Source organism: Ambystoma mexicanum, chromosome 9, assembly GCF_040938575.1.
Source record: "Ambystoma mexicanum isolate Mex_15411 chromosome 9, UKY_AmexF1_1, whole genome shotgun sequence".
NCBI lineage: Eukaryota > Metazoa > Chordata > Amphibia > Caudata > Ambystomatidae > Ambystoma > Ambystoma mexicanum.
The window spans coordinates 998,543,471-998,615,559 of NC_090931.1; positions in this window are offsets into that span (position 1 = coordinate 998,543,471).

Consider the following 72,089-nt stretch of genomic DNA (forward strand, 5'->3'; position numbering starts at 1 on the left):
ACTTAGCTTGGCAGTAATGGAGCACTCTGAAGGTCACAGAGTAAAACATTGGTGTGCTAAGTGTCATTCGAGTTGTTTACGAAAGCAGACAATGCCACTTCCTGTGATGTCAAATGGTGAAAGGTCGTGTGCCACCACTTCCTGTGATGTCACTTGGGGGTGGGGTCAAATGGCATCACTTCCTGTGATGTCAGTGGGGAGGTCAAGGGTCGTGTGATATCACTTCCACTACCCCTGGCATTTTGGTGAAATTACGTCCCTGTATGGAGCCCTAAGGCCTCTGAGTAGGTAGCATAGATTATTAAATGAAGAGTCTGCAAGTCATCGGCTAACTCTAGCACTTCTCCAGCCTGTGTGCAGTCTAACAACAATGGACCTGACTGGCAGTGTCTTGAACCAGTCTGATTCCCTCATTCAGAGGCACAGGGCAGTCCCTTCAAGACCGGTAAGTGTAGTGTATGTTTGTATGTATGTATTTGTGTATTCATGAATGCGTATGCATGATTGTGTGTGCTGTGAGTGTGCGCATATGAATGTGTAGGCATTTGAATGTGTGTGCATGTGAATAAGTGCAATGTACTTGAGTGGCGGTGCAAATGTGTGAAGAATGTATGCTTATTATGTGTGTGGGGAAGAAGGCTTGTGAACTGCGGTATAGGCAACGTGAGAAGGGAACAAGAGACCAGCAGTGAAACTTTGGGGGTAGCATACTCATGGTTTCTTACTGTAGCAATGGTGCATATGGGCAAAGCCTTGAACATGAGTGTGTTTTATGGGGCAATATTGGCATATATTGGTGTAGCTTACATGCACATGTTTCTGACTGTGATGCATACATGCCAACATGCTCCATTCGGGAGATGCTGATCAACTCCTGGATTTTTCTTTGCTTTCTGGGGTTGTAGTCCTAAATATATAATGGGGAAATCCACTACTATAGGTCCTAGAATGTAAAGTAAAAACCAGGAATGCACAATTATCTTGGGAATGAAATAGGTCATGTTGGCATGTAGGTCTTATGAGGCAATATTGGCATATGCTGTGCAGCTAGCATGAGCATTTTTTCTGACAGTTCCATTGCTGGACACAGAGAGAATATTAGCATGTCTTCTGTCAAGAGCATCATGAAGATGTGTTGGTAAATGCTCCTATGTACAGTTGGTGACTTGGCATCTTTCATGTGTTTTCCCCACACAACCGATTATCAATTGCATGGCTTTTTACCTAAATGTTCTAAAAACCTACTCTCCTTGGCTATTCGAGGATTCCTCTCTACACTTAGTAGCACATGCACTCTCATTGGAAATAGTTACACCCCTCCACTGAAAAACTAAGAACTGCCACTGCATCTGTGGGCCTGTGTTATTCGTGGGAGGCCATAATTCATGGCTTTGAATACAAGTTGGGTGTGGATGCTCTGTGGTGTCGGTGATGAGCTAGGTTGTGGTCCTTGTTTCCTTGGAGACTGCCTTGTGAGTTCACGTTGTATGTCTGGCTGTCACGATGCTGCTTATTTGTGAGATGTGTTGGGTCTCACCAGCGGTTGTGGCATTGTTGGGTTGAGTTGGGACTTGTGTGGTGATTTCAAGTTGACACTCGCCCTTTTGTGTAGGGATCGGATGGGGCTCACAATCCAGTCGGTAATCCGTTGTAGGGGCCTTGAATCTTTCATATGTGACCTGCACGTGGTGAATTTCGTGGTCCCTTGGTTTTAAGAGCATTTGCATAATGCATGGACCTACTGGGGGCCGTATGCAGAAGTCAATGGCACACAGATTTGAGGCAGATGTACCTTCATGTTGTAGTGAGAAAATGTGGCCAGCCATCCAACTCTAGGCAGTTTGCAGGTGTAGGTGACCCAATACTTGAAAGACATTATTTCCTGGATGCAAGAGAGAGTAAATAAAGAATGGAAAAGCCCTGGCAGGATAATGTACCAGGCAAACAGTGAGTCTGGGACTCACACCTATGAGAGGACAGAAAAAGCCCTGGGAGGAAAGCAAATCAGGCAGTGTGCAAATCTGTGACCTGCACCCAAGTGCGATACCCTGACAAGAGAGTAAACTACGGGTAAGAAGAGAATAAATAGAACGAGAATAAATAGAACTCAGGGGTGAAAGCCCTGCCCTGAAATGGTGTAATAGTGATAGCCAGTACAAAAGGGAAGAACCATACCCCTTTTGAGGATAATTAACAAAGTGGCACATCCCTGGCAGGAGAGTATGAAAAGGGGGTAGGAAAAGGATTGAGAAAGCTCAGGGGTCAAACCCCCTCTGTGAAATTGAGAAACAGGGACCATCAACACAAAAGGGAAGAACCATACCCCTTTGGAAGATAAATGAGAGTCAGAAAATGAGAGAAGCAATAAAGCTGTGAGTACCCTGGCAGGAGAGTATACCAGGGGCAGGAAAAGGATTTAGAAAGCCCAGGGGTCAGAACCTCTCCTTGAAATTGCGAGACAATGACAGTCAAATGGAGTCAGGAAGAACCATACACCTTTAAGGCTAATGGAGATCCAGAGAGAGAGAAACTGAATATATTTAAAAGAACTGTGTACTTAAGGGAGACTCAAGGGAGGAGTCGTCTCCCTCCAAACTGTGAAGTAAAAGAGTGTATGAAAGGAGAAACACAGCTGAAGAGTTGTCACCCTGTGAAGCAGTGGAAAATTATGGACCTTTTTCCGGAGGTACCGGTTAGACAGTGGAAGAACAGAAGAAACTTAGGGGAAGGGAAGACCCCTTTTCCTGGTGGATCTTTACTCATTTTTTTTCTGCCCCTTAAAATGTTATGTTTGTAACTTTTAAAGAAAGCAACAAGTATATAGCTTACAGAAATCCCCAAGTTGCGCATTATATTGAGTTTAGCATGTAAGGGTCAGGTCAGGGTTTTGGACGCAGGACGGAGGACACTCTTTGGTTTAACGTCCTGACAAAGACGTTCCTTAGTTTTGTTGAGGCAGGGAAACCCCTCGTAGGATTAGGCATAGATAGGATTACTCCAACCACTCTTATTATTTTGACAATAAAAGTTCTATTTGGAACTGAAATCTGTTACTGTGTCCGAGTCTTCACTCTTGATCCCTTACAATACTTAATAATTATTTTTACTCCTCTCCTATCTTTCAAAGGGATCACCACTTCCCCCTGACAGTCATGTCCTCCCATGTGATCCTCCCTCATGAAACCACCCCCGCGGTTAGAATCAGGTGGTGGTGCCTTCCCCTAGCCACATGGGAGGAGATCTTAGGCTGGGGTTCAGGAATGATTCTGCAGGATTCATCATAGGTGGTAGATGCAGACTGCATAGTGGAAGCAGTCATGCCTGGCAGTGAGGCAGACGCACCCTCCCCTCTGGGGGTTACCCAATTCCCATGTGGATGGAGGTTACCCTTCTCCCCCTCTTCCTCATCCAGAGTCAAAGGAGGTCATGTGGAGGAGTGTCCTCGATGTCCTCGGCATGGGCAGTGGGGACATTGCTCTCAGCAGGGTGCCCCGGCGACAGTGAGCCTGGTGGTGTTCTGCTAACCCGTGCTGTATCCTCTTCACGAATGCCTCTAGTGGTTGAAGTGCTGGCATCCTAGGTGGTGGGCTGCCTGCACCTGTTCCTCATGATCCTCCTTTCCTTCTCCCTTGCATGTCAACTGTCGACCACATGTACTGGCACAGTCCACCTTCATGTAGCGAGGGAGGCCTATGGCTCCTGGGCACTGTAACTGCTGGTAGGGTCCCAGAATGAGCCAGAGGTTACGCCCTTGGGTGGCGGGCAATCAGCATCAAGCTGGGTGCGTTCATGGCTTCCACACGTGTACCAGGAGTTGTGCTTGCAGGGAGCTTGGACTGTACCATGCATGGACGGTGGCATTCACATGTGTGCAGATGCACATGGGCATGCAAGGCAGCATTGTCATGTGCTTGTGCTACCTGTGTATGCCGCTTCTACTTGGAATCAGTGGTTTTAATAGCACGCATTGAACCGACAGGACATTGCCATGTAGGGTATGACCTGTGCACATGCTTGGGACAGCTTGACCCTGTCAGTAAGGTATGTAATGTGGTGTACAGACATGGGCACTTGTGTGATAGGCTGTAACTTGCAAATGGTGGTGGCCCACTAGCATGGATCTGAATGTGCTATGTGTACCAATGAGGCGTTACATGGAGCGTTGCCAGTTCTCGATAAGTAGTGTGCAGCAGACATGGTCCACTGTTGTGAATGTCTGCCATGATTGGCATCGCATCCACTCAGGGGGCAGACTGTCAGTGGTGGCTCGGTGTGTTGGCTCTGACTGTGCATGCTGGATCGTGTTTGCAGGAGGGAAACTGTACTTTAGTATTATGATGAGAGACAACATGTTAACAGTTTTTCATGTGTGACAACTATGTGCAAGAAACCTCAGTATGTACAATGGGGAATTCTAAGAGGCCAGAAAAAGTGTTATGTTTTTATGAGTGTATTCATGTACGTGTCTTCTTTTTTAAAATAAATCTGTTTATTATTTTGCAATAAAAGTCACATAAGAAAACAGAACGAAACAAAACAAAGGTCACATAGCTTAGGTACAGTGTATCCATGATTATAAGACAGTACAAAGAATACGTGGGTGACTCGATTTAGCAGGGAAATGAGTGCATCAGGTTACAGCTCATTCAGCACGTAGTGGACTCAGCCCCCTGACCGGGACATTCCAATGTTAAATGCTCACATGGTTCCTGTCCATTTCCCCCAGACCTTCTGAAACTTCCTAGGGCATCCCCTGGCATTATAAATTCACCTCTCCAGGGACGCACATCTGTCCACTTCATTTACCCAATGCCGTGAGCCTCTTCCCCAGTATCAATGCCAGGAATGTCTTTTCATTATTGGTGAAGTCCACTTCCCCAGAGATTCCCAGTTGTACTAGCTTCAGGTCTTGCAGAACTGAGGACCCCAGTACACCAGAGATCTTACAGATCCATCTCCACCAGAAGTCCTGGATTATATCACAGCTCCACACCATGTGGAAGAAGGCACCCTCTAATCTCCCGCATCTCAGGCAGTCTCCGTTGTCTGCTACCCCCCACCTTGCGGGAGTAGTAAGCCTGGTGCAGTATTTTATATTGTATTAATCGGAGCCTGGCGTCTATTCCTATGTCTCGTGGGAACATTAGTGCTTCTACCCATTCCTCCGACTCCAACGGGCCCACCTCCCTCTCCCATTATTCTCTGAGTCGGGACAGCTCCTGCGCCCCGAAAGCAGTGAGTACCTGGTACAGTGTGGATGTAACCTTACTTGGGATTCTGGCATGGAGAATGTTGGTCTGTCAGGGGGAGCATTTTGGGACCTCTGCTAATGCGGGGAACTGTGCGCTAATGGCATGTGTTAATTGTAGGTGTCTGTAGTAGTCGCTAGTAGGAAGCGCAAATGTTTCCTGCATAGCCCCAAATGCCAGAAGGCGCCAGGTCTGTACCACATCTGCAACAGTGCAAATCCCATGCTTCTCCCAGTTCGCAAAGCAACCCATTTTTAGGACTTCAGGAGTATGCTTGTTATTCCATAGGGGTTGGTCCAGTGTAGGTCACTCACCGCATCCAATGTGGTGATGAGACTCTATCCAGGTTTGACGGATATGTTACGTCATGCTAGACATATCTGCAGTCTCCCCATATTCCTGGTCTCTTCCCCTATATGGGGGAGCCCAGGGTCACCATGAAGCCAGTCGTTCACCACTCCCAATTGTGTTGCCCACTAGTAGGTGGAGAGACAAGGTAGACCTATTCCCCCTTCCCAGACTGAGCGTTGCAGGGTTTGGAGGGCTATGCGGGATTGTCCCCCCCCCCATAAGAGGCCCCGCAGGATGCAATCCCCAACGTGAAGATCGTTTTGGGAATGGGGAGTGGGGCATTCTGAAGGACATATAAGAATCTCGGGAGTGTCAGCATTTTAAAGAGGGCCGCTTTGCCCGTCAATGTTAGTGGGAGGGATTTCCAGTGGACCACGTCAGTTGCAAATCTGTCTATCACTGGTTGTAGGTTGAGATGTAGGAAGTCATCCAAATTAGGGCTTAGACAGATGCCCAGATATTCAAAGCCCCGGACCAAGACCGAGTATGGGCAGTGCCTAGGGATCGCCTCATCTCCACCCTGAAGGGGAAAGATTACTATTTTCTGTTTGTTCACCCTAACTCAACCGAACTTCTGGTATTCCGTAAGTATGCGCAACACCACCGGGCAGAAGGTCTTCGGGTTGCTCATATAAATAAGTAGATTGTCTGCATAGAGTGAGACCCGGTCCTCCCCTCATCATGGCCACACGAATCCCGTCCATTCTCCTGTCATCCTTAGCTTAATCGCTAGTGGCTTTATGGCAAGTGTAAATAGTAGGGGGAGAAGGGGCCTCCTTGCCTGGTTCCCCACCCCAGTGTGAAAGCTCTGGAAGACACTCCATTTACCTGTATCACTGTCTCCAGAGAGTCGTACAGTAGCCTGACCCAAGACATGAAGTTTTTCCCAAATCCTATACGGCCCATAATGTCCCAAAGGGCCTCCCATCCCACCGAATCAAAAGCTTTCTCAAAGTCTACGGCCAAGAGTGCGAGTGGATCTGATATCGCCAGGGGCCTGGTCTATGGCAAATTGTACCCTGCGTAGGTTAATCCGGGTGGATCTAAATAGCATAAATCCTCATTGGTGGGTGTACGAGGGAGTGTATAACTCCTAGCAATCTTTTGGCTAAAACCCGTGCCAGGACCTTGGTCTCCCCATTAATTAGCGATATTGGCCTATAGGAGGCACAGTATTCTTGGGGTTACCCAGGTTTAGGGATCACCACAATGCATGCCTTCCTGAGGTCCCGGGGGAGCTGTCCTTTCTTTCAGCTGTGTAAGAACATGCATTGCATGTGACCTATCACCGGATTGCCCAGACCTTTCCAGGTTTCCACCAAGAAGCTGTTTGGTCCTAGGGTTTTGCCGGATTGAAGCTGGGACAGTGCAGCCACCAGCTCCTCCTCTGTGATCTCGGCTTTGAGTTTTTGTGTCTGTTGTTCTGAGAGTCTGGGGATCGTGATTGAGTGAAGGATGTGTGGGCCCCCTGCCTCCCTTGCCGTCACCTGGGGGGGGTAAAAGTCTTTGTAAAAGGTGGCAAATGCCTCTGCAATCTCAGAGTCCTCTGTTTGCAGCTCCCTCCCGGTTTCCTGTATAGCCCGTACATACCCCTTGCTCCTATCTCTCCTTTCCAACCACGCCAGAGTTTTCCCGGCTTTGTCACCCGTTTCATGTATCTAGCTGAGTACTGCACAGTGGGCTGTCCTCGCGTTATCCAACGCCACATTTCTTGGGACCTCCTACACAGTGATTAGGGCCTCACGTGAAGGCCGGGACCCTGATTAAAGGAACTGTTCTTCTGTCCTAGATGCCCATTTCTCTGCCTCAATAATTTCCCAGGTATGTTGTCGGCGGTGGGCCGACACCAGTGGGAGAGCTTCCCACCAAAGTACTGCCTTTTAGCCCTCCCATAGCGTGATTGGGTTGTCGACAGAGCCCTCGTTTAGGGAGAAATATTCCACTGTGTTTTTTGGGAAAGCCCCTCCATTCCCTAAGGCATGCCGAGGTAGTATGCGTTGAGGTGCCAGGTGGTATTAGGTTTGGTGCGCCCATTTTTTAACGCTATGAGCTAGGGGGAGTGGTCCGAGATGCCCCTGGCAAGAACGTTGCAGATACCAGTCTGTGTGCCATGCCATATGGGATGAAGAAGTAGTCTATCCGGGACAGGGACTTATGTGCGTTGGAAAAAATTAGAACCCAGATTCAGTCATGTGTAGTTTCCTCCATGCATCCACCAACCCCAGTGCCATCGCAAAGGAGCACAGTTTAGTCGTGAGATCTGGGTTTCTGTTGCCTTTATGAGATCTGTCCCTACCCAGCTCCACTACCTCATTAAAGTTCCCACCCAGCACCCACAAATCTGCCTGCTTGTTAAGCATTGCCGCTTGAAGGTCGTTCAGGAGCTCGAGTGTGAGTGGTGGGGGTGTGTATACCACCACAATGCCCCAGGTGTTGCCCCATATTTCCCCGGTTACCACCATGAATCATCCTCATCGATCCGCCTGGACCTCCCTCCATTGAAATGGGGCCCTCTTGTGTATTAGAATCATCGTCCCCCTTACCCCTCTAGAGAATCCCACGTGATAAGTGTGATAAGCCAGTGTGTAGTTGGATCTTTTAAAAAAACCTGCACTCTGTGCCAACCAGGTGTGTCTCCGTTAGGAGGGCAATGTCCGGCAAGTGTCTGTATCAGTCTACATTTAATGCTGGAGGCTAGTCCGTTGACATTCAATGCCAACAGGGATAATTGCCCGTCATGTACCATTGGTGTCTGGAGAGATGTCTTGGGAGCGTGGGGCTGGTCCCTCTTCTCCCTGTTTCCCCCTTCCCCGGGGGTTTCCCATGTGCCGCGTGGTTCAGTGTCCATCTCTCAGATCCCTGGGTTGTTGGGCCTAACCATTCACCCACTGCCTGCTGGCGTACTGCATGCCTGTATCCCCGCCTTCCCTCCCCACCAAGCTGTGCGGCCAACTGAACAGAACTATGAGAAAAAATACCCCAAACCCACCCCCTCTGTATCTTCTCCTCAACCAAGGGAGTGGGTTGGTTGAATCCCACTTGTGAACCCCAACCAATAGGCTCCGGTGTTGCACCATGTTCCCTGTCCCCACACTCCCCTAACATCAGGTGTGCGTCTCCCCCCACCCTGCACTTCCCCCAACTAGAAGTACCTTTTGCCCGAACTTGTACAAAATGAACCTTTGAAAAACTTGTTTGAGGTTGTCAATGAGAGCAGCACTTCGGTGTCCCCCGTCGGGGGCCGCTGGGTAAAAGTTCAAAAGAGTGGCAGTCCTGGGTCCCAGAAGAGTTGTCAGTTGACTTCCCCAGCAGTGCAGCAAAGCATCCATATTGCCCCTCTCCGCAGTCAGCCGGGTTTTCCACTACCAGGGAGTCTGCCAATTTCTTTATTGGTGCCTGGTTTCTGCACATCAGGCCGGGTCGAGATGTATCAGTGATGCCTCCGCGGGCTGAGTGATCTTGTGGTACTCCCGGGTGCGGGCCAGAGAGGACATGTATCTCTAGCCAGTCCCAGACTTCCCTGGGGCTGTGGAATACATATACCGTGGTGTTGTAATACAGCTTGAGCGTGGCTGGAAAAAAGAGAGCATATTTGATATTTGGGGACATTAGCTTCTTCTTTACTGAGTCGAAGGACTGCCATGATCTTTGCACCTCCCTTGTGTAATCTGGGAAGAGGCCGATTCGGTTGCCATTGTATATGTTCAGGCCTGTTACTCTTGCCATGTGCCGCAGTGCCAGGCACGGGCCGGCCTGTTTGGACTCTATGTGCCCGTTTGATTGAGACAAAGTTTGAGAGTTGTTTTGGTGCCATAAGGTCTGATAACCTGCGCTCCAAAATTAATTCCATGGAGTTCCCCTCCTCCTTCTCCATGAGTCCAAGCATGCAGAGATTGTTGCGATGGGACCTACCCTCACTGTCGTCCGCTCTGTTTTCTAGGGTGGTTAACTTCTGGGACACTAGCCATTCCTCCATCTTCCATAGCGCATCCTCACTCTCTGATCTGCGTTGTTCCGTCTCCCCCACCCGTGAGGTCAGGTTGCGCAAGTCTTGTCGTAAGAAGGAGACTTCGGAAGCCAAGCCATCAATTTTGGTTTCAACCGATGATCGGGAGTCGCCGATGGTAGCCATGATGTCGGTTAATGATAATGGGAGTTCCGCTCCCCCGTCCTCCCCTGCCTCCACCATCTTCTTCTGTGCTAGGGGGGTCACCGGGACAGTTGCTGGGACGGTTGTCATGTAGCACTCTATTTTGTTCTGCGCGGCCCCTTTCCAGGGCATATCTTTCACCATTGCCGTATGGGTCACCATCCCCTATAGTGCACTGTCCCACAGATTTCCTCTGTCCGCTGTGGATCGTTAGCCTCAAAGCCTGTGTCCGGGGGCAATCAGGGGAGGATGAGTGAGGGTCTGTGGATCCAGGAGGGGAGCGAGGGGCGAGATGTAGGGATCCTGTTCTGGACCTGTGGGTGCACTGGGCCTCTCAGAATGGGCAGTTATTCCTACCAGGCAGGGCGTTCAAGAAGAGGTCAAAGGGGGACTTTCCCTGGCCCCTGTCAGTGTCTCTGGTGGCTCGAGGCCACACGTTTTCTTTATCCTTCCGCCACCCCCTCTCTGTCAGGTCTGAGTCCAACGCCTCTGCGGTATGGTGGCAGGAAGAAAGATGTACGGCTCCTGCTCTGAGCCTGTGGCTGGGCTGGACCTCTCAGAGTGGGCAGCTATTCCTCCGTGCTGGGCGTTCAAGAATTGAGCTTTCCCTGGGCTCCGTCAGTGTCTCTGGTGGCTCAAAGTCACCCGACATTGTTAATTCCTCCTTCACCCCCTCTCTGTCAGGTCCGTGCCCAGTACCTCCGTGGTATGGGGAAGAGGGAGGGGCCCACATTCGTACACCCCACCTTACCGCAGTGTAGTCCTTCTTGTTCTGCCTCTCTGACTTGCGGTTTCGTCGGCTAGCACTCCTCCGCTCTGTACGTTCCCATTCACTGCTGTGTTTATATTGGCAGCCGGGTGGGCTTTGTATTGTCTCCACCTCCACCTTGTGCCCAGCAGATCACCCCGCCTTTTGTCTGGGCCAAGGTGCTGGTTGCTCCACTGGTCTGTAGCAAGATGGGGGCGGGAGGTGGGGGCCCCTTCGATGCTTGTCCCTCTCGTCTGCTCTGAAGCACTCCACACGCCTCAAGGCCAGGCAGGTTTCCCCAGGCAGCGCACTCCTAGAGTGTATGTTCTCAATGGCTGCAGGTGAAGTTAGGTGCTGCCCTCCACCGCATTGTACCGTGGTGTGGAGCAGGGTCTTTCCTCCGTTGGTGGTCGGATCAGCAGGTTCCCAGCCCTTTGCTGTGCGGCGATGTTGGTCCGCGTAACGTTGCAGGCCAAGCTGGCAGGCGACCACAACGTGCTACATAGAGTCTGCTTGTGTGCAGGCTTTGCTGCACCGATTTTCTTCAGGTTTGTTTTAAGGATTGTGCAGGGGCTCTCAACCTGGTGCTGGTTACGAAATCGGTGGGAGAGCCACACCGCCACGAGGATCATTTTGCAGGATATAAGCAGCCCCGGCGGAACAGCGGAAGCTAACGTCTGCATGCGCCGGCTGCTCAACAGCGCCCCCATGTATTTGTTTTCTTGATGGAATTGAATTGAGTGCACTTTTGTGTAAATGTTGGAATCAAATACCAAACACTTTTTGATGTACAGAGCTGTGTATGAGGAGCTATGGATGTATGAAAAAGGCAGGAGAGTCTTATGGTTTTTTGAGTACTCTCACCGGAGGTAGTTTTCCCAGAGGTTGTAGAGTACAAATACTGGGCCCCATCGCTGCTTGACACATGTTTGTGTGACTTCGGCACTATCTGTGTTACATGTGTGCATTTTCGATATGAAAGGACCTGCATCTCCATATATGTACACTCATCATGGGCCATACACAGGTGAATGTGTCGCATTTGGAATGTGAGTGTTCACTGTATGTAGTGTAACCTGCATGTGGCATCACCATCTGAGGTGAACAGTCGACTGTGTTTAGTCACTCCTGCAGGGTGCCATGGAGCTTGTTCAGCCATGTGCATGAGCCAATTGTGTGTATGTGGGTGTTCGATATAATGATGTGGCTGGACACGATGATGGGACTGGAATACTGCACAGCATTCCATGTCACAAGACTGATCTGGGGATGTGTTGAATGGACGCATGACGACTGCAAAAATAACAAGTAATTACATGGAGCATAGCTTTGGTGCAGGTCTATGTATGTAGTGATGTATAATGAGAAATGTATGTGTGTGGATGGTTTACATGTTCACAATGTGTCTCAGGCCAGGAAACGCCATCCACAGTTTGAACTTCCCTCCGCTCACAGGCATTGTATCCTTGGCATACCTGAGCGAAATGAGATCAGAACGTCTGCATCAATAGACAATACCAAATCTTGTCAAAAAATATATATTTATTTATATGTATTTTACACAAAACATTATTATTCTCAACATCCACATTTGTACACCACCATTCATTCCATCATTCATTCACACTCTCACTATACATGTCAATATTCCAAAATTAGGGTACTCTGTCCACCTAGAAACATATAGCATATAACTTTGAGTTATATCAATTTAGCAGGATGCTATTTGTTTTTGTGTATTAACACTTACTGAAATTACAAAGAAGTGTTGAAATGTATGTAAATATATATGTTTCTAGGTGGGCGTAGTACCCGAATTTTGGAATATTGACATGTATAGTGAAAGTGTGAATGAATGATGGAATGATGGTGGTGCACAAATGTGGATGTTGAGAATAATAATGTTTTGTGTAAGATACATGTAAATAAATATATATATTTTGACAAGATTTGGTATTGTCTATTGAAACAGACATTCTGATCTCATTTCGCTCAAATTCATTTTTTGTTGTTCCATTATATTTAGCCTAAATGACCTGTGGCAGTAAGGCATTCCCTATTTTTGAAAATATTGCAAATCATGAAAAACAAGTACTTGTGATGATGATTTATTTTATTCAGTGCAGTACACAGATTTCTTTTGTGCAAGTGTGTGTGGTGCTGTACAGGTGGCATTGGGAGATGTGCAGGGGAGTGTGTGATGATGCCATGCTCTGGGGTGTGCGGGTATCAAGATTTGATGGTATGTAAGGCAGTGAGGACTGGGGTTAGGGAGGGGTGTGTGTAGGAGGAGAGGAATGAAGTTAGTCTGAGCTGGGAGCTGCGGACCGCTTCATGGGCCTCCCATGTTGCCATTTGCCCTGTGGCTCAGCCTGGGATGCCTGGGATGCTCTGGAAGCCAAGCTGTCCTCCTCTCCAATGTCTTGGTTGCATCCAGTCTGAGTGGCACTCTGGCGAGTGGTTGGCCTGTGAGCAGGTTGTGGCACACGAGACTGGGTGCCAGTCGCCTGCATGACCCTGCCCACCATCTTGGCTCTCCTCAACGGCGTGCCGTGCCTCTCCACTGGCGCATCAAATCTGCCTGATACTCCCAGGTATGTCTCTGTCACGGTCTACGTGGCAGTGGCCAGACAGAATATTTCTGGGTGGATATCCTTGCCATTGTTGTTAATGTCATCAAGCCGGCTGGACATGCATGCAAGATCACACGTTACGTTGCTCCCCATCTCGGCCACTGTCTCAATCATCAGTTGCTTCTGCTCCAGGAAGACGCAGAGCCATGCAGTCTTCTCCACCCCTGATGGCCCGCATGCTGCGGTGGTGCTTGAGCAGTTTCAGGATGAGGTTCAGGCGGCAGCAGTGGCACGGGACGAGATACTCGGGTGCTCCACTGGTAAGGTACCATCTTGAGAGTGCTGAAGCGTGTACATGAGGTGCGTGGAATCTCCGCCGCTGGTTTCTTCATCATATTCCTCCAGCTGTGTGAGAGGCATGCTGTCGTCAGCCAGCACCTCCAGCCTTGCCTCCTCTGCAGGCGGGGCAATTCAGAGGCTCGTGCACCTGTGTCCAGATGGTGATTTGGCACAGTGGTGCTGCCAGTCCTCTTCCTCCTCCTGGACCTCCTAAGTGGGCATGCCCCAGACAGTCAGGTGTTGTTCTCCCTCACTGCTGTAGGATAATTCCACTGGGGCTCCTTCCTCTGTAGTCACAGCTGGGAAATGGAAAAAAAGGAATCATATCAATCTGTCACATGCTAATGATGCAGGCAAATTAGTAACAATCTTGTGGAGGCATGTTGCTATATATTGGCATGCATCTGGCCCTCACGGATCTTCCCATTCCAACCTCAACCCACTGCTGTTGTCCATGTATGGTTGACCCCTCTGGACGTATTGATGCTCCCATTGGCGAAGAGCGGTGTATGTGAAGGCAAAGTTGGTATGTGTCAGGTGTTTCTGTGTGTTGGTATGGTGGCAGTCCCATGCTTCATTGCATGGATATGCATACGGGGAAGGTGCATTGCGTGTGGTTGCCATGTTCATGTGGCTTGAAGGTCAGATGGTTATGGAGCATGTGGGGAGTGGGTCATGTGTGGCATGGAGTGATTGGTGGTGGGGCTCATGTTAGGGTGGTGTGGGATTTGACCATTGTGTGCAGTGAAGATGTGCCACATGTGGCGTGTTGGAATGCTGGCTTTGGGTGTTGCTGACACATCCATGTGACTGAGTTGTGTGTGGTTTGGTGGAGTCAGTGATGCATGTACCTGTGTTATCTCTGTGAGTGATGGCAAGCTCTGTGTGGAATGGTATTGTTCTGTGGACATCTGCTTCCAGGTCGATATGTGGCATTTGTGCTGTTGCATGTACTTCGCACCTTAGGATGATGTGGTGTACTTGAAATGGGTATGTTACATGGCCTGTGTGCATTCATGTTGTGTTCCCTTGGAGGCAGTTGCTATCATTATTCAAGTGTTGCATGGGTAGCAGAGATGTGGATGTGAGTGGTTACGTACCACGGAAGTCCATTCCTGCAGCTGTACTTCGTAAGCCAGTGCACACCTCCTCCAGGATCATGGTCACAGTCCTCTCTTCTGTGGACATCAATGGCAACCTGGGGCCTGGTTGTTCTCCTCCGAGAGCTTGGGCAAGCGTGAACTTGGTGTAATTCAGCTTCACCTGCCTCTTCTCGTCCAACTACTTCAAGTCCTTCAGGGTGCGTTGCTCGTGCCATTGATGTCCTGCGTGAGTCTGCCCACTGTCCGTGCCACTGGCTCTTCATGGTGCAATGTCAAGGTGTCCGGATCATGGTGGTCCGGTTGCTGTGGGTAAACTCCACCATCAGGTCCAGTTCCCTCTTTTTGGAGAAGTTCATCTTGGGTGGGACCTCCTTTGTAGCTTGCTGGATACCGAAACCTCTGCAGGGAATGTGGCCACCGGTGTGGTGGTTTATATTGATTTTGAGAGGTGGAGGTGGGGGTGTTTGACAGTAATTGCGATGGGTGCGTCATTTTGTTTGGTAGTGGCAACCGCATATACTGCATTGGCTGAGTGAGTGCACAAGTGTTGGGACCACCATATGGTCAGGGCAATCACTTTTTCTGAGTGTACACCTTGTTTGATTATTGGGGTCCATGGTGTAATTATGTGGTTGCATGTGTAGTCAGGTCATTGGTTGCATATTGTGTATTTGTGTCATGGTATATGTTTCTATATGTGTGTGTCACAGTTGTTGCTGTGTCTGCCTTGGCTTGTATTGGCCATGATGACATGATCAGAGGGCTTCTGACATTGATGTGACATTTGGCTGATGATATGCTATTCCATGGCGTAATCTGTGAGTCTGAATATCCGTCATGCAAGGTTCACATGTCAGTGGCGTTATGTCTGCAGTGTTTCTGCCTCTCCAGGACACATGTTAAGGGCATTTCTGCTGGTGTGTCCTGTGATTTGTGGGCGTGTTGGTGGGTGACTATTTTTGGTGAGTGTGTCAGTGGGGGTGTCAATTTCTTTGGATGGGGGTGTCCATCAGTGTGTTCCATTTTTATGAGCATGTCAGGATGCTGTGTGTCTTAGCTAGTGTGAGGCCCCCAGAGTGTGAGTTTGAGGGTATTTACTAAGCAATTGCATATCATGGATCGAGTGTGATAACTTCAACCATGAAGTTGATGGTATAAGTGTTATGCATAATGCATGAAAGTTCATGGATTTGCGTGGTGATAACAGGGATGCACGGCGAAAGTACGTGAGTTTTCAACATACATGTTTTCGTGTATGAAGGGAAAGAGTTTGTCATGTTTGGCAGGATATATATATATTTTTTTATTTATTTGATTTAATTGTATAGTACAATTTTTACAAAATAAAGATACAGTCCCCCCATTAACTGTTCGAGTTCCCCACAAACAGAGCGGCACAGAGTCTTTCTTTGTCCTATGTTGCAATCCACGCGTAGTTCCATATCTGATTCAGCACCGGGATCAAGAACAGGGTCCACGTCCCCCACAGAAGTGGCAAGGTAATGACACCCAGCTGGCTATCCTGCCCATCCATATCTGCGGTCAGGTAAGCAGGTCGATCTCTCGAAAAAAGCCTACCACCGCGATCACCCAAGTGGTCTTTTCCCCACTTAGGAGCCGGCACCACCATTCCTCTTCCTCATAGACATATAGGTTTTTGAACAAATGTCTGAGATGTCTCTGGCGGGGGCCCGTAACACCTAAGCAGTTGAGCAAGAGGTGTCTTATGGTTTCAGCCATCTCTAACTTCTTGCAGAATCTGCATGCTTCGTCCGGGGCCAATTTTCTACGGAATAGGACTTCCCTTGTGTGAAGGATATTAAGACGGATTCTTAAGAAGTTCATCGTGAGTTTGGAATCCGGTCCTCTTAATAAGTAGGGTTTGAGCTCGTTCACTTTAGACAACTGTGGAGGAAGGTCTTTAAACAGTTTTGAGGCGGCAGCTTTTTCCAAAGTGTCGATCCAATCTTGATTTAGAAGTCGAGATTTCACCTTGGCGGGGTTGTTAATTAGTTCATCTTTAGAACTTCCAGCGCTCTCTAAGATTGAGTCGATCTTTGCCATCCAACTTGTGAGCATTTTGCATGATCCAGACCGGATTTCGTACTGGATTTCTTGCATGATCCGTGGAGGACTTGGGAGTAGGCACTTTCGGAATAACATTGCTTCGTTACGAGAGACAATAGAGGTCAAAGATTGTAAAGAAAGTTCCCTTCTTATTATCACCATTGGTAACGAATCAGGAAGGTTAAGGACCTTTCTCCAATAGAAACCTTCCACTTTTAACCAGAAAGATGTTGGCAGGTTCGGTAAGGCTTCTGCTCCATACGTGAGCGTCGGGATCACTTTAGCCTCGTAGAAGGTCACCACAGGGGCCATAGTGAATTTTCCGTATTTTTACAGTATTGACCGAGATTGACAGATAAGAAGTCTCGCCTTAGACATAATGTTCTCCTTCATCAATTTTTCCTTGCTGTTCTTGTTAATGATCACTCCCAAGTATTTAAAGCTGTCTACCAATTCAATTTTGATGTTATTTACCGCCCATGTGAATTTCTCCGACTTCCTTTCGTTTCCTCCGAAAGTCATGATTTTGGTCTTTTCCAGATTCATCAAGAGATTGTTCTCTTTGAGGTAGGAATCGAGGTTATTTATCTGTCTCTGGAGGCCGATTGGAGTTACATCAAAGAGAATTATGTCGTCCGCATATAGCAAGCGTGAAATTTTGCTGGATCCCAATGTCGGAGGGAACATCCGGACTCTAGCTTTGTACTCTTTGAAGTCGGCCGTATATGCGTTATACAGGGCGGGAGCTAGGGGGCATCCCTGCTTTACCCCTCTTACCGTCTTCATCCAGGCAGATAGAAGGCCTTGGTTGTTGAGCCGGACACATATTGTGGTTTCCGTATATAAGGCCTTTATGGGTTCCAGTATCCTTGGGGGACAGGCAGGGAGATGTAATTTTTCCCATATTCGTTGCCTGTCTACCCGGTCAAAGGCCTGGACCAGGTCGATGAATGCCATATAGATCTTGGGGCTGCCCTCGAATACTTTGGCTTTAAGTATGCTCACTGCCAGAACATTAACCAAGGTACCGACATTTTTCACGAAACCCGCCTGGAAGGGATCCGACAGGCCAGTCACCGAGATCCAGTTACTAAAGTTGTCCAGGATTAGAGCACCAAAGAGCTTTCCTATGGAGTCTAGTAAAGCGATGGGACGATAATGTGAAGGGTTGTCTTTAGCTCCCTTTTTGAAAATAGGGACCAAAATCGCTTTCTTCCAGGATGATGGAATGGTCGAGAATCTAACACAGTTTGAGAAAACTTCTTGGATAAATGGGGCCCAAAATTCCAATTTGTTCTTTATGTCGAAATTGGTTATGCCGTCGGGTCCTGCCGCTCTGGATCCATTGAGCTGAGTTATTTTTCCTTTAATTATGTTCAGGTCCGTTGGGATTTCCCACAGTTCTCCTGAGCTAGGTGTCCAGTTCTCTGTCACCTTATCCCGGACTCCGTAAAGGTTTTCAAAATGTGATATCCAGGATTTTTCACCGATTGAATTTTGTAGTGCCTGGTTCACTAATTGAGAGTTACCTTTAATCAATGACCAGAAGTCGCGTACCTTGTGACCACTAATAGCGCTCAGCATGTTTTCCGCGTCTAACTGGTACCTATTTGCTTTAGTTGACTTCAGCCAGACTTTGTAGGCTTTTACTGCAGTAACGGCTTCAACCTTCTTGCTCGGTGACATTGTTTTTGCTGCCTCCCGTTGCAGCTTTCTGACCCCCTTTCTTCGAGTAACTAGCTGTTCGTTGTAAGTATGAAGTGGGGCCTTAATTCCGTGTTTCAGCACATTTTTTTTCCAGTGGTAGACTGTCAGTAGGGGCAGATATTCAATCCAGATTGCTGGGCTTAAGTGCTTAATCAGCTTGCGTTCCTTGTATTGATTGGTTATATTGGAAATGGCTGCTTCCGACAGTCTCAGCCTTATCCCACTCTGGTTTACTAGCAGATTCTGAGCGCCATACTCCGCCTTTCTCCTCCGTGACTTCCACAAGAAAGTAAGTAGGTTGTGGTCGCTATGCTGCGTTCTTATAGTTGTGAGGGATAAGCACAGCGGCAGGAGGCTCCTAGACACCTGGATGTAATCAATTGTTGCCGCTTGATTTCCTCTTTCCCAGGTTGGGATATCTTCTGTCTTCTTACCGGCCCTTTGCCCAAGGATATGCATCTCTCTTGTGTTTAAGAAGTTGTGCCACATGCTGTTTCTACCTTGGGGCTCTTTAAAATCGAGAGTTAGATCCATGTTCAAATCTCCCGCAATGATCACGTCACTGGAGGTAGATGTTATTAAAAAGTCATCTATTAGACTCTCAATTTGTGCGAGGAAAAAGTCGTTGTTCACTCGCTTTGGGTTCCAATATACGTTAATCAGAAGGATTTCTGATTTATGATTGGAGTCCGGAGGGCCTTTCGGCCTTTCCCACTCCAAAAGCGTAGCCAAAAAAAATTCTGAGGCCAAGAGTGTCTTGGACAGTGATAGCCCTGAGCCCACTCTTAAGGCCGTAATGAAGCCAGATCTCGGCCTACCTCTCTCCCCTCTAAGGGCGGGTGAGTGTGCCATTTGAAAACCATCCAGCATTGGTGGCTCCATTAGCCACGTTTCCTGCAAACATAAGACGTTGAAGCTCCCAAAGTTGACATCTGAAGAGACCGTTAGATGGCCGAAACCTCTGGTGTTCCACGATCCCAATTTCAGTGATATCTCCAGGACTTCCGTGGGGATCGGTGCCTTCCCTGATAAATCACCGGAAAGGACGTCTGATGGCTACTGCCCACCAACTTGAGAGTGAGGTGGGTACTTGTTATTTCTCATTCCTTCCCCAACCGGGTACATTTTTCCCGATAGATTTCTGCCCTGCTGCGATATTTCATCTGCTTGTTCCACACATTGAAAAATTCTTTGCGTGGCATTTCGTGTCGAGAGTGGTACCAGTAGAGGACCTCTCTCCACGCTCCTTCTCCTTTCCGTGTCGCGTCGAGTGTTCAAATTGTTAGGGGCGCTCCGTGTCCGATTTTCATCATGTTTACTAAGCACTTGAGGCCTTGTGGATGTTTTGTGAGGCAAAAAGTTTTGGTCATGATCCTGGTGTCTGGGTCGATAGTTGGACCGCTCCTGCAGAGGCGAAGTTGGTGTTTTGCCCTCCATAGCATTTGACAGGTCAAAGCCCAAATTATGTAATTTATCTCTTGCATTCCAGATTTGGTCTTGAATATGGTTCTATCCTATATGTAAGAACGAACTATCAGTTCTTCCATTAGGATTCGGTTCCAAAATATTTATGTCTTTTGTAACATCAATATGGGATAACCGGCTCTCCTGGAACAGTTTGAGTAGGGCCTTTCGATTTAATATCCAGCTATCCTGTCTTTCTTGTGTTCTTTGGAGTTTGAATGTTCTTGTCATCGTTTTCCTTTGTCCAAGCAGTGGTGGGCTATTGAGGCGAGTGGATCTGCCCTCCCGCCGTCCTGTACCCAACAAGGTGTAGGCTCTAGATCTATAGTGGAGTTTGGGTTTATCCAATGAAGGGCTCCTGTACTTTCTGCTCTCTTGTTGAACCCAGGGATTTTTCACCCCAGGGGAGCTGCAACTTTGATGTGGATCTCGGGGATGGGCTTCAACTTGGTTTCTCCCATGGTGCCTCTTACCCAGTGCTGGACCAAGATTCCTACTTACTCTTCTCTGGGGCGAAGTAGTTTTTACCACAGCCCGCAGAGAAGTCGAGGGAGAGTCAAGAAGCAACGCCTTTGATTTCGGGTCGTCCTTTTCTCTGTTATCACGAGTTTCCGTTTTTTTTCTTTTTTGAGCCAACGCTTGGGGAATTTCTGATTCTGATTCCTCAACCGTGTAAATGCTCATATTCAGTAGATCGATTGAGCTGCTGGAGCCCTCTCGCGACCTTTCTAAGCTCCGAGAGGTCAACCGCGTCTTCTCCGCGGGTTTTAATTTGAAGACTTGACGATTTTGTGTTGGCGGAGTGGTTTTTCCTTGATTCCTCAAGTCCTTGTTCTCAGGTTTAGCCTTTTGTATGGGCTCTCGCTGGGGCTTATTTTTTGGAACTTTCTTCCCCTTGCAGACTGGCTCACTTTGACCTTTGTGTTGAAATATTTCAAAGGTAGATGGAATTTTCATTGTGGAGAAGTCTATTGGTTTCGCAAATGGTTGAATTGCTGCATTTTCTGGGAGGGTGAATGCCACTGATCCATTTTTCCTTCCTGATTTACTGGCAGATCCACTCAGAGACTGGCCCTCCTTTGTGTTATACTCCGGCATATCAGCAATTTTCGCCAGAGATGGGGGTCTCTCTATAGGCCGTGCACCCCCCTCTGTGTCCCCTTCCACCCCACAACCTTGGGTCGTCACAGGGGGTTCATTCGCCCCAGGCCGGTCTATAGTTTGTGTCCCTTGGGTGTTTCTTTGCCAATTTGCCAAACTTAGTTTGGGGATAACTGACCTTTCTGCGGACTCAGGTCGACTCCCTGCACTAAAGACTTCCTTGTCATCGCCTTTATGATGTTGGAGTGCAGTGATGAAGCCCTCTAGAAAGGTCAGTTTAGTATGCATATGTGTGATCAGAGTAGTTTGGTCTTTTAAGGTGTCGCTGATTGTTTCATATAATTTCCCAAACAGGGCCAGTGCGATGGTAACTGAGGACAGCGTGGTCATAAAATCCTCATTTTTTCAAGGACATTTCTAGCACTTGACTAGGAGGATTTTCGCCTTGACATCTAGGAGTCAGCAGAGAGCCCCGATCTTTGGGGTGTCTCGGGCTTTTATCGTTTGAAGGGTCATCCCCTTCAATTTGTAATTCCGGACTGATCGCTATAGGTTGAGGGATTCGCGGAGCGGGCGCTTTGGGCAACACAGGAGGGCCCCTGTCCGAAGCTGGGGGCAGATGTGTCTCCCCTATTGGGGTTCCCAGTGAACCCAAGCCCACTACTTTCTTCATCGTGCCTGATAAGTTATCAGTAGACAAGATCACACTTCCAGGGGTGCCGCTTCCCACGGGTATTGTCTTGGCATTCAGCTGAGTTATGACAATCTCTCTGTTCAACCAATCGCTGGGTGCAAGACCAGGACCGGGTTCTAAGCTACCCTTCCCAGTTACTGCTTCTGCACCCATACTAATTGGGTTAAGAGTCCGATTCCCTTGAGGTGGCAGATGTAATGAGTTATTAGCCACTTTCTCTGGCTGAAGAGTCATTTTAGGGGGAAGGTTCGAATGTAAGAAATGCATTGCTCTGTCTTCCACTATGGCCAGCAGTTCTGCATCTGATATATCTTGACGTCCTGCTTCCTCCATTCGTGTTTTTTTCCCAAAAAACTCTTTCAGAGTTGATATCGATTTCATACCATGAGAAGAAGGGTGTTTTTTCCCCCCCACCTGCCCTCTTTTATATGGGGGTTTAGCCCTTACCGCTCTGCGAGAAGACATCTTGTGGCTGCCTCCCGCCATTTTTGGCGAGTTGCCTATTATCTGGTCGGTGTTTGCTGATATATCAGCCACATCCGTTCCGAGTGGTGGGGCGAAGTTAGATAAAAGTGGGGAGGGTTCCTTTGTGCCGGTGTTCAGCACCGGAGTTACCAGCCGCGGAAGGGAAGCGCAGATTTGATCGCCCCCATCTTCTAAAGCAGACCCCGCCATCTCCCGCCCCTCATTTTCTACCTCTCCCACCTCACCCACAGATTCGCCCAAGGCTTGGGGAGCTGATAGTGGAACAGCTGATTCCGGGGGTGTTCTTAGCTCCTCCTCTTCCTCTGTGTTGTGTATCATGATCACTATCCGCTTCCCCCGGGGTGCGGGCGAAAGTATATCTTTGGTGCCCCCTGGACTTGGTACTTTCTCCACAAGGGAGTCCAATGTTCGGGGCGAATGCCAGGACCCCACCCCCATCGTCTCCCGTGAGGGCGTCGTAGGGTGCTCGAGGCAATCTCCTTCCGCTCCTTCAGCACACAGTGGGGCTACCTCCGGGTTTATTGTCCTTCCACACCCGACTTCTCGGCCCTGAGCTATAAGGGCGGGTGATGTAGCGGATGGTGTAAGGGGAGACACAGGACACATAGATGTTAAAATATCGTCTTGCGGGTTTTCTAAGACTCGTCCCACAATCGGCGCTGTATTAGCCAGCGAACCTTCCACACCCCGAGATTCAATCGGAGGAAACATAAAGTCACTTACTTCGTTCAGCTCGGCAGGCCGAATAGTGTTTACCTGTATTACTTTTCCCGCGTGTTTTATGCGGGAAATCCGCTGCAATCTCAGGGTTGCCAGTTGCTCCACACTTTCTGGCGAGGTTACACAATCCTTGTTGTTGCATGGTGGCGGACGAGGTTTGCCGTTTCTTAATAAGCGCTTGTCCTGGTCCTCCAGCCAAAGTTTCCGCTTTGCGTGCTCCTCTGTAGCTGCCATCCGCCGGGCCTGAGGAGCGATAGATCTGTATGCAAGCAGGATGCGTTCGTTGCAAACTCGTCAAGCAGTCACGCGGGCCCGCGGACTGCTGACTGCCCTTGTCAGTCCCTTCGCGGTCCGCTTCGCGGAAGACTGGAAGTATGTAGAGTGGAGGGCTCGGGACACGCCTCTGAGCACACGCCTCCAACGTAGAACCAGAAAAAATACTCGAACACCAGCACAGCGTGCTGGTACTGCTGACTGCCCTTGTCAGTCCCTTCGCGGTCCGCTTCGCGGAAGACTGGAAGTATGTAGAGTGGAGGGCTCAGGACACTCCTCTGAGCACACGCCTCCAACGGTAGAACCAGAAAAAATACTCGAACACCAGCACAGCGTGCTGGTACTGCTGACTGCCCTTGTCAGTCCCTTCGCGGTCCGCTTCGCGGAAGACTGGAAGTATGTAGAGTGGAGGGCTCGGGACATGCCTCTGAGCACACGCCTCCAACGGTAGAACCAGAAAAAATACTCGAACACCAGCACAGCGTGCTGGTACTGCTGACTGCCCTTGTCAGTCCCTTCGCGGTCCGCTTCACGGAAGACTGGAAGTATGTAGAGTGGAGGGCTCGGGACACGCCTCTGAGCACACGCCTCCAACGGTAGAACCAGAAAAAATACTCGAACACCAGCACAGCGTGCTGGTACTGCTGACTGCCCTTGTCAGTCCCTTCGCCAGGATATTTATTTTCTGTATTCATTTACGAAGGCATGTGTTCCGCCGACGAGAGTTATGTCAGCTATTTTGTGTCCTTTTTCTCAGTGAATCAGGTGTGACTTATGTCTATATTTGTAGAAAGTGTAAGTTTCCGCTAGTTTTCTGTGTCTGACTTGGTACATTTCCCAATCTTGATGAAATGACCTTTCACTTAACTTACAACAAAAAACGCATAATAAATGTTGGCCATATATTTCTATATATAAAAGGGAAATATATATGTGTCTGTTTGAAATGTTCAGCATACTTAGCAACATGCTACAAACCTGAAAATTGCCATGTGGGTAGGCTCCATGCTGTAGACAATGGAAAAGTATAAAATATAAATGTTTTGATTTTCTTTTTTTAAGTGGTCTGCAATGCTTACCCCTGCCATATGTGTGTATGTGTGTGTGTGTGTGTGTCTGTTTGAAATGTTCTGCATGTGGATAGGCTCCATGGTATAGACAATATAAAAAGTCTAAAATATAGATTTTTTTATTTTTTTATTTTTTTAAACCGTCTGCAATGCTTACCCCTGCCATATGTGGATTTCTGTGTGTGTCTGTTCGAAATGTTCAGCATACTTCTCAACATGCTACAAACCTGAAGTTTGGCATTTTGGTAGGTTCCATGGTGTAGACAATGTACAAAGTATAAAAGATAAGCGGTCTGCAATGCTTACCCCTGCCATATGTGGATTTCTGTGTGTGTCTGTTTGAAATGTTAAGCATACTTCTCAACATTCTACAAACCTGAGATTTGGTATGTGGTTAGGTTCCATGTGTAGACAAAGTAAAATGTATGAAATATACATTTTTTTTTTTTTTTTTTTAAGCTGTCTACAATGCTTACCCTTGCCATAGGGCTCTCGGCGCTGTAGTTCTTCCGTAGTTCTACGTAAACTTCAGCAGTCCATTTTTCCTAAACTTTCCACACTGTCAGCATTCTAGCTGGCATTAGCGGCACTCACTTCTGAAGTCATGCAGGTGACACAAAATGGTGCTTTTGAAGTAATGCAGGTTACAGGAAATGGTGCATGTCTCGTCTCTTCAATAGTGTCTGCAATGATGTTGTCTATCAGATGGATCTCTCATGATAATTACAGGAACTTCATTTCCTACAGGAGATGATGAATGTATGCCATTTCAACAATACAAAGCTTATTCGCTTCAGCCCTACAAGCACGGCCCTTGTGTTGAGGTCGCTGCTGCCTCGGCTGTAGATTGGGACACCAATAATGTTGCTGCGAAATCTCAACGCTCTGAAGTAGGGATTACCGTGCGAGGCACGGGTGCAACTGCTAGTATATATACTGCTGCCACTGTCTGATACATACCAGAGGGATTTAACCCTTCACACCTGCATCCAATCAGCCTCCCTGAAGATTGCTGAGGCATGAAAGCGAGCTAGGAGGAGAACATCTTAGGACTGTTTGAGCTTAATGCAGCAGGAACCAGAGTAGCGCATCTGCCACCCCTTTTGTTTTGTTTGCACATTGACTGGAGACTGGGGCTCCAGAGGGGCTGCACCTGGGCTACTCTTGCCTAACTTTGGAGTGCCATACTGATGGTTACTCCCTCCCCTCCCCACTGAGGGCTAACATTGAAAATAGGGGAGAGTTGGATCCTGGCTGGTTCTACACTAGTTACCAGAATGCCTTGCTGCCACTGCCTGGTACATACTAGAGGGATTTAACCCTGCACACCTGCATCCAATCAGCCTCCCTGAAGATTGCTGAGGCATGAAAGCGCGCTAGGAGGAGAACATCTTTGGACTGTTTGAGCTTACTACAGCTGGGACCCAGAGTAGCGCCCCTGCCACCCCTCTTGTTTTGTTTTTATATATATATACATAAATATATACCACACTAAAGGAGGAGCTGTAATAAAAATCACGGCAAGCCTGCACTCCGAGCAGTGGTGGTGTCAGGAGGTCCCACGAAGAGAAAAAAATTCGAAACTTGAAGTGCAGTAACTATCAAATTTATTTAGTCAAGTAAAAAAAGCGACATCACAAACAACAGAGGCAGGACACCACAGGAAATTGTCCTGTATCAACGCGTTTCGCGCTCTGCATAGCGCTTGTTCACACACAGGGGAGAGAGCAAACAATACAGTTATAACAATATATGTCCCTTCATTGTGTCAACTACTAAACAGCTCTGTATGTGGACGAATAAAACCAGTGGCAGACATATTTGAACATGTTAATATGGTCAAAATCAGTGGGTAACTAGTACCTACATGATGCACAGACAGTCCTATAAGCAGTCTGACATTTTGTGTATGTCAGCAGTCTGATGCACATGAAATGTAATGTAAGAAGAAAGCTTGTTTTCCCTAAGTGAGTGTAAGCAAAAAATACATGCTGGATGTAAATGTATATGAGACCTATAAAGTGCACAGTGCAAGTATAATACCTAATGAAGGTCAACAAATATATGAACAGAATGATTTTTTTTGGTTTGCCTTATTCAAATATATATTTTGACAGTAATAAATATGCATGCTATAAAGGTCTGTCTAGTAAAATACATGCCAGGAAACCCTATTAAAGTGCAATGGTATAACAGTAAAAATGTACCCAAATAATGCATATTCAAATTTGTAAAAATTCATCATATATGGCTCAGGATAGCATACCAATATAAATATTATAAAGTGCAAGTGCAAACAGCCTGTTAAAACAGCAAGATCAATGGCTGCAAACCAAGGTCGAATAAAGTGCAAATGCATCACAGCAGCTATTGATCAAAGTTAACACATCAGCCAGCCTAGACTGTTGAAACATATGACCAATAATTATAATAACGTGCAAGTGAAGATACGCAGCAACATGACTATGCACCAATCGAAATAGAAGCTATGAACTCAATTAAAGTGCAAGTGCCTGAAAGCATCATGGTTATAAAATGCTATTGCAACTGGCAAAATGGAATATCAGATAATCTAATGATAAAAATAATCTCAGGCCAAAAAATGATGAGTGAGTACAAAATTAATAAAATATGCAATAGATAAACAACAAATGCATGTCACAATGTCAACATACAGAAAAAAGTGCTAATGTTTAAATGACTACAATATTGGGACACAAACAATTATAATTAAACTCTGAAATCCCCTGTTACCCATAGACAAACAGCTAACCAATGTCGAAGAAACAAAGGTTGAAAAATCAGTAGATAAACTACCAAAAATCAAACATCTGATAATCAAGAAAAATACAGTGAGCATATAACTAGAATTCTGCATCAGTTAAGCATAAATAATATATGTCAACTACGTATAACCCAGAAAACACATAATTTACAGCAGGACTCCACCAGAAATTAATGTAATCGTGATTTGCAGATTTAGACTCCCAGAAAGGTATATAGTTCCTCATCAATATTGTGTCCATTGGGTATCTTTCCATCAAAATCAAGGATGCATTTGGTTTCCAACTTCCGTAGCTTTAACACACAATCACCTCCTCTTGAGTTTTTACTGACATGTGCTACTGCAAAGAAAGTCAGTAGACAAAAGTCATTTTCATGTTTTTCTTTAAAATGTTTTGTCATTGGGTGTGCCGGGTCTGAGTTTTTTATGGTCCTTAGATGTTGCAATACCCTTTACTTTAAATTACATGTTGTACTCCCCACATACCACGTTTGGCAGGGACAACAGAGGACATAAACCACAAAAGGGGTATCACAAATTATCAAAGATTTGATATCATTCTGTCATAGTCTGTGCTGTGATTGATTATGGCTATGAGTGTTGTGATAGTGGTGATGTCACTAACATTCTAGGTGGAGTGTTGGTGTGGTGATGTCACTGGGACTCTGGTGGAATGTTGATGTATGTTTGGTGGGCAGGGTTCTACTGGTGGCAGTTGGACCTAAGCTGCTGGGCTAGATGGATGTCCCAGTGTTTTCTCTACTTAATAACTGAAAGAATAAACCTACATGTAATCTACATACCTTCTGGTCCTAGTCTTATGGAGAAGGAGTCCTAGATTATATCAATGGCGACGAGGATAGTTCCGGTGTTGCCGGGAAGGGGCAGCTGGTGAGAAGCGCTGCCTTCCTGAGAGACATCCATCAAACTGGAACAAGCTGCAGGCCGGGTGGTGCAGTGGAGGTTCAGGTCGAGGTCCAATTGAAGCGGAGGTGTCTGGCGGGCTGGGCGGTGCTGTGGCCCAGGTTTCAAAGTCCAGGCTGGGGCTTTGAAGGGTGTAGGTGGCCCAGTATAGCCGTGCCAGGAGTGGAGGAACAACATCTGGTGACGCTGTTGTGTGTACCGGCGGGGGGGGCTGAGGTTGCCCAGTTCCTGGAAGGTCCAGAGTCCAGGTGCCGCTGGGGCTGATGTGGCCCATTGCCTGGAGCTGCGCACCCACTGTGCACTTTGGTGGGTCGGTCCAGAGTTTGATGGAAGTTTGGAGGGGGCTGCCGTGACTCCTTAACAGCCAAAGGACTGGAGAGCGGACTGGGAGGAGTTTCCCTTTGGGCTGGTATTCCGCCGTCCCGGTAAGGCAGTCGGGTCGTAGCTGGATTTTGTTTTTGTGCGTGACCGTTGGCAGGAACGGCAATTGGTTCTTCCTAGGAGTGTGCCCCTGCGTCCACCAGGGGGAGCAGCTGTGTGCGGCTATTGGCAGGAGGAGAGCCAGCGTGTTCTGTGTATTGGACTACAAGCTGGAAACCCTTCCAGCTTGGGAGAGCGTTGTGTGCCCCTGCGTCCACCAGGGGGAGCAGCTGTGCGCGGCCGTTGGCAGGAACAGAGCCAGTGTGTCGTGTGTATTGGACTGCAGGATGGAAATCTTTTCATCTTGGGAGAGCGCGGAGGATACATCTGCGACAAGAAGTTTACTTTTGGAGATGATGGCAAGTGCGGTGGCCGGTTCCGAGATTCTGGGCGTCTACAAAGTGTGTGTTGGGGGTCGGAGCATGCCATTAGCAGGTGATTTCTCAAGAAGGATGGCAAGGAGGAGAGCGCTGGATCCGGATCAGTGGGGGACAAGTGACGTGTTGAAGGATCTGATAAGTCACTGAGTAGAGGTATGTGATTGGGGAGGCCGGTTTTAATGCTTATGCTGTTTGTGTTTTTGTGGTGGCCTCTGGGTTTAGTACAGTGTGGTTTGGGTCCTGGGTTGATGTTAGCAGTGTAAGGCCTGTGATCTAATGTACTGCTGTTGTGTTTATGTCGTGGCCTGCTGTTTAGGACATTTTCCATGGGCTGTTATCTACGTACTCGTGGGTGGGGTTCGTTGGCAAAGTTTGTAATGTTTACAATGTTTTTCTTCCAGGTGGGTGGAAGTGGACATGGGGGTGTGGGGTTGGCACAGAATTTTTTGCGCCATGTCAAATTATTTTTTGCTTTTATTTTTCCTGCACTTCATGGGTATGTTGGATGGGTGCAGGGACTTTTTTTTGGCGCCAGGTCAATAACTTTTGCATTTATTTTCTTGCATTACATGGATATTTTGGGATTGGCGCAGGGACTTTAGCACCAAGGATTTGCATTTAGAGTTTTGCATTTCAGGGACATGTTGGGGTTGGCGCAGAGTTTTAAGCGCCATGGACTTGATCTGGTTACTACTTACTGTGGGTTTTACATGTTGTCCTGCTGTGTTTTGTTTGTCGTGTTTGTAGGGGCATTACACTTGGTTATATGTGGATGATGCCAGTACCTTTAGGGGCAGTGAGGTGCTGTATGGTCTTTTTTGGCAGCGGTGAGGTGCTTTCACTTCTTGCACATGCTGGGATTATGGTGCTCAGGATTTGCTTTTGTGTGTGCAATTCATGGACATTTTGGGGGTGGTGCAAGAACTTTGGTGCCACTACGGTGCAAGAATTTTGGCGCCATTACGTCTTTTGGGTTGTTGTTTGTAGGGGCATATCCCTTGGTTATGTGTGGATGATGCTGGTGTTTTAGGGGCAGTGAGGTGCTGCCTGGAAATTTTTGTGGTAGTGAGGTGCTGCCTGGAATGAATTTAAAGTGGTAGTGAGTGCCACTTAGGGTTTTAAAGGGGTAGTGAGGTACTGTCTGGGTATTTAAAGTGGTAGTGAGGGGCTGCCTGGTTATTTAAAAGGTAGTTAGGTGCTGTCAAGGACAGTGAGGTGCTGTCTGGTCTTTGTAGGGGTAGTGAGTTTGGTTGTTTGTAGGGGCAGAGGGATGCTATATGGTGTTCTAGGGACAGTGAGGTGCTGCCTGGTGTTTTTTTTTAGGGACAGTCAGGTGCTGTCTGGGTCATTTTGGGGGCAGTGAGGTGCTGTCCAACAGGTAGTTAGGTGCTGTCAGGGAATGTGAGGTGCAGTCTGGTGTTTTTAGGGGCAGTGGGGAGCTGCCTGGTGTTAGGAACTGTGGGGTGCTGTTTGGTGTTGTTAGGGACTGTGAGGTGCAGTCTGGTGTTTTTAAGGGCAGTGAGGTGCTGTCTGGTCTTTGTAGGGGTAGTGAGTTGTTTGGTTGTTTTTGGGGCAGTGTGGTGCTGTCTGGTTATTTTCTGGTGTATTTAGGGACGGTGAGGTGTTGTTTGGTTGTTTGGGTAGTTGGTAGGGGCAGCGAGGTGCTGTCTGGTGTTTTTAGGGATGGTTTTAGATTCTTGGAGGTGCTGTCGGGTTGTGTTCTGGTGTGTTTTGGGACAGTCAGGTGTTGTTTGGTGTAGGGACTGTGAGGTGCGGTTTGCGGTTTTTAGGGGCAGTGAGGTGCTGTCTGGTCTTTGTAGGGGTAGTGAGGTGTTGTTTGGTTGTTTTAGGGGCAGTGAGGTGCTGTCTGGTGTTTTTAGGGGCAGTGGGGAGCTGTCTGCTGTTAGGAAATGTGAGGTGCTGTTTGGTGTTGTTAGGGACTGTGAGGTGCAGTCTGGTGTTTTTAAGGGCAGTGAGGTGCTGTCTGGTCTTTGTAGGGGTAGTGAGGTGTTTGGTTGTTTTTGGGGCAGCGTGGTGCTGTCTGGTTATTTTCTGGTGTATTTAGGGACGGTGAGGTGTTGTTGGGTTGTTTGGTAGTTTGTAGGGGCACTGAGGTGCTGTCTGGTGTTTGTAGGGATGGTTTTAGATTCATGGAGGTGCCGTCAGGTTGTGTTCTGGTGTGTTTCGGGACAGTAGGGTGCTGTTTGGTGTAGGGACAGTCAGGTGCTGTCTGGTTGTGTTCTGGTGTGTTTTGGGTGTTTGAGGGACAGTCAGGTGCTGTGTGGTGTGTTTGGGACAGTGAGGTGCTGTCTGGTCATTTCAGGGACAGTGAGGTGCTGTCTGGTGTTGTTAGGGACAGTCAGGGCTGTCTGGTCATTTTAGGGACTGTCAGGTGTTTGGTTATTTTAGGGGCAGTGAGGTGTTGCCTGGTGTTGGGACAGTGAGGTGCCATCTGGTAGTTTGTAGGGGCAGTGAGGTGCTGTCTGGTGTTTGAAGGGATGGTTTTAGGTTTATGGAGGTGCTGTCGGGTTGAGTTCTGGTGTGTTTTGGGACATTCAGGTGCTGTTTGGTGTTGGGACAGTGAGGTGCAGTCTGGTTTTAGGGGCGGTCTGGTGCTGTCTGGTCTTTATAGGGGTAGTGAGGTGTTGTTTGGTTGTTTTTGGGGCAGTGTGTGCTGTCTGGTCTTGTTAGGGGCGGTCTGGTGTATTTAGGGACGGTGAGGTGCTTTTCCCTGGTTATGTGTGCATGCTGCCGGTGTTTTAGGGGCAGTAAGGTGCTGTCTAGTGGGCAGTTAGGTGCTATCTGGGTCATTTTTGGGGGCAGTGAGGTGCTGTCCAGCAGGCAGTGAGGTGCTGTATGGGTCATTTTTGGGGGCAGTGAGGTTCTGTTTGGTGTTTAAGGGTTGTGAGATGCTGCCTGGATTTTAAGGGGGTAGTGAGATGTTTCAGTGTGGTGTTAAGGGGTAGTGAGGTGCTGCCTGGAAACTTTCAGTGGTAGTGAGGTGCTTATGTTTTGGAGGTTTTAGGAAAGGCAGGAGTGGTTTATATTCATTGTAGGGAGTGATTTTGGGGTGGCATAGGGAGGTGCTGTTGCCAGTTGTTTTAGGTATAAGAGGTGTTTTGGGGGACAGTGAGGTGCTGTCTGGTTGTTTTAGGGACAGGGAGGAGCTGTTATTGTTGTTATTCAGCTGGTTGATAGCGGAGTGTTGGTTCTTCCATGTCGGGGTTCATTTAGCAGGTTTTGTAGCTGAGTGGGCTCAGGTTCTGGGGAGAGCTTGTGGTTGAGTTAGTTGTCGGTTTTCCAATTAAGATCTGGGTTAGATCTTGGGGTGTAGTGGTTTGGGCTCAGGGGGAATGAGAAAAAAAAAATTGGTTTCTGAGCTATAACTCTTCTGGTAATTTACACTATGGTGGGTTTCCATAATGGGTATAGTTTGGTGTTATGTTGGGTTGGTTGAAGAGAGGGACATATATGTCATAATCTGTGCTGTGAGTGATTATGGCTGTGAGTGAGGTGTTGGTTGAAGAGAGGGACATATGTCATAGTCTGTGCTGTGATTGATTATGGCTATGAGTGTTGTGATAGTGGTGATGTCACTAACATTCTAGGTGGAGTGTTGGTGTGGTGATGTCACTGGGACTCTGGTGGAATGTTGATGTATGTTTGGTGGGCAGGGTTCTACTGGTGGCAGTTGGACCTAAGCTGCTGGGCTAGATGGATGTCCCAGTGCTTTCTCTACTTAATAACTGAAAGAATAAACCTACATGTAATCTACATACCTTCTGGTCCTAGTCTTATGGAGAAGGAGTCCTAGATTATATCACATTCTCAATGGCATTGATGGGATGGACAAAGGATTTCTGTACTACAGCATGAACACAGACTTTAAACTTTGGACATTTGGGTATTATTTGGCATACGCAGCATCCAGGCCCCACTTCTTGTGAGCCCTTGGGGAAGCGGGGTCCAGGTAGGAGAGAGAAGTGTAACGAGGATATGATGCCCGGTGTGTGACGATCGAGGTCAACACGTGGGCTGTTTTGGAAAAGTACTTAAAGAAATATTCACTGTGCCGGGTTGGCGACTCGTGAGTCATGTTCCTGCAGGTGGTGCAGAGGTGGGGAGCAATGACCCTAGGGGCACAGCGCATGAAGGCCCCAATTGGCACCCTGTAAGGGTGGTCCAATAGTGTAGTGCCAGTGTCCGATTTTTCTCCCGAATCCCGCCTCGACCTATTGGGTCGTGTTATTTATCCTTTCATTTTTTTCAGCTGCTGCCGATCTGCGGGTCAAATAGGTATATCCCATCGGAGTTTGGCACTCTGCCTACTCCGGGAGGTAGTACAATTCCGCCAGGGTGGGGGGAGGGACACTGTTACGCTCACCTGGTCTCTGCGGAGGTGTTGGGGCATGGTTGCAGCCCTCCTGGGGGTGAGGTCGCTCGGGTCCGACTTCGCCCTCTGCGCTTATGTGGTGACTAGTGGTAATAGGTGATGCTGCTTGGAACTGCTCCTGTGTGGAGAATAGGGGCATGAGTATGCTAGCGTGTGTGCCTGATCCCCCTTCCAGACCCCTTCTCCCAAACCGTGGTACCTGTGGGATGCGCAGTCCCTGGAAAGCTCACCTGTTGATTAGTTTTGGCGAGTACTCCGTCCTGCTGCTTCTGGAAGGGGGCGCTTGTATGATCTGGACCGAGTTCCTTCACTGGTCCCTTGCACGTGGTAGTCCAGTCCTGCTGCGACTAAGCCACTATACTTCAGGTAAGTGTTCCTGTTTGCCTTTGTCTTTCCTCGTCTGTTTTTGTTGTATTGTAAAGTTTGTTGTCTTGTATTGCTGTCTATTCCGCTTTTGATGTTTGCTCTTTTGTGTTGTTCCCTTGCAGGTGATGTTGCTGGCCCAGCAGAAGCTGCGGAGCTCGAGGCGGCAGCCGGAGGGAACGAGGAACGAAGCTGCAGCGGTACAGTAGCTGGTAAATTGTTAACTAGGGGGCACGCAGGGTTCAAATGCGGCGCGGCCCTAGGACGGATGTTCTAACCTTGTCTTTCTTCTTCTTCACAGGGTCCGAGTTCGTGGATGCGGAGCGCGGTGCTGCGGCATCGGGATCAAGATCACTGGATGTCAGGAGATGAGTCTGCAGATGAAGCAATGAAGCACCGGTTTCCTGGAGGTGAGTATGCAGGAGAATGCCTGGTTTCAAAGGTAAGAAAACTGGTCCAACCGGCAGTGAGCGTCACGTTGCACGCAAGTGCACAGTAACGCAAAGCACCAGCCTTAAGGCTGGAGCAGCTTATATAGCTAAGCTTCTGAAGCCACGTCCACCAGGTTCAGCCTGCCTGCCACACCCGATGAGTCAGCACAAGAGGAAGTTCTATGGAATAAAGACTTTCAGCTCCTGGAAAGTTCTTGTAAAGTAAAAGCACTCCTGCACTGACCTAAAGTGTTCCTGCTCACATCTTTACATGAGCCTGGTGCTGAAGGACTGAGTCAAGCCAGGGCCCCTGTGTTTAAGGGTCCCAAAGGAACATAAGTGAGTCAAGTGACCCAATGCCCCCATCACTAGATGGTGAGGTTTTGGTGTTCTGGGGTCTGTGGCCATGACAGCACACCCCCTCAAGGTTTCCTCCCTGGCCCTGGTTTAGTGGGGCTATTGCGGTGGAACTGCCTGATTAATCATGGAGCGTGGACATGCTCACTGGGTTCCCAGGTCTGATCTTGGGGTCCATAACCTTTCCAGTCTATAAGGTAGTATACTTGGACCGGACCATCTTAGAGTCTAGGATCCTTTTAACTTTGTATTCTGGTTCTCCTTCAACTATTTCGGGATCCGGTGGAGTATCGATCGTGTACCTGGTCTGAATGGTTTTAGGAGGGAGACATGAAACACCGGGTGCATCCGCGAGTGGGCGGGTAATTCTAATTTCATGGCCGCAGGGTTGATCACAGCCTTGATAGCGTAGGGTCCCAGATATCTGGGATGGAATGCCCATGGTCCTTTCAGGGGGATGTTTTTGGATGCTAACCAAACCTTGTCTCCGACTTGGCAGTTGGGAGCTTCCCTTTGGTGTCGATCCACAAACTGCTTCTGTTTCTCTTTGGCTCTGGCATGATGCTCTGCTGCTTCCTTAAGAACCTGGGTGATGGTTTTGTGTGAGGTCGTTACAGCGGGCATTTCTAATGATTCGAGTGGGTCAAAAACGGATGTCCGTGGATGTCGACCGTACACTATGTAGAATGGGCTTTGTCCCGTGCTGGTGTGAATGGAGTTGTTATATGCGTATTCTGCTAACCAAAGTATGTCCTTCCAGGTATCCTCGGTTTGTTGCAGCATACACCTTATGTATTGCTCGAGGGTCTGGTTGGTCCGTTCGGTCTGGCCGTCGGTTTGGGGGTGATGGCTTGTAGATAACCGGAGGCAATTTTAAAACACCTTTTCCAGAATGCCGAGACAAACTGAGTTCCTCGGTCTGATATCAATATTGATGGGAACCTGTGTAGCCAGACAATCCGTTCCAAAAACATGGTAGCCAGAGTAGAAGCATTGGGAGACCTTTCAGGGGAATAAAGTGGGCCATTTTTTAAAACAGATCTACGACGACTAAGATGGTATGGTATCGGTTACATGAGGGAAGGTCTGTAATAAAATCCATTGATGGCGTATGCCAAGGTCCTGTGGGTACTTCTAAAGGACATAGCAGACCTGCAGGACTTTGTTTTTGGGACTTGTGTTGTGCACAGGTACTACAGGTCGCAATGAACTGGACAATGTCCTTTCGCCAAGTTGGCCACGAGTAATTTTTCTTTATTTTAGCTAGGGTTTTGGTTAGTCAGGCTATTCCTCTCCCCCCTTCTCTGCATCTCCTTCACCCTCTCATGGGGACTCCACCATCAGACGAGGCTGCGTTGGGCATGGGGGACTCATGCTGCTGAAATGGACACTAGCATGCGGTGCTTGGAGCAGGACGCCATTATGCACTCGAAAAAACCGCTAATTGCAGAACTGCGCTCTCCCACTTCGACAGGCATATTACAACATTGCCGGTGAGTGCGCACTACGGATTTATGGGACTTTGACTGTGTTATTGCGCACTGCCTCACCAGGGCCATATGCTTCTAACCACCTTCCAAGATGGCGGCACGAATCTCTGTTCCCTTTGTGCCTACCCACCACAGCCCCTGCTGCAGCGTGATTGGTCTCTGGCCTGCTGTTAAGGGCCAATCCGACGCCGGCAGGTGGACGCCGGCCCCCCTCCCCAAGGCCCACCTTTGTAAGGCCCTGTTTGTCACCCTGTGACTCCATTCCTCTCCCCCCTTCTCTGCATCTCCTTCACCCTCTCCTGGGGACTCCACCATCAGACGAGGCTGCGTTGGGCATGGGGGACTCATGCTGCTGAAATGGACACTAGCATGCGGTGCTTGGAGCAGGACGCCATTATGCACTCGAAAAAACCGCTAATTGCAGAACTGCGCTCTCCCACTTCGACAGGCATATTACAACATTGCCGGTGAGTGCGCACTACGGATTTATGGGACTTTGACTGTGTTATTGCGCACTGCCTCACCAGGGCCATATGCTTCTAACCACCTTCCAAGATGGCGGCACGAATCTCTGTTCCCTTTGTGCCTACCCACCACAGCCCCTGCTGCAGCGTGATTGGTCTCTGGCCTGCTGTTAAGGGCCAATCCGACGCCGGCAGGTGGACGCCGGCCCCCCTCCCCAAGGCCCACCTTTGTAAGGCCCTGTTTGTCACCCTGTTCGTTGCCCGGTTCGAAATGTGAGCCCCCTCCATGCCATAAGTATGCCTGCGACCCCCCTCCCCACCCTCCGCTCCCCCCAGTATGCCTGCGACCCCCCTCCCCACCCTCCGCTCCCCCCAGTATGCCTGCGACCCCCCTCCCCACCCTCCGCTCCCCCCAGTATGCCTGCGACCCCCCTCCCCACCCTCCGCTCCCCCCAGTATGCCTGCGACCCCCCTCCCCACCCTCCGCTCCCTCCAGTATGCCTGCGACCCCCCTCCCCACCCTCCGCTCCCCCAGTATGCCTGCGACCCCCCTCCCCACCCTCCGCTCCCCCCAGTATGCCTGCGACCCCCCTCCCCACCCTCCGCTCCCCCCAGTATGCCTGCGACCCCCCTCCCCACCCTCCGCTACCCCTAGTTTGCTTGATGCCCCCCTCCCCTCCTATTTGAGAGTCTCACGCGAGTGTCTGTGTGCCCCCTTGCCCCCCCTTTAGTGTCTGTTTGCCCTATGCCCCCCCTGAGTGTCTGTGTGCCCCTATGCCCCCCCCTTAGTGTCTGTTTTCCCCCCTCCTGCCCCCTCTGAGTGTGTGCCCCCCCCACCTGGCCCCCTGGCCCCCTGTGAGTGTCTGTGTGCCCCCCCTGCCCCTCCTTGAGTATCTCCGCGCCCTCACCCTGCTTGCTCCCCCCTCCTTTTGCTCTGTGTTCCACCCCCCCCTTCCTGCCTCCTTCCCTTCCCCCCTCCTCACTTCCATCCTCTCTACTATCTTCCTTTTCCCCTCCCCTCCTTTTCTCCCTCCTCTTCTGACTCCCCCTCCTAGCACTTACTGCTATCACCTGTTCCTTGACTCTTGATAGCAGCTTGTCTGTCCCCCCTCCTCCCCCCTTGTACTCTCCCTCCCCCCTCCCCTACTTATCAAATATTGTCACCGACATTTTTGCTATGTAGCGTGCCTTGTTCTCCTTCCATCTCCGTCCCATGCCCCCCCTCCCTCCCCTCCTCTTGTTACCACCTGCACTGCGTAAATTGTCGTCAGACTTAGTAATGTTACTGCTTGCTTTGTTTCTCCTTCCTATCCATTACCTCTTGCCTTACTTGTTCTATGCACTTGCACTATCAGAAATGTCGACAGGCCTATTATGATAGTTATTTTCACATTCTGTATTGTTTCAAGGGCTTCTCGGAATGTAACTGTATTTTCCTATGTCCCCTCCCCCCTTGAAGCGCTTTGAAACACATTGTGTATAGGCGCTATATAAATAAACTATCAATCAATCAATTTCCGGATGCCCTTCTACTAATGAATCATGATAGTTTGCGATGATTTGATTCTGTAATTTCTTATCCGGGATGTACAATCGTCCTTGGTAGTATGGTAGGTTGTCCACGATCGTATACAGGACTCCCTTCCCTAGCCATTCCTGTTGCTCTGGTGGACTCATCAAGTGTTGCAGGTCAGATTTTAAGTTGTCTAGAGTGGTGGTTGCAGCAATCAGGCCTTGGATTCATCCTCACGGGATGGTGGCCACGGGGTCTGGTGTAGTGAATTTCTCTTCTCCCTCACTCATGCGAGACAGGGTGTCCGCTTTTCCATTGCATACTCCGGGTCTATAGGTGATGAGTCGTATTCCGCAAAGAAGAGAGCCCAGCAGAGTTGACGTGATGATTGTGCTTTAGCGGTCTTCAGATATTGTAGATTGCAATGATCCGTGACGACGGTGACTGTATGTCTAGCTCTAAGAAGATAATGGCCCTCATTACGACCCAGGCGGTAAGCGGAAAACGATGCCGGTAAATGAATACCGGCATCGTTTTCCGCTAGGTCCGATTATGACCCGCGAAAGTGCAATTAGCGACACCGTAGTTTACGGTGCCGCTAACAGCACCAAGGTCTCACGCACGCGACCCACCATGCCGTAAATACCGGCATGGTGCAAAGCTACGCAGATCACAAACCAAGCGGACATGCCCCTAACGCCATCGCCAAGGCCGTAAAGTACCTTACCACCATGGCGCTAATTCCGCCATCGCGAACCAACCGTAAATGGCCATGTGCAGTGTTCCCAGCTGCCACAGGTGCACAGAATCAGCACAGGTGGAGGCAATACAGACTCTCCCAGTGTAAAAAGAGCACACCCCACCCCTACCAGCCCCAGTCACACTCCACAATGATACCAATAGGACTAGCAATGTTGGGGCTGGAGGACCTGATAGCAATGCAAGTGCTACAACTGCAACAACAACAACAACAACAACAACAGGCTGCACAGAGGAGACGCAGGAGGAGAAGGAGGGCAAGGCAGGGCCAGCAAGCCCCACCAGCACAGCCAGTGGCACCACGCAGGCAGCCCCCAATCCCACGCATCAGAGCCAGTCCATTCAACCTCACCGCAGAGCAGATCCACACCCTGTACCGACTGGACCGGGACACCATCACCAACTTTGTGCACATGATACACAACGACATTGTCAGCATGATAGAAACACCCACCGCCATCCCGCCCCTACTGAAGGTCGTGTCCGTGCTCCACTTCCTGGCCACAGGCACCTACCAGCACACAGTGGGCCACTTGCATGGCATATCCCAACCATTATTCTCACGTACACTGATCCAAGTGCTCGATGCCCTCCTCAAGCACACAGACGACCACATCTCATTGCCACGGTCTGCCCAGGAGATTGCCAACACCAAAGTGGGTTTCCATGCACTAGCTGGCATACCTGGTTGCATTGGTGCCATCGACTGCACCCATGTTGAATTGGTGGTCCCACATGCCATGGAGGTACCATACCGCAACCGTAAACTATTTCACTCAATCAACGTGCAAATGGTCTGCGGCTCCAACAGGATCTTCACACATTGTTGTGCCCGATTCCCCGGATCAACCCATGATTCAATGGTCCTTCGGAACTCCACAATACCACGCTACATGGAGCGACATGCAGGCCCAAGATCCTGCCTACTCGGTGAGTCTAATGTCATGAGCATGGAAATGCGAAGTGTGTAGGTGATCGACGTACCAATGCATATTTCACCTGGCAGAAAGGGGGGTGGGAATGATGCATATGTCACATGGCTGCGACTAGCAGTAGCCAGATCATACCCTGAGGCAGCACTCACGTCATCTGACAACTGTATACATGATGCCTGATCTAATCAGCCCTAACATGTGAATGAAAGTGTACCCCAACCATGACACAACCATCTGCAAGTGCATTGTACGAAATGTGACCACATTGACTCCAAAGGAACGCACCTACATGCACGTCACCAAACACCATCAACTGAAAGGCCTGTCCCCCATAACTGTGCACAAAGGAGGCACATGTCGGACAGGAACATCAATGCACCACTACACAGACAGCAAGACCCACAAACTCTCCCCATTGACACCAGTATTCTTCCCTGGGGTCATAATGAGCCAGACAGCAATGTTGCAATCATGTGAGCTTTGACCTCACAGGACACGTGCCAGGTCACATAAAGTAACGGCCTGAAGGGACACAGTGGATGGGCACTCACAAGGCAATTGTCCCCCTGCATTGTGTCTTGGCATGCAAAACAGTACATGAGAGCCATGAACATATACCGGTTGCATAGTGTGAATCCATTAGCACAACTAAATTTGGTGCAAAGTAACAGTTGAATGCAAGGCATGGTGGCGCGTCATGTTCAGAAAGCAATCTCACTCCTGACACATACATTGTTGCCCATTTACAGGTGATGCAGGCTATCCCCTGAAGAGGTGGCTCCTTACACCAGTCCGGAACCCACAGAACCAGCATGAGGAGGACATCAACCGTGCCCATGCACGTACCCGTGTGGTGATAGAGCAGGCCTTTGGCCTACTTAAGGCACGTTTCCGCTGCCTCAGCAGGTCTGGCGGGGCACTCCTGTACCGCCATGAGAAGGTTGCGAAGATCGTCATGGCATGTGTCATGCTACACAATATGTGCGTCAGACGTAACGTGCCTCTGCCCCCTGACGCAGAACTGCAACCACCTGATGATGAGGATGATGAGGGTGGGGATGGGGCAGCACCTCAAGGAGGCAGCGATGCACAGGAGGGGCGTGAAATGCGTCAGAATCTCATTGACCAATACTTCTAGCACACACAGCGTGTGCAAGTAACATGTGGACGGCACTTGGGGCACTGTGTGTGTCTGGTATATGCACACTGTACACTGTACAACAATAAAGCACACATACACAACGAGCAATGTCCACACATTTGGTTTGTGATAAACGAAAAAGTGTATTGTGCTTCTGAAAAGTTATGACACACCCAATCCCCCTCCCCCTCCCCCTGAACACCCCAACACACACAATCCCCCCTCAACCTCCCCCCTGAACACCCCAACACGCCCAATCCCCCTCCCCCCTGAACACCCCAACACACCCAATCCCCCCTCCCCCCTGAACACCCCAACACACCCTATCTCCCTCCCCCTCCCCCGAGAAATCCCTGCAAAGGAGTGCCAGTGCCCGTGGTGAAGTGGGTAATGTTTCAGTGGTCCACTGGGCAGGCACTATTGCCAGCCCCCTGAACCCGGGGCCCCCCTGCCTGTACTCCTCCGGGTCCTGGATGACCTGCGGACGGGGCTGGATGGGGCCGAACTTGCAGCTGAGGAGGTACCGGCCTGCTCGGTACGCCGTGTGTCCATGATTGTCCGTATCAGTTCACTAATCATATTCCGCACTGCAGCTAGTTCTGTGCATATGTTCGTGCTTGCTGATTGGATGGCTGTCTTGATGCTGTCAGCACACCTCTCCATGCCTGAACTGGCACCTCCACAATCAGCAACATGCTGCGTTAGGATTGACGCCAGTTGTTCTTGCCTCGCTGATATTTGGTCCAGCACCTGGCTGAAATCAGGCACAATGGAGGTTGCAATTGCAGGCCCAATAGGACTACTCCTCTCTTCCCCTACTCCCACTGGCCTTGGAGTGGCTGGCCATGAACCTCAAGGGGATTGCCCCTGTGTGTCCTGTCCATGCAGGCTACATGGGGACAGGTGTGAGGAGGTAAGTTGGGTGTTGGGGGGACCTTCCATGTCATCATCCCCATTCGCCACATCGCTGTCAGAGCAGGCTGCGATGGCTGCAGTCTCCCCGACTGTACTGCTCCCCGCAGACACAATCCCCTCAGTGGGCAGCAGTGGTTGTGGGTCTGCCGTGGGTGCCATCATGTCCCTTTCCTCGTGGGAAATTGCTGCCCTGGGCTGTTCGGCAACAGGAATTTTGCCCTGCTGTGGGTTGGCCATGGGTCCAGGAGAGGTGGATGGTTGGTGGCCTCTTCCCTCTGTCCTGGTCTTCTTGGCTGGGGTGGTGCCACTCTCGTCCCTGCCGGTGTCCGAGTGTGAGCCTGTGGTGGAGCAGAGGAGGGAAAGTGTTATTGATGGTTCAGCGGACATTGAGCAGGCATTGTGATGAGTGCCATGGTTTAGATGGATAGATGGTGGACTTTGTAGGCCGTGACATACAGGTTGTCTCCCTTTTGGGTGGGTTGAGCATGCAGGAATGTGTGTGCCTGCTGTAGAGTGTACATGCTGCATGTGTGCAGGGTGTGGGTCTTCTGCTGATGTGTTGCGTTTGCCATATGGGGCGACATTGTGATTCCCATGTAAGTGTGATTCAGGGTGTTTTGCAAGGCTGAATTGGAGGCACCTACCTGTGTCTCCTGATGTCGGGGCTCCTCTCTCCATTCCGCCGACGCACTCAATGCACTCTATGCCGATCAATGAGGCACATGTCTCCTCCCATGGCTGCATCTTCAGTGGGGAGTCTGCTCCACCGCCAGTTGCCAGTCCCAGGTTGCGGTTTGCTGACAGTATGCCCCTTACTCGGAGTCGGAGGTCATCCCACCTTTTGCGGCACTGTCTGGCGGTGCGTGGGGTGGTACCTACGGCACTGGCGCATTGTGCCACGAGTTCCCATACTGCTTTTTTCCAGGCTATGGCTGGTCTCGTCATCTCTGATGAGAAGACGATGTCTGCCTTCTCCTGCAGCGTTTCTGCCAGCATAGTTAGTTCTTCGCGACTGAAGCGGTCCTGCCTGTCGCAGGCTTTTTTAACAACTTTTGGCATGGTTAGGTGAGGAAATGGGTGGGTAATGGGATTCGCAGGGTTTCAGGGTTGAATGTAGTGTGGTTGGGTAGGATGGCAATGGATTGTGTTTTTAAAGATGGCCGCTGTGCTCTTTCCCGTTCCGCCGCGATGACGCTACTTCCGGTTCCGCTTATTTGCGGTGCCCGCTAATTACGGTGCCTGCTAATTACGGGGCCCGCTGATTAAGGGGCCCGCTGATTACGGTCGGCGCAATGATGGGTGGCGGTAGGTCACCCAGCGCGGCGTTCGATGCCGGTAAGGGCTGTTTACGCCATGGCGTAGTTTACATTACCGCCATGGCGTAATGCTCGTGCGCGATGGGTCGGAATATGGCGCTCTTTACGCCATCGGTCCATGGCGTAAACGATGATTACGCCATGGCGGTAATGTAGCTTACTTACCGCCAGGGTCGTAATGAGGACCAATGTCTCCAGGCTTTGAACCCTGCCTTAATTGCTAGCAGTTCTTTATCAGTGATTGCATAATTAATTTCATGGGCTGAAAACTTGCGAGACCAGAATGCCACAGGATTCAACTGACCTGTTTCGGGGTCTCGTTGTGACATGAATGCTCCCATTGCTATGTTGGAAGCATCAGTTTCGACGACGTATGGTAGTTCTGGTTGAGGATGCCGTAGAATTGGTGCTGTGGTAAATGATTGTTTTAGCTCCTGGAAGGCTTTCTCTGCCTCTGCGGACCAATTAAAGGAGAGTTCCGGGACTTTTTTTTTATTGTCCCTACGGTTCGGCCATGTGTTTTTAAGCATAACTCGGTCGATCGTAGAAAACTTTCCTATGGACCTTACCCGACTTTTCGTCCATTAACGCACTCGAAATCAGCCGCCATTTTCTGATAATCCTATCACTTGCCGCATCGCCCTGGCTCACCTGCTTTTGCGGCACTAAATCAAATCCCCCGCCCCTGAAACAGACTTTATCAAAACATTCATATTCCCCGCCTCTATCCGTGACGTGACTGTGCTGCGTAGGCAAACGCGCCCGGGCGTCTTCTACGCGACTCCACACAGAACCCGGAAATCAACACAGATCAGCTCACACAACACAGCGCGCCACAATTCGCAATATGAAACTGTACTTTTAAATCAAACCGCAAGATTGTAAATTTGGTAAAGTACATTTATTTGACATCAAATGTTTAGAGAATATTCAGCGATTTTCTTTTTTATTTGCTCACGTTCCAAAAAGTTCGTTTTGAGGCACGCGATGTTCCTTTGCTGTACACAGGGTCTTAGATCATCTCACAATACAGCGCCACAATTCGGAATATGAAACTGTGGTTTAAAAGCAAACTGCAAGATTGTACATTTGGCAAAGTACATTTATTGGACATCAAATGTTTAGAGAATATTCAGCGATTTTCATTTTTATTTGCTCTCGATCCAAAATAGTTCGTCTTGAGGCAAGCGATGTTCGTGTGCAGTAAACAGGGTGTTGGTTTACGATAAAATAAGCTCTTCGGTCGCACTGATAATCGCATGGCTGTTCCAACAACGAGGCACTAGGCCACCACAACGGTCTGTATGTTGCATCTAGCCGTTAGTACCGCGTAAGGGCATACTTGTACTTGGCGATCGTCCCATAAAATGGTCAGGGTGGTAACGTTGTTCACGCGGAGAAGCAACTGGCGGTTAAAAAAGCCGTCCGCCGGTGTCTGGTACTCGTGACACATGCAGTAATGCATGATGTACCTGTTTGAAAAACATAAACAATGAAATTAGTCTCACCATCAGATCTTTATTAAAATTATTCATTTTATATATTCGGTCGGGAAATTATTTCATAGCTAGGACAGTGCAACTGGGTTTTAAACGTCAAGGGGGGCTGTAGGATACTGAGACAGTCCCTCAGTGCAGGGGTTGACAGGGAGTGCAGGTGGAGAGTGGAAGGGCCCAGGACCGAGATCGCAGACAGTGGACCAGTTGTAGCAGGGGAGAGGGAGAGAGAAAGCAGAAGCAAAGGTTTTGAGGTGCTTCCGTAAAAGTAGACGGTTCTCCCCAAGATAGTGCGCGGTACAAAACAATATGCCACATAGAACGAACAAGTACAACTTAACCCGTCTTTAAAGCTACTGTATAGTAATTAAATTGCGGTATAAACTCATCTAAAGAGTTACTTACATTATATTTGCATTTTCCATTGTGTCTGTGCGTAGGGCAGCCCCGAAATACCACTCCTTCTATGCCGACGTTATTTCTTCTAATGAACGAACATGAAATGGCTTTCGTTTCTGAAATTATATTCATTATCGTTTCTTACGTGGTCCCGGCCTGTCAAGGTCAAAATACAATAGAACCTTATACTGAGTCGTGGGCCATTCTGGCACCCGAGAATAAATCAAAGCAGCTGACCTTCACTTTGAACGAGCACACATTCCTAGTTAGCTACATTCAGTGTAAGGCATTCTCACAGGACTTGAAATTTACACTCCATCTTTGCATTTTGTCTGCGTGCTTTGCAGCCCCACAGAACCATAAATACGGAGACATTCTATATTTTTTGAAAAATGATTTATATTACTGTTTGGTTTAATTTAATGCGCAAATGAACAAGGTTGGATAGATACACATATTCAATGGGCCTGCGACATGAGGAGACTCGAGAGAACAGACAATCAAATTACAATCATTTAAACCGTGATGTGTATTTCTCAATGAGTTCTTCTTTAGGTGGACATGGAACAGAGGCAATGTTGGGTGGCAATGCAGTTGTCCCCTGCACAGGTTCGTTCACAACTCCATTTATGTGCCTATCTAGGACGTCAACAATAAGTTTCTCAATAAACTCATATTGCATATCCTCAAACACTGGTTTGATCACCCATTGTTTACTTCTTTTAGTGAAGGCCTTATTGTAGCGAAGCGTCCCTAAAGTTCCGGTCGTCCTACTTTGTTGACGGCCAACATTATGGTTATGTGCCAAGACCGCTAAAAGAGTCCGATTTATCATGCCCTCCATGCCAAAATGCAATCGTTTTGGCCTGTACTTGAGGCACATATTGTGGAACACCTCCAAATCTCCTGTGTGGCAAATTTCCGTGAGTCCCCTCAAAGCTTTTGTTATAGTTTTATCAAATACAATCTTTTCAATGGCTTTGTGAGTGGGTGATGAAGGAATCAACCACTTCTTCTTCCGTGCCTCATCTGTGGACAAATGGCCATGTTCACAATTGTGGAAATGTTGGTTCGTGTTCCATCGGTGAACGTTTGTACAGTGTGGCATTACTGACCGCCATTTTTCCAGTAGAATTTCCAACGACCTTCCACATGTTTTTGAGCTCCACCAAAGATGGTTGCTGATTGACTTGGACCACTGTGAAATACCTTGCAATTCTTTTTTTTTACCTGCAGCCGACAATTTTTTATTGATTGATTTTGCAAGATGCCAAACGTCAAATTGGTGATTTATATTTTTGTACTGTTCTCTCATTGTCTTGGCAATTGAAACGTGTCTGTCCGTGGCTATCAGGTCGATCACCATTCCCCGCGATTGTAGTTCTTGCAATGATGCTACAAAGCCAACTTTCTCCATGGCCACTGAGGATGTACTTTGTGACACCTGCACGACCACCGAACTCACAATTTTCTTACTTTCCATGTCCTGAAAGTGGTAGGTGCAGTACTTGGCTGAAAATCCTGGGCTGTCGCACTGTCCATCACCGGCTAGCCTGAACCGTTTGCCCGCGAATGTACTATCAATAGACATTTTTTCCATTCTCCAAGCTTCGCTAATGGCTGGAAATAGATAATCGGTTTGGTATTTGTAGAACTGAGTTTTCGCAATGAAATGGATTCCCACAAACTGAAAGAAAGACTCTAATTTTTTAAAACTTGAACCACTAAAAAGTGCAGCCGCTGCACAAAGTAGATTGCCTGCTGGCAGTTGTCCCAGCATAGGTTGTGCAGACCATGTGAAAGGATGATATTTTGTACAGGTGGCATGTATTTTAAGGTTAGTGCCTCGAATTGCATGAGTCACATTAATCAATGGCTCCCCACATACTTCCCCACCTACCAAATGCCCACATTTAATCCGAATAATAATATCAATCAAACAACTATCGAATACAATGAATTTGGCCTCTTTCCTTATACTGTCACTCTGCATCCCAGCTGGTTCGGCCTGTAACGTTGAGGACATGTCACTCACATGAAAGGTAGAATCTCTGATATCGTCTTCCGCTATGTTCAGTGATATTGATGGTGTTTCATTGTCGTCTACTTCATTCTCTTCCATTGCAACATCTGTTCCTTCTCCGGCGATGGGTGAATAAAACAATTTCTTCAACTTTCTCGCGGTCTTAGTTTTTGCGGGTGTGGATTCTGTGAATTGATCTCCGACTGCATCCGAACTACCAGGAGGACATTCACTATCAATGGCTGGTGGTGGTATAGCTCCGTTGTCAATCACTTCATATTCTTCCCATTGGCACGATGCTTCTCCAGTCTCAAGTCCCTGCCAAAAGGTTTGACAAGCAACATCTCTCGTTCGCTTCACTGTCTGTGTAGATCTAGTTCGTACACCCACTCGCAACTAGAGGACAGATTGGAAAAGGGGTGTTCAGTTTAAACACAACTTACAGTATTGAACTATTAACAGTGAAAAACAACATAATATAGTGACCAGGACACTAACCTTCTTTTGCTTTCTTTTCTTTGAAACTTTCTTGCCTCGAACTTCAACATCAGGACGCTGTTGCTCCGACTCGTGTGTGCATGTCTCCACTTCCTCTTGCGCTGCAACGACTATGTTTTCCTGATAAGCACATCCATCACGCACTGACGCTCCATGGACTCCCTGAAACATAGAACTTTCATTAGTATGTATAATAATATCGAAAACACAAAATGTACTTGGGGACCAATACCCACGTACATCTCAATAGCAAAACACGAATGAACGCTTTGTGTAGAACATTCAAACGACAATTATTCACGCATTGTTGATCTAGTTAGATGGAACTGTCAAGATCCATACCTCGGGCTCCTCATAGACTTCCATTGATGATATTATTGAAGATGATGCTTCAGTGACTCCCTGAAACACAGTAATTGCATTAGTATGGTTTTCTATTTTGATAAAAAGAACAGAAAGTTTGTGCAGGCGTGAACGGCTCATCTAAATAGACCTGCACAAATGATCAGTTGTCTAAAATAAATAATGGATATCTAAATATGATTCGATTTGCTCGATCGTTGGAAGTGTCACCACCCAGAAATCTGCATCAACTACTAGGGGTGATGTTCTTGTAGAAGAAGCTCCGTCATCTCCCTGAAACAAGTACTTGCGTTAATAAAGAAGGAAGTATAGCGGATGTAATCACGTCATATGATTTCGCTTCATCGAACTGTCAGTATCCATACCTCGAAATGCATAAGAACATCAAGGGACGATGTAACTGCGGTGCACACTTCTGCAAGCTGTTGCGCCGACCCGTAACTGCACGCTCCCCCTTCTTCTTGGACTAATGCTCCATCGACTCCCTGAAACATAGGACTTTCATTAGTAATGAACACAATATTGAAAAAAGAAGACACATAGGAGGGCGACGACAGAAGGACATATCAATGGCTAAAAACGAAAGAAACATTGTGTGTAACAATCACGCTACAAGAATGCAAGATCTGATGATCTCCATCGATGGAACTGTCCTGAAACGTACCTCGAGCATCTGAGTGACATCAACGGTAGTCGTCAATACGTTGGACTCCTCAGCATCTCCCTGAAAGACAGTACTTGAATTATTTTGGATAACAATAATTATAACTGAAAACAAAGACTAGAGGACGAGTACAAGGGTGTACCATTAGGTAAAATAATTACACGATAAATTAAAACTATTGATTTACATGCCTAAAACAAGTCAGTGGCAGAATAGCCAAGTAAGATTACCCGATAGGCGCTTGAAGTGGCTGATGACTGCAATAACGACACGGATGGAGAATCTTCCGCCTTCATATTGAGTGGATACATAAATGGGGAAATTATTGTTAGCTAATGCTACACACTACCGCAAGGCCGAGAGATAAATACGTAAACTTGACTCACCAGTGGAGGGATGTGGACGAATAGAGTGGGAATAGCGGTTGAGAGCAATTTTCGCCTCGCTCGCGGTGTGTTCTTCTTTATTAGCAATGATGTGGAGTACATGTCAGAGGTAAAGTGCCTGCTGCAGATGCGGTATCGATCACCCCTCTTGTCCGCAAAGACTTCTAGGACTCTACTTTCAAGCTCAGAGGGTGGATATCCGCAATATCGGACCCATTCTCTTATCTGATCTATTGTCTTAGGGAAAACATGCATTATAGTACCTTCAGATTTATTATGGGTCTTCGAAGGGCAACCGCCAATGGAACAGGCAGGCATTGTGGAAAGTTCTGAAAAGTAAAGATCAACAATTCTCTATGAATACCAATGTGTTAAAAAATTAAATGACACATAAAAGGTTCAATGCAAGTTATGTTTTGGTTCTTGGAACTATACACGTTATTCACATGCGGATAAGTATTTGAATAACTTTAAAAAAATAGAAAAATAATTTGACTAAACTCAGAACATGTGACTAGTTCCTTGCATGTACTGTCTTGAACGAAAAGAAATTGGACGCAAAATGAGTATGGTACATGGCCTTACCTTGACGAGCAAACAGTTAGATGCAGGGATCAGAGTAGTTTCTTGTCGTTCACAGGTTGCAAACTGACGAGTTTCCTCGAAGTGGTCACGGAAGTTCACAGAGACGAAGAGCAGATAACCAGCACCTTCACGGGTTGACTAGCAAAGTGCAAAGAAGTTCTCATTAGAAATATGAAGTGGGTTATAAAGAATTCGAAACAGGGGTGTGTTTGTGAATGAATGACGTGTATATGTCGTGGCATTATGCGGTTTGCAGGGGGCCGTCCAGCGTGAGGGGGGATGCTTGGCAGGAGACACGGGGTCTGGCGGTAGACATGGGAACAACAACCCATGCTCTATAGACCACTTTGAAGTGTACATGGTCTTTGGCACCTCTTGGCCTTTATCGCTCCCTGACAGCTCCACTTGCCAGCACAAGTACCCCGGTGCGAACTGCCTTTGATAGGGCGGGGGGTGGATTGGGGCGGTGGTCGTGCAGACAAGACACAGGAAGACTTGTGAATGGAGACACACTTATGTGGATTGCAGGGGGCCGTCCAGCGTGAGGGGGGATGCTTGGCAGGAGACACGGGGTCTGGCGGTAGACATGGGAACAACAACCCATGCTCTATAGACCACTTTGAAGTGTACATGGTCTTTGGCACCTCTTGGCCTTTATCGCTCCCTGACAGCTCCACTTGCCAGCACAAGTACCCCGGTGCGAACTGCCTTTGATAGGGCGGGGGGTGGATTGGGGTGGTGGTCGTGCAGACAAGACACAGGAAGACTCGTGAATGGAGACACACTTATGTGGATTGCAGGGGGCCGTCCAGCGTGAGGGGGGATGCTTGGCAGGAGACACGGGGTCTGGCGGTAGACATGGGAACAACAACCCATGCTCTATAGACCACTTTGAAGTGTACATGGTCTTTGGCACCTCTTGGCCTTTATCGCTCCCTGACAGCTCCACTTGGCAGCACAAGTACCCCGGTGCGAACTGCCTTTGATAGGGCGGGGGGTGGATTGGGGCGGTGGTCGTGCAGACAAGACTCGTTTGCCGCAGGGCCTCACCAAGGAGAGGCCATCTAACTGCATGTAAGAGGCAGGCTGCAGGATCTAGTACATGGAAGGCAGGGGGGTGAGTTTATAAATACCTCACCCTCCCAGGAGAATATATGGGTGCAGTTCACCCTGGAGACCCTGGATGCCTAGGCAGTTAGTCAGCAGCAGGCTGGCCTGTGGTGGCAAGGCGGCACGGGCCAGAGGGGGTCATCTCTGTACCCGGTGCCCAAAAGGATTATTTATTATGATCAACCATATTGATTATTTACCTATAACCATGTTTTGTATCAATAAAATCCAACGGCCTTCCTTTTATTGCCAACGCTTGAACAAAGTGGTGTGGTAAGTATTTTTGGGGTCGGAGGCAAGGCCGGGAGGCTTGATGCCAACCCGCAAAATAACATATGTATGTCTGCTGCATATGGGTTCAACGGTTATGTGGATTGAAGGTGGGCGGCCAGCGTGAGGGAGGATGCTGGCCGGAGACATGTGGTGTGACAAGACAAGGCACAGGAAGACTATTCAATGGAGACACACTAGATTCATTTAAAAAATCAAAACAACCATTGTTAAAATATATGTTGGGTTTTATTTTAGATCTTAATTTCAATTGAACATAAATAATAAACATTACACATTGTAAAGTTGCGGTTGCAGCACATCCAGGGAAAATCTGCGGTATTGTCCACTGTCGCTGGGGAAATGTTGTCTAATGGCAAGTACCGCACAGGCAGGTATTACTCTCCGAACGCGGTGTCCAAGCCTCCCGTGAAGCCACCAAGTGAAGCAACGATAGGCCACCAGCCTGTACCACCTGTGAAAATGAAAGATGCAAACTGTATTAAAATGACAACTTTCTTATCACTGTCGATTCAGGTAAAAAATGTCATTCTGCTTTGAAAAAAATTCTATCTAGAAAATGCACAACATGGAACCAATATACATGCATTCGAATGATGAGACGACCATGAAATAGTAGTGGCATCACTGACATCACAACCAGAGTATACTTACTCGTTACTCGGATTACACGGACGAACAGTGCCGCAAAGTTCGTGCATAAGCACCATCATCATCCTCAACACTGTCCGTGAGAGGCAGGCTTCCCTGAACTCTGGCAGCTCGGTGATGCATTGCGGACTTGGCTCGCCTTCCGAAATGTAGGCCAAGCACCCGGAATTTTCACGGCAGCAGCAGTTCTCCTCCTCAGTTGGCATTAGCTCGCACCGATTGCACGTGCACCAGGTGGAGACGCCGTCCATGCGACATGGTCCAGGCTCTTCATCCGTTGACTGGTCCTCCCAACTGCCGTCCGAATCCCCATCGTTTTCGCGTGCTTGCCTTTCCAGTAGTTCTTCCTCGGTGTACTCGGGCTCGTACATATACGGCATTATTGTAGCCATTGTGTGGTAAAGAAAGTAAAATAATTTATAGCGGTGGTACTGGTATCTGTTCACACGGGCTACAATCAACGAAGGTAGCTGACCAGAGCACAGAAACGAATCACAGAATACTCAAAGTAACACACAGAGAGTAATGGAATCGAAAATCTGCTGCTGTGTGTTGTGAAACGGTGTGTTTATACTTATTGAGGAAAGAGGCGTCCTGCCATTTCCATGGCGACAGTTCATTAGCTGAGGCGCAGCGATTGTTGACACGAAACGTGCTTTGGCGTTGGGAAATGGGCGGTACGCGTCTGCTGATGTCAGGCTCAGGGGCGGGGGATTTGATTTAGTGCCGCAAAAGCAGGTGAGCCAGGGCGATGGGGGGAAATGATAGGATTATCAGAAAATGGCGGCTGATTTCGAGTGCGTTAATGGACGAAAAGTCGGGTAAGGTCCATAGGAAAGTTTTCTACGATCTACCGAGTTATGCTTAAAAACACATGGCCGAACCGTAGGGACAATAAAAAAAAAGTCCCGGAACTCTCCTTTAAATTGTTTCTTTTTCCGTAGTAAAGAGGTGATTGGGTGCACCATCTGGGAGAACCCGGAAAAGAACTGGCGATAAAAGTTGGCGAACCCGAGTACACTCTGTACTCTCTTTATGGATGTCGGTGAGGGCCAGTTCAGGATAGCGTCTACCTTGCGCGTGTCCATGCGTACGCCCCGTGGTGTGAGAATAAAGCCGAGGAATTCTACCTCTGTCACATGAAAGAAGCATTTCTCCAATTTGGCATATAGCCGGTGTTGCCACAGTTTCTACAAAACTGCCCGGACATGGTTGACGTGGTCCTCTTTGGTGGTCGAATAGATAAGAATGTCATCAATACAGACAAGAGCGCAGACAGCCAATAGTTTGTGGAGCACGTCATTCATGAAAAATTGGAACGCTGCCGGGGCATTATATAGTCCAAAGAGCATAACCTGATATTCATAAAGGCCATATTTTGTGCGAAAGGCCGTCTCTCACTCATCTCCTTTTTTGACTATTACTAGATGGTAGGCCCATGGTAAGTCTAGTTTTGTATATATCTGAGCGTTTTTGCCTTGATCCAAGAGCTCGGGGATAAGCGGTAACGGGTACCGTTTTTTTACCGTGATCTGGTTAAGTGCTCTGTAGTCAATGCAAGTTCTCAGGTCTCCCTCCTTTTTAGGCACAAACATGGGGGCGAGGATGCAGGGGACTTGGACGGACGAATGAAGCCATTTGCCAGTTTCTGATCGAGGTAGGTTTTTAGATGATGGTTTTCCTGTTCTGTTAGGGTGTAAATCCGGCTGCAGGGAACTTGCGCTCCAGGTACCAGATCAATTTGGCAGTCATACGGTCTGTGCAGAGGTAGGGTGTTCGCTTGCTCTTTTTGAAAGAGATCTTGGTAATCCAGGTATTCAGGTGATAGTGAACTGGTGAGGCCCAGTATGGTTTCTTTCTTCTATGAACCTGGGTTGGTAAGACCTTTTAATGAGAATCCCTTGCTTTAACAGGTGTCTGCACAGTCTTAGGAAAAGGGCAGAACGCATTTACGCCAGTCAATTCTGGGATTGTGGGTCTCCAGCCAGGGCATTCCCAATATCATCTGGAACTGAGGAGCGCCGATGAGATCGAAGGTGATGTCCTCTTGGTCACCATCCTGACACAGAAGCGTGACCTTCTCGATGTAATGCATCACTGGGCCGGATGATAGCTGAGATCCATCAACTGCTTTGATGTTTTCCGAAACCTGCTTCTGTCAGAGAAGAAGGCCTATCCGGGTAGGTAGAAACAGGGGAGGCTTGGAGCCTTCTTTTTTGTTGAAGGGGGACCTGACTCAGAAAGGCATATATAGTAAGAAGAGAAGAGTCATAGGCTACCCCTGTTCTAACCGTATGTAGAAGGTAGGCTTGAGAGAAGCAGGTTGCCAGTGTATAGATGCTGGCAAAGGAGGGTCAGGGGAGAGACATTTTCAAAACAAATAGATTTATTCAAAACTTTATTGCACACTATAAAAACAGTAAGTATATAGAAACAGAACCTATTCGAAGGTTTACTTGAGCCAAACCTCAACACAAAATTAGAACTGTTTTAAACATCACAGTTTAAAGTGGAGGTTAGTAACATATTGTGTGAAAAGGGTTTACATTACTACTTTTAAACAGATAGTAGTATTGGTTGTCGACACAAAAATATGTTTCCAGTCCGGGGTGGACTATTTGTTACCGAAAACCCACAAGGATGCCAGCAATCCTCCAGGCCGACCAATAGTAGCCGGAATAGGATCAATTTTAGAACCACTATCTATCTATATTGACTATTTCTTACGACCATTCATTGGACAAATGCGCTCCTATGTACAAGACACCACATCAACCATAAAGAAATTGGACACCCTATCTGTTGGACACAATGATCTTCTGGTCACTTTGGATGTTGAATCTTTGTATACTAGTATCCCGCAACGCGAATGCATAGATGTTTTAGCAACCTACCTCAACCGTAGAACTAACATGGAGCCTCCAACTGCTTTCCTACTTGAATGTATCCGGCTTGCCCTCACAGAGAACTACTTCATCTACGAAAAAACTTTTTACCAACAGTGCCACGGCACCTCAATGGGAGCAACCTTCGCACCTGACGTAGCGAACCTCTTTATGGACTCTTTTGAAGACAAATCAATCTATAACATCAATAAAAAAAACATTATTGCACACTATAAAAACAGTAAGTATATAGAAACAGAACCTATTCGAGGGTTTACTTGAGCCAAACCTCAACACAAAATTAGAACTGTTTTAAACATCACAGTTTAAAGTGGAGGTTAGTAACATATTGTGTGAAAAGGGTTTACATTACTACTTTTAAACAGATAGTAGTATTGGTTGTCGACACAAAAATATCTTTCCAGTCCGGGGTGGAGTAAGCCTTCACTTGGGCGTAGTGGTGTTGTAAAATGAAGGGTCCGGACTTTCATCAGGACGTGGTTCAAGGGGGAAGTTTTCTAAAAGGAGATAGCAAAATTTAGAATAGTGTTTGAAAAGAAGGGGGGACCACAAACACTGCAGAGTCAAGGCCTGCCTTTAAATATCAGCGGTTAGACTGGAAGATTTGTTTAAAAAAAGGGAGCTGCGCTGTTTGCTAGGCGAAGCACTGTAGCCTGGGTCTACAGGGATGAAATGGATAACAGTAAGTTATCATATATGTAAAATAAATTACAGCAAGATGATAATTTTTAAAGGAAGGGGTACCTTTTTCCAGGTGTGAGGCTGGAAAACCAAGGTAGTTGTAGGCAGTACCCGGTGAGTCGAAGGCACTGAAAAAATTTAAACCAATTCAGTAGGGTTTGGGAACTAAACCGGCAAGGTGCTGTAAATAGTGCCTGCATTTAAAAGTGAAAGAGAAATGAAGTGCCTATTTGTGCTCGGCCAGAATTGCTGTCTGAAGCGGCCAAAAGGGAGTGCTCACAACGTTGTGAACTACGGTGGTTGAGTGGAGGATTAGGGGCGTGTAGCCACAATGTAATATTTATGGTGACTAGCACAGAGTGGAAGGGCTTGGAATTTAATACGGCCATCAGTGAGGCATGGTAGCCAAATAACATAATATACCGGCAGAGTGACATGTGCGGCGAGCGTAATACGGGTGAACCGCTCGAGGTTTGCATCAGGGTTCAAAAAAGTAAAAGAAACACCGAATTGGGAATGCAAGGCTTACCTGGCGGCGGTACGAATACGGCAGTGCTGGTTGGTGCGTGGAAAAGAGCTGTAGTTCCCTTCGAGTGGGACAACAAAGTATTGATTGCGGCGCATGCATGCAGTGGGGCCGTAGGAAGGCTACCAACACGCATGTGCGATTTAGGAATACTATTTTATGGAGCATGCGCGATGAGTGCTGTGGCAGCTCCAAAAAAGCTCATATATTGGGAAAGTTGTCTGAGAGGGGGAGGGGGGGACTCAATAAACGTCTGTGCCAGATGTACATTATTTTGCATGGTAATCATTCGGAAAGAGAAAAAAGGACAACTAGTAATAACACAGCACTAGATGTGGTCTAAAACATTATTCCATTCTGTTGTGATTTAACAGTATGTTACTTATTGTAAAATGAAGGCAATAGGAAATGTTGCTAGTATACATAAGTCACATAGCCACTAGGTATTTATATGGCATAATGTGAGCACAGGTGATAGCATGTTTAAGACAAAAGAAAACCAAAAAAGGCATATGCATATTGCGAGATAACAAAAGACGTTAATGTCCAGGTAAATACAGCGGAAATTGTTCATTATTTTCATGCATAATATTTAGGGGTAAATTTAGAATATATTATTGGCACAAGACATGACATTGTTCGAAAAATGTTGGCTTACGACATTTGGATTACTGAAAGAGGATGGATAGTCAACTAGATGCCAATCATGTTGTGTATGGGAGAGAAGAGACTTAATTAAAGGGAGGTAGTGGGGGGGAGTTATTTGAAGAAAAGGCTCCATTCAATGGCGACATTGAGGCCTTGTTTCAATGAATTTAGGTGATATATCCATTGTTGCTCCAATTTTCGTAGGGCCAGATCTCTATCACCTCCTCTGAATGGGTTCTTGGCTGTTTGCAAGATGAACCAGAAAATGTCATTATGTGTGTGTTTCTTTTCTTGGAAATGCGCTACCATTGGTTTGTCTTGGATGCCATTCTTGATACATGAGCGATGCTCACAAATGCGTTGTCGTATCTCGCGTTTGCTTTTGCCAATGTAGAGTAGCTTACAGGGGCATTGTATGGCATAGACCGTCCATTTACTTTTGCAGTTGGTGAAAGTGTTGAAAGTCCAAGGTTTGCCATTGAGTTCGACGGATTTCATGTCTTTTGTTAGGCAGCAAACAGAGCAAGATCCGCATCTGAAGTGGCCTTTCACCGGTGGTAGGTTCCATAAGGTATTTTGTCTTTCAATGGGTTTGGTGGATTCGGTATAGGTGTTGACCGGTCTATCCTTTAGATTTCTGCTTCTTTTGAAGGCGAAACGAGGTTTGAAAGTTTTCGTGTGCAAGATGCTCCATTGGCGTAAGATGCTTTTCTTAATTTGGTTGCTTAAAGGAGTAAAAGTGGTGACACAGGTTATTTTTTCCGTACATTTGTCCCGTGGTGTCGGTGTGAGACAAGATTCTCTACTCCTGTTTTTCGCTTTTTTTCTTGCTTGGCGAATGATATGGCTCGGGTCTCCTCTTTCTTTAAGGCGCAGTGAGAGGTCTTCACTGGTTATATTGTAGTCTTCCCGGGTTGTGCAGTTACGCCTAAGGCGTAAGAATTGGCCCAGAGGTAGATTGTCTTTAAGTGCTGCAGGGTGGAAACTCTTGAATTCCAAAAGAGTGTTTTTTGCGGAAGGTTTACGATAAAGAGTGGTAGCTAGAGTGTTGGTAGTTGTTTTGTATACCGTAAGGTCTAAGAAGGGGATGGAAATTTTGTCTGACTGTATGGTGAATTTAATACACGGGTCTTTGCTGTTGAGCCAGATGTAGAATTCTTGCAAGTCTGTTTCGTTGCCCTTCCACGTCATAAGTACATCATCAATGTAGCGAACCCAGAAACCTATCTGGTCTTTGAATGGATTATTGATGTTATAGATTGATTTGTCTTCAAAAGAGTCCATAAAGAGGTTCGCTACATCAGGTGCGAAGGTTGCTCCCATTGAGGTGCCGTGGCACTGTTGGTAAAAAGTTTTTTCGTAGATGAAGTAGTTCTCTGTGAGGGCAAGCCGGATACATTCAAGTAGGAAAGCAGTTGGAGGCTCCATGTTAGTTCTACGGTTGAGATAGGTGGCTAAAACATCTATGCATTCGCGTTGCGGGATACTAGTATACAAAGATTCAACATTCAAAGTGACCAGAAGATCATTGTGTCCAACAGATAGGGTGTCCAATTTCTTTATGGTTGATGTGGTGTCTTGTACATAGGAGCGCATTTGTCCAATGAATGGTCGTAAGAAATAGTCAATATAGATAGATAGTGGTTCTAAAATTGATCCTATTCTGGCTACTATTGGTCGGCCTGGAGGATTGCTGGCATCCTTGTGGGTTTTGGGTAACAAATAGAAGGCAGGTAAAATCGGATTACGGTTTATCAAGAAAAGTCTTTCATCATCGTCGATCCAGCCTTCTTGCCAGGCGTGGCACATCAGGCTCTCGATTTCGGTGAGAAGTCTGGTTGTTGGATCGGTGGGTATCTGTCTGTAGAATTTGGTGTTGTTGAGGTGTTTCTGAACTTCTGTGTTGTACAATGTTTTTGCCCAGAGGACTATGCCTCCACCTTTGTCGGCGGGATTGATGAGGAATTCAAGGTTATTCTCAAGGTTATTGAGTGCCAAACGTTCTTTTTTATCTAGGTTGTCAGGATATCTGATGTTTTTGTCAAAAAGTTGGCTTACTTCCAAAAGGATGTGGTTTTCATATGCCATGATTTCTGGACAGACCATGTGGGATAATGGCGTGAAAGAGAAGGGAGGTCTTAGACCCGTGCAGGTAGGAGGGTCTTGGTCTGGTTTATTCATAAAAAAGTATTTTAGTCTGATGGTGCGGAAGAATTTTCGTAATTCAACTTCCGTTTGGAATCTATTTGCTGGCGTTGTAGGGATGAAACTTAGGCCTTTGCTGAGAACACTGATTTCTTCATGGGAGAGTATGTGTTGACTCAAATTGAAAATGGGTATTACCAAGTTTGGTTCCCTGGTGGCATCCATTGGCGAGTTCTCATTGGGTGTTGTTGGTATTGTCTGGGTCGTCCTCTCTGTCCACGTCCTCGAAAACCCTGTTGTTGGTTAGGGGTCGATGTTTCTGAGGCGGCTGAGCTTGTGTCACTACTTGATCCACTGCTATTAGAGCTATTTGAAAAGCGGACAAATTTCTTTTGTGGTCTGCGTGGGTTGCGTTTGTTCTGCTGGATGTTTTGGTTTGCTTGATTGTAGAAACCTGGTACAAGGTACGGATAAGTTCTTTCTTCCTTGTAATTTTTAACGTCGTTCTGCAGTTTCCATATTTTTTTATCAATTGTAAATTTTTCAAATTTCTTGATTTCTTCCTCGATTTTTTCCAAATGAGTTTTGATATCTGGAATAACGTTTTCAGTTTTGATTTTATCTTCGAGGACTCGGAGTTCTTCTTTTTGGCTCTTGGTTTCTTCCTCCGCAGTTTCTATGACCAGGATCACCCAATCACGGGAGCATTTATTGCCTACTCCACTGAACTTTTCATAAATCTGGGGTTGTCTAGGAAAACACGTGGGATATTTCTGACTTGGAGACCTTCAGGGATTACTCCTGCTTTAAGATACTCAAGCATCAGGTGTCCGTGAGATTCTGTCCTCACAAGTTTTTTCTTTTTTGCAAATAAAATATCAAGATCATTGGTGGATGGATTTTGAACTGGGATAGCTGCCGGTGTTTTGTTTCCCAACAGCGAGGGCGTGACTAATAGTTTTTTGTATGTATCATCCGTAAAGACGGTGATATTAACATCCTCCATTTAATGGAAGAAAAGGGTTGTTTAAGCCCAGCAACCAATGGGTTGTCCGAGGGTAGGTAGAAACAGGGGGGGCTTGGAGCCTTCTTTTTTGTTGAAGAGGGACCTGACTCAGAAAGGCATATATAGTAAGAAGAGAAGAGTCATAGGCTACCCCTGTTCTAACCGTATGTAGAAGGTAGGCTTGAGAGAAGCAGGTTGCCAGTGTATAGATGCTGGCAAAGGAGGGTCAGGGGAGAGACATTTTCAAAACAAATAGATTTATTCAAAACATTATTGCACACTATAAAAACAGTAAGTATATAGAAACAGAACCTATTCGAGGGTTTACTTGAGCCAAACCTCAACACAAAATTAGAACTGTTTTAAACATCACAGTTTAAAGTGGAGGTTAGTAACATATTGTGTGAAAAGGGTTTACATTACTACTTTTAAACAGATAGTAGTATTGGTTGTTGACACAAAAATATGTTTCCAGTCCGGGGTGGACTATTTGTTACCAAAAACCCACAAGGATGCCAGCAATCCTCCAGGCCGACCAATAGTAGCCGGAATAGGATCAATTTTAGAACCACTATCTATCTATATTGACTATTTCTTACGACCATTCATTGGACAAATGCGCTCCTATGTACAAGACACCACATCAACCATAAAGAAATTGGACACTCTATCTGTTGGACACAATGATCTTCTGGTCACTTTGGATGTTGAATCTTTGTATACTAGTATCCCGCAACGCGAATGCATAGATGTTTTAGCCACCTACCTCAACCGTAGAACTAACATGGAGCCTCCAACTGCTTTCCTACTTGAATGTATCCGGCTTGCCCTCACAGAGAACTACTTCATCTACAAAAAAACTTTTCACCAACAGTGCCACGGCACCTCAATGGGAGCAACCTTCGCACCTGATGTAGCGAACCTCTTTATGGACTCTTTTGAAGACAAATCAATCTATAACATCAATAATCCATTCAAAGACCAGATAGGTTTCTGGGTTCGCTACATTGATGATGTACTTATGACGTGGAAGGGCAACGAAACAGACTTGCAAGAATTCTACATCTGGCTCAACAGCAAAGACCCGTGTATTAAATTCACCATACAGTCAGACAAAATTTCCATCCCCTTCTTAGACCTTATGGTATACAAAACAACTACCAACACTCTAGCTACCACTCTTTATCGTAAACGTTCCGCAAAAAACACTCTTTTGGAATTCAAGAGTTTCCACCCTGCAGCACTTAAAGACAATCTACCTCTGGGCCAATTCTTACACCTTAGGCGTAACTGCACAACCCGGGAAGACTACAACATAACCAGTGAAGACCTCTCACTGCGCCTTAAAGAAAGAGGATACCCGAGCCATATCATTCGCCAAGCAAGGAAAAAAGCGAAAAACAGGAGTAGAGAATCTTGTCTCACACCGACACCACGGGACAAATGTAGGGAAAAAATATCCTGTGTCACCACCTTTACTCCTTTAAGCAACCAAATTAAGAAAAGCATCTTACGCCATAGGAGAATCTTGCACACGGAAACTTTCAAACCTCGTTTCGCCTTCAAAAGAAGCAGAAATCTAAAGGATAGACTGGTCAACACCTATACCGAATCCACCAAACCCATTGAAAGACAAAATACCTTATGGAACCTACCACCGGTGAAAGGCCACTTCAGATGCGGATCTTGCTCTGTTTGCTGCCTAACAAAAGACATGAAATCCGTCGAACTCAATGGCAAACCTTGGACTTTCAACGCTTTCACCAATTGCAAAAGTAAATGGACGGTCTATGCCATACAATGCCCCTGTAAGCTACTCTACATTGGCAAAAGCAAACACGAGATACGACAACGCATTTGTGAGCATCGCTCATGTATCAAGAATGGCATCCAAGACAAACCAATGGTAGCGCATTTCCAAGAAAAGAAACACACACATAATGACATTTTCTGGTTCATCTTGCAAACAGCCAAGAACCCATTCAGAGGAGGTGATAGAGATCTGGCCCTACGAAAATTGGAGCAACAATGGATATATCGCCTAAATTCAGTGAAACAAGGCCTCAATGTCGCCATTGAATGGAGCCTTTTCTTCAAATAACTCCCCCCACTACCTCCCTTTAATTAAGTCTCTTCTCTCCCATACACAACATTATTGGCATCTAGTTGACTATCCATCCTCTTTCAGTAATCCAAATGTCGTAAGCCAACATTTTTCAAACAATGTCATGTCTTGTGCCAATAATATATTCTAAATTTACCTCTAAATATTATGCCTGAAAATAATGAACAATTTCCGCTGTATTTACCTGGACATTAACGTCTTTTGTTATCTCGCAATATGTATATGCCTTTTTTGGTTTTCTTTTGTGTTAAACATGCTATCACCTGTGCTCACATTATGCCATATAAATACCTAGTGGCTATGTGACTAATGTATACTAGCAACATTTCATATTGCCTTCATTTTACAATAAGTAACATACTGTTAAATCACAACAGAATGGAATAATGTTTTTAGACCACATCTAGTGCTGTGTTATTACTAGTTGTCCTTTTTTCTCTTTCCGAATGATTACCATGCAAAATAATTTACACCTGGCACAGACATTTATTGAGTCCACCCCTCCCCCTCTCAGACAACTTTCCCAATATATGAGCATTTTTGGAGCTGCCACAGCACTCATCGCGCATGCTCCATAAAATAGTATTCCTAAATCGCACATGCGTGTTGGTAGCCTTCCTACGGCCCCACTGCACGCATGCGCCGCAATCAATACTTTGTTGTCCCACTTGAAGAGAACTACAGCTCTTTTCCATGCACCAACCAGCACTGCCGTATTCGTAACGCCACCAGGTAAGCCTTGCATTCCCAATTCGGTGTTTCTTTTACTTTTTAGAACCCTGATGCAAACCTCGAGCGGTTCACCCGTATTACGCTCGCCGCACGAGTCACTCTGCCGGTATATTATGTTATTTGGCTACCATGCCTCACTGATGGCCGTATTAAATTCCAAGCCCTTCCACTCTGTGCTAGTCACCATAAATATTACATTGTGGCTACACTCCCCTAATCCTCCACTCAACCACCGTAGTTCACAACGTTGTGAGCACTCCCTTTTGGCAGCTTCAGACAGCAATTCTGGCCAAGCACAAATAGGCACTTCATTTCTCTTTCACTTTTAAATGCAGGCACTATTTACAGCACCTTGCCGGTTTAGTTCCCAAACCCTACTGAATTGGTTTTAATTTTTTCAGTGCCTTCGACTCACCGGGTACTGCCTACAACTACCTTGGTTTTCCAGCCTCACACCTGGAAAAAGGTACCCCTTCCTTTAAAAATTATCACCTTGCTGTAATTTATTTTACATATATGATAATTTACTGTTATCCATTTCATCCCTGTAGACCCAGGCTACAGTGCTTCGCCTAGCAAACAGCGCAGCTCCCTTTTTTGAAACAAATCTTCCAGTCTAACCGCTGATATTTAAAGGTAGGCCTTGACTCCGCAGTGTTTGTGGTCCCCCCTTCTTTTCAAACACTATTCTAAATTTTGCTATCTCCTTTTAGAAAACTTCCCCCTTGAACCACGTCCTGATGAAAGTCCGGACCTTTCATTTTACAACACCACTACGCTCAAGTGAAGGCTTACTCCAACCCGGACTGGAAACATATTTTTGTGTCGACAACCAATACTACTATCTGTTTAAAAGTAGTAATGTAAACCCTTTTCACACAATATGTTACTAACCTCCACTTTAAACTCTGATGTTTAAAACAGTTCTAATTTTGTGTTGAGGTTTGGCTCAAGTAAACCTTCTAATAGGTTCTGTTTCTATATACTTACTGTTTTTATAGTGTGCAATAATGTTTTGAATAAATCTATTTGTTTTGAAAATTTCTCTCCCCTGACCCTCCTTTGCCAGCATCTATACACTGGCAACCTGCTTCTCTCAAGCCTACCTTCTACATACGGTTAGAACAGGGGTAGCCTATGACTCTTCTCTTCTGGCCTATCCGGGTAGCCAGATCTTGGTCCATGTAATTTCCCACAGCCCCACTGTTAATGTGTGCCTCCAAGGCATGTATTTTCGACGGTTGCTTGTGGTTTACCAGGAACACAGGGATAACTAGATGTGAGGTCTGTATAGGTTCCTTTTCACTGCTCAACAAGTGGACCCCTAAGATTTCCGGGCATTGGAGTTTCCCTGAGTCCTGTTCTTCTTCTTCACCCTTGTCAGTTGCTCCAACTGCTTTCCTTGGTGGTTTCACCGGGCATTCTCGAGATAGTGACCTACCTTACCACAGTACAAACAAAGCTGCTGCTGTCTCCTTTTCTCCCGTTCTGCCTTGTGAGTGGGCTCTGCAAGCCTCCGATCTGCATTGGATCGCGCTGATCGTGGGATTTGATTTGATTCGCACAGGGTTGCACATAGACCGACCGCCCCTCGGCCTTGGCCCGATCCATCTTCCGATCCTGCAATCTGTGATCGAGCTGCACTGTCAGGTCGATGTATTCAGCACATCTTTCTGGGGGATTTACTACTTGGGCTAATACGTCCTTAAGTACCGCTCGCTAGCCTCGGTAAAAGAGCATAGTTCTTTTCTCCTCTGGCCAGTTAGTTTGTGCTATCAGACGATTGAAGGAAGCAATATATGTTAGTAGGTCTTGATTACCCTGCCGTAGTGATAACAGTTCATTGTCCAGAGCCCGTCCTTGAGTATGCCGGGCAAATAGTTTCTCCATTTCACGCTGGAAACCTCTGAAGTCTCGAAGAAAAGGATCATCCGGGTTTACTAAGGGTATTGACCAGCCCGCTGCACTACATCCTAAATATGAGCGTTCAAATACCATCTCGCTTTATCGTTGGGAAATGCCCCAGGTCTGCACAAGAAATGTAGGCGACATTGATTCATAATCGAAGGCCCAGGGAAAAGGCCACATCCAGAGCTCTCGTCTGCTCTGCTGCGAGAGAAGGATCAGCTGTTGCCCCGAGGATCCCCCCCACCAGCATCCGAAATCGCACCGGAGTGCATCCGCCCCTACAGCCGTGCATCAGCACCCACGACATCTGCTGCAAACCACGAGGAGCTCGGCCCCTCCAAAATGGCCGCCTACGCTGCCATAGCAACCATCAACAACAGAGATGGCCGCCGCATCATCACCGGCGCGGCCCGAGCATCCAATAGGCCCGTGGAGCCTAGCAGCCCCTCCCCTACTGCTTTAAAAGTAGGTGGAGGCGACCGACAGGCGAAGCCACAGGGCGAAGGCCCAGGGAAAAGGCCACATCCAGAGCTCTCGTCTGCTCTGCTGCGAGAGAAGGATCAGCTGTTGCCCCGAGGATCCCCCCCACCAGCATCCGAAATCACACCGGAGTGCATCCGCCCCTACAGCCGTGCATCAGCACCCACGGCATCTGCTGCAAACCACAAGGAGCTCGGCCCCTCCAAAATGGCTGCCTACGCTGCCATAGCAACCATCAACAACAGAGATGGCCGCCGCATCATCACCGCCGCGGCCCGATCATCCAATAGGCCCGTGGAGCCTAGCAGCCCCTCCCCTACTGCTTTAAAAGTAGGTGGAGGCGACCGACAGGTGAAGCCACAGGGCGAAGGCCCAGGGAAAAGGCCACATCCAGAGCTCTTGTCTGCTCTGCTGCGAGAGAAGGATCAGCTGTTGCCCCGAGGATCCCCCCCACCAGCATCCGAAATCACACCGGAGTGCATCCGCCCCTACAGCCGTGCATCAGCACCCACGGCATCTGCTGCAAACCACGAGGAGCTCGGCCCCTCCAAAATGGCCGCCTATGCTGCCATAGCAACCATCAACAACAGAGATGGCCGCCGCATCATCACCGCCGCGGCCCAATCATCCAATAGGCCCGTGGAGCCTAGCAGCCCCTCCCCTACTGCTTTAAAAGTAGGTCGAGGCGACCGACAGGTGAAGCCACAGGGCGAAGGCCCAGGGAAAAGGCCACATCCAGAGCTCTTGTCTGCTCTGCTGCGAGAGAAGGATCAGCTGTTGCCCCGAGGATCCCCCCCACCAGCATCCGAAATCACACCGGAGTGCATCCGCCCCTACAGCCGTGCATCAGCACCCACGGCATCTGCTGCAAACCACGAGGAGCTCGGCCCCTCCAAAATGGCCGCCTACGCTGCCATAGCAACCATCAACAACAGAGATGGCCGCTGCATCATCACCGCCGCAGCCCGAGCATCCAATAGGCCAGTGGAGCCTAGTAGCCCCTCCCCTACTGCTTTAAAAGTAGGTGGAGGCGACCGACAGGCGAAGCCACAGGGTGAAGGCCCAGGGAAAAGGCCACATCCAGAGCTCTCGTCTGCTCTCTGCTGCTCGAAGGTGCGGATACCGACCAAAGGTAAGACCCCCCCTTTAATTGGTCCCCTGCACCGCTAATAAGCAGGCTATCACGCCTACGAGCCCGCACAGCAGCCCCGCCCACCTGCATGGTCCCCCTTTCCTATCTCTGCAGAAACGACCGCCTCTGCACGAGGGCATCTCTCCCTTCAGCCGCACTGCATGTCCCAACCACCCTCTGGTCGCCGCCCCGGTACTGCCAGCCTGTCTTCTCCGCTGTGCACGCAATGCAATACAGGCATCAACCATGCCCCCGTGCAGATTACCGGTTTTCAGAAGCAACCCCCATTACGGAACCCACCACCCCCATCCTGGCCAAAACTGTACCTGCTGCCATCAAGATCACTGCTGCTGTATCCGCCGGTGCCATTTGCGATATGAACGCAAGGCACGCCTCATGTACTGCCTCCACTGAATGTAACTCGAGGCGTGATGCATACACCAACACACCTGTTATGTATGCTACAGCCATGGCCACTGATGCTACTGTGATCCCATTTGCTATGTGTGATTTAGGTGCGCCCAGCACTGCCTCTGCTGCTGCCACTGATGCTACTGTGATACCATTTGCTATGTGTGATTTAGGTGCGCCCAGCACTGCCTCTGCTGCTGCCACTGACGATATTGTTGAACCACTTGGTATGTGCGCCCCCACCACTGCTAGCGAATCGACCCTAAGCAAACCATCAATACTCAAATGCGCCCTCATCAATGCGCGCCCCCTCCCGGCACACGCCCTAGATATCCACGACCTCATATGCAACTCCAACCTTGATCTACTATTTATCTGCGAAACATGGCTCCATGAAGCCGCAGGCCCTGCTCTAGCCATTGCCCTGCCCGATGGTTATACAATTTTCAGGCAAGACCGCAATACACAAAAAGGAGGGGGGGTCGCATTGATAGCCAAACAATCCATCCCTATCAGAAAGATACAAGGAGACCCCTCACACAGTTGTGACTACATGCTCGTCAAAATCAACCCCTCACCTAGCTGCACTATCACCGCCCACCTCACATACCGCCCACCAGGACCTGTCAACTGTATAACCGCTGTAATGTCAAACGTCCTTTTTCCCAGGCTAGGGGTAGATACGATCTTGCTGTAACCTCCTCGATCTACCCCTCCTTGCACTGCAACTAAGTCATTATCTTGCAACAGTGCCCCGATGCCTCTGGGCTGTGTGGCGCTTTACAAATGTAAAAATAAAATAAAAATAAAAATAAAGATGGCATACTTATTCGGATCGCCTGTGTAGCGTTCTGGTGGGGCCAGGGGAACCCCCTTGGAAGAACCACCTGTACTGGCGTGGGCTGTGGAGTTGCGGCAGGAGGGGTATACCCCGGCAGTGGGACCTTGCCCGCCTGTGCCTGGAGCATTTGCCTTGCTAGTTCATCTGTCCGCTCCCGGTTACAATTAGATTCCTCCTTAGGGCATTGGTTTCCTGTCTTGAGGCATGAACTTCAGCCCGTAACTCTCCCAGTAATCGGGCCAACTGGTCAGTTTCAGAAGTTTCCATAACGCCCAGGTAGAGATTCATAGAGGCTTTGCGTTCTGTTACACTCACCTGGTCTATGTGGAGGCATTGGGGCACAGTTGCAGCCCTCCAGGGGGTGAGGTCGCTCGGGTCCGACTTCGCCCTCTACGCTTATGTGGTGACTGGTGGTAATAGGTGATGCTGCTCAGAACTGCTCCTGTGTGGAGAATTGGGGGTGTGAGTATGCCAGCTTGTGCGCCTGATCCCCTTCCAGACCCCTTCTCCCAAACCGTGGTACCCGTGGGATGTGCTGTCCCTGGAAAGCTTACCTGTTGATTAGTTTTGGCGAGCAGCCCGTCCTGCTGCTTCTGGCAGGGGCGCTTGTATGATCTGGACCGAGTTCCTTCACTGGTTCCTTGCATGTGGTAGTCCAGTCCTGCTGCGACTAAGCCACTATACTTCAGGTAAGTGTTCCTGTTTGCCTTTGTCTTTCCTCACCTGTTTTTGTTGTATTGTAAAGTTTGGTTGTCTTGTATTGTTGTCCTTTCCGCTTTTGATGTTTGCTCTTTTGCGTTCTTCCCTTGCAGGTGATGTTGCCGGCCTGGCAGAAGCTGTAGAGCTCGAGGCGGCAGCCGCAGGGAACGAGGAACGAAGCTGCAGTGGTACAGTAGCTGGTAAATTGGGGGCGCTCAGAGTTCAAAGGCGGCACGGCCCTAGGACAGATGTTCTAACCTTGTCTTTCTTCTTCACAGGGTCCAAGTTCGTGGATGCGGAGTACGGTGCTGCGGCGTCGGGATCAAGATCACTGGATGTCAGGAGATGAGTCTGCAGATGAAGCGATGAAGCACCAGTTTCCTGGAGGTGAGTATGCAGGCGAACGCCTGGTTTCAAAGGTAATGTCACATTGCATGTGAGTGCACAGTAATACGAAGCACTGGCCTTAAGGATGGAGCAGCTTATATAGCTGAGCTTCTGAAGCCATGGCCACCAGGTTCAGCCTGCCTGCCACAAGCTGCCACACCCGATGAGTCAGCACATGAAGACCAGGCCTACGGAGCCACACCCGATGAGTCAGCACATGAAGACCAGGCCTAGGGAGCCACACCCGATGAGTCAGCACATGAGGATGTTCTCTGGAATAAAGGCTTTCAGCTCCTGGAAAGTTCTTGTAAAGTAAAAGCACTCCTGCACTGAAATAAAGTGTTCCTGCTCACATCTCTATATGAGCCTGGCGTCAGGACTGAGTCAAGCTAGGGCCCCTGTGTTTATGGGTCCCAAAGGAACATAAGTGAGTCAAGTGACCCATTTCCCCCCATCACTAGATGGTGTGGTTTTTGTATTCTGGGGCCTGTGGCCATGACAAACACAGGACCAGTGTTGTCATTACGGTAGAGCATACATTCTCAGGGGATACCTGTGACAGAACATTTTATTTATTTATCAAAGGAGAAAGCATACATACTCAGGGGACACCTGTGAAAGAAAATGTTATTTATTTATCAAAGGTGAAAGCGTTCATTCTCAAGAGAAACTTGTGACAGGAAGTTAATTATTTATCAAATGAGAAAGTGTTCATTTTCAAGAGAAATGTGTGACAGAAACGTTATTTACTTGTCAAATGTGAAACCGTTCATTACCAGGGGATGCCTAATGTAATGAGTGATTGATTATTTGCCACATGTAACTCAATAATCCCAAAGGGGAACCTTATGGATTCATGTTATGATTTATTTGACAAATGGTCATCCAATGTAATGTGATGGGAGCAACTCTGTCAGGAACCTAATGGTGTTATAGAGATTCAGTGTATGCATTTTTGATTGGAATCTCTTTCATTATAGAAAACAAAAGCAGGCCACGCTTAAACAACACGAAGAAGTCTGTGCCTGTTTATTTGACCTAAGATACCCTAGCTGCTGCTGTTTGGCAGGGCAAACCCCCCTGATAGCTCTAACTGGGTTCTCTCCCATCTGGCAACCACGTCATCCGTCCTCCCTCCCTCCCCCTTAGTCTATCCATTGCTCATGCACATGTGTGCAGTAAGGTGTTACACTCTTATACTCGGGTCTCCTACAGGCAGCTACTCACTCACTCCTACAGAAAATGATAACAAAAAATACAGGGACTAACACCATACACTTTTGGAGGAACTGCTGAGATCCCATAGAGGGAAAGGCTAGCCCAACAAGGTATTTTGACAAAAAAAAACCTATTAGCTATAGTCACACATAGTCAAGATGGCACAGGAATACGTGTTACAGTGGATTCGGGCTGAGGGAATTGGCACAGAGGCCTGTTTTATCATAGGTGAGGTGCCCTTACACATAACCACAGATGAAATTTTAGCCATAACTGGTCCTTTAGAATCTGTCACTGGTAAAGGGAAAAGTGTGGGCCCCATACCAGGGCATGATACCAAATGTTATATGTTTTGTTATGGTGGAGTTTCTTTTACAGTTAAGGTCCTGCCTACTGTAATTCAAGGAGGAGAACCTGTGTTTACCTGCCCTGTGTGGCAGCTAGACACCTGGCCCAGAGTACCTCCATGCCCTGAAGCTGCAAACCCACTAAGGATGCCATTGGCATCACTGCTGCGGCAGCTGATGCAGTCAGGGTAACCATGGACAGACAATCCTCATTGCCGTTGATTAATGAACATGGAGCCTACACCCAGTTGTGCCCCTTTTCCGGTGAAAAACCGGAGCCCAAAGGAGAAGAAGGGTATGAAGTATGGGCCGACCTAGCTCAGCTTATGCATCATGATTGGAAAGTGTCAGATCAAGAGAAACGGAGGCGTGTGATAGAGGCATTGCGAGGACCTGCACTACAGACGGTACAGTCCCTGCGAACACTGAATCCAGATCCAACTTCATTGCAAGTGATTGCTGCGCTGGAAGGAGCGTTTGGCACTACCGAGCCTGGGGAAGATTTGATGATGAGGTTCCATGCCACCTCACTGAAACCGGGAGAGAAGTTATCTGAATTCCTTGTTTGGATAGAGACTTCCCAACTGAACCGGTGTTGCTTAAAACAGATCCTTAGAGGGGCCAAAGATGCTGCCATACACATCCTCCAACTGAGGCTGTGAGAAAAGCTGGACTCACCACCTCCGTATGAAGAGCTACTAAGGTCAATAAGAGCTTTGGAAGAAGAAACCGGTGATGTCAATGCCCAGAGTCATCCGGTCCAAAACAAGATCCGAGCTCCCAACTATGCCCTCTCTCAACAGAAACAGATTGAGGACCTGCAACAGTTAGTGAAGAGATTACAGACAGAGTTACTACCCAGGGAAAATCTGAATGTAACCCCATAACGGGGCTGAGACTTTCCCCCTCGTCACATGACAGAGAACATCAAGTATTTAGACAAGCCCAAGAGCCCCGAGAATATGTTACCTCCTCACCTGCTCCTTTATCACCCTGGAGATTTTGCCATCGGTGTGGGGATGACCGTCACTCAACTCGTCTTCGCGACCAAGACTATGCTCGAGTAGCTGCTCTATTTACTGCTCTTAAACCAACTCCAGTCCGAGCAGGGTCAGGAAACGCACAGGAGGTTGTAGCGCAGGAGCATGCTAGAACCCCGAGTACAGAAGTAAGCTCCGCTGGCAATAATTCCAGTATATCTGTACGGACACAAAATTTCGATGTGCTGACTACCAAACACCCAGTCAAGGCTCAGGAGGGTCCCACAGCTGACCACCTCAAGTGTGTCCGTGAGCTCTGCAACACCCGGAAAATGTCACCTGGGTCATGTAACAGACTACAAACTCAGACAAGTTTTCCCAGGGGTATCCCTGAGGGTTTGATTGGACCGCCCCTAACAATCGCAGTTGAGCTTGAAAGATGGCGGTCTACAGCCCTATTGGACAGTGGCTCCCACGTCACTATTGTCCATGAGCCCACTATCATAAACATATGTCACATCTGCCCTTGGAACCGCTGCACAGGTTAAACATGATGGGAGTCGGCGATGCCACTTGCCGCTATCTGGCGTACGTTTGCGTGAAGATCCACCTAGACCAAGAAGTGGCTGGAGTAAGCACCACGTTGACCGCACTGGCATTATTATGCACCACCAAAAACCCGTATCCTGAGGTACCCCTGGTAATGGGCACCAACTCAGCCATGTTTGGTACCTTAGCCCGGATATGTATGAAGATGTCCGCCCGCAGTTCGCACATTCCCTGTGAATGCACCCCGCCTGCCAACAAGTCTACCTTAAGAACAGTATGGAGAAGGTGATACACTCCGATGGTCCCGTGGGAGAAGTGAATACCACTAACCACAGTCAACTTGACATACCACCTGGTCAGACCATCATGGTGTCTGGTTGAGTACGACTCCAAGGTCACAACTGCTAGCCGAAGATTGGTGATGGAGGCTCCTGAGAGTGAAGAACTGGCAGAATGTTTGATGGTCCAACGCACATTGATAAGTGATACTGGTGCAGCAGTAACCCACATACGAGTCACCATAACTAATGTCACAGGTAAAACAGTGCATCTGCCCGGAGGTTGAACAATCACGCAGTTGCACATTGCTGACTCTGTGGCCCAGACAGCTGGAAGCAGAAACTCATATCCTAGCTTGAATGTGGGAAAGATAAACTTTGGGGATTCACCATTGTCAGAACATGAAAAAATCATCTACGAGACGAACTGGCCATGGGGGCGGATGTGTTTTCAACCAGTGCCTGGGACTTGGGTGAAGCTAAAGGAGTGCAACACCACATCCGTTTGAGAGATACCACCCCATTTCGAGAGAGGTCTAGACGGCTGCCACCTGCGGATATAGAAGACGTCTGACATCATCTAGAAGAATTGCTTCATGCAGGTATAATCCAAGAGTCAAAGAGCCCCTATGACTCTCCAAAAGTGGTGGCGCGAAAATAAAACAAGAACAGCAGAACCGTACCTGACCAATATACCACCCCTCGAGTAGATGAGTTCCTCGACAGTCTGGTGGGGATCAAGTGATTTCCTGTTCTGGATCTCCGGAGTGGGTATTACCAGATTCCCATGTTACCTGAGGATAAGGAGAAGACGGCTTTCATCGGCCCTCTAGGATTTTACCAGAATGCCCCAAGGGATATCGGGGGCGCCTGTCCCATTTCAACGTTTGATGGAATGAACAGTGGGGGACATGAACTTGCTTGAGGTGTTGGTTTACCTAGA